The sequence below is a fragment of the Eublepharis macularius genome, chromosome 13 (assembly GCF_028583425.1).
Source record: "Eublepharis macularius isolate TG4126 chromosome 13, MPM_Emac_v1.0, whole genome shotgun sequence".
Taxonomy (NCBI): domain Eukaryota; kingdom Metazoa; phylum Chordata; class Lepidosauria; order Squamata; family Eublepharidae; genus Eublepharis; species Eublepharis macularius.
In genome coordinates this window covers 57,674,481-57,746,569 of record NC_072802.1, presented here as the reverse complement: position 1 = coordinate 57,746,569, position 72,089 = coordinate 57,674,481, and the positions used below count along the sequence as shown (strand labels likewise).

General features: G+C 45.0%; 1 protein-coding gene across 1 annotated transcript; it reads right to left on the bottom strand.

The window, feature by feature from the left end:
• Positions 1 to 32,913: 32,913 nt before the first annotated feature.
• On the bottom strand, positions 32,914 to 71,187 carry HIC2 (HIC ZBTB transcriptional repressor 2). The gene is made up of 2 exons (XM_054996859.1): positions 71,169 to 71,187; positions 32,914 to 34,691 (listed from the first exon to the last, which is right to left on the bottom strand). The coding sequence occupies exon 2, from the start codon at positions 34,652 to 34,654 to the stop codon at positions 32,933 to 32,935; it is 1,722 nt and encodes a 573-aa protein (XP_054852834.1). The 5' UTR covers positions 34,655 to 34,691; positions 71,169 to 71,187; the 3' UTR covers positions 32,914 to 32,932.
• Positions 71,188 to 72,089: the final 902 nt, after the last annotated feature.

Genomic DNA, 72,089 nt, shown 5'->3' with positions numbered 1-72,089 from the left:
TTAGGGGGCACCGTGCTGAGGAGAGTCTGCGCTCTGTCCACAGGAGGCCACCTGCAGTGCCCTGGTCATCTGCCGTGCCCTGGCCACCTGACGCGCTGACAGGGCGGCTAGCTCGCTTGGTGCTGAGCTGGTCAACCTGCAGCCAAGGAGCGCACCGAGCTGGTGGCGGCGCTGTGGGCGGCTGCTGTGGAGGGCTTCCTGGTAAGGGGAGGGGAGGCGAGTGGCCCGAATCGTGAGAGTGCTCCCGGGGGGGGCACACCCTGCATGATGACATCACTTCCCGGAAGTGTCATCATCATCATGCACTCGCAGGAGCGCACACACACAAAGCGCATGCACGTGTGTGCCAGGGGTACCACTTCCTGCTTGGAGTTGCCCCAGGCGCTGCCAAGCCATGCTACACCACTGCATGTGAACTGAACTTGGAAGGGAAAAGACCTGATCATTTCAAACACTGAAACATAATACAGTTTGTCAGTCTTTATGTGGCTCTCCATTGGGCAACTCCCCCATAGTCCCTCCTTCTGTAAAAGAAGCTTCTTAGAACATCAAACACAGTCTGTTTGGTTACACAGGGCCGGATCTACGGTTGCCAGAACCCAGGGCAACCGTAGTCAGGCTCTACGCGCACGTGCGCTCCTGTCGCTGCCTTTTGCCTTTCCCCAGGACAAGGGATGGCCGGCTTGCCATGCGCCCCTTGTCCCGGGGAAAGGCGAATGGTGCTGGTGGCCTCCCAGCCACCCGCGCTGCCTTTTGCCTTTCCCGCAAGCCGGCCGCCCTTTGTCCTGCGAGAAAGGCACAAGGCAGCGTGGGTGGCTGGGAGTCCACCCGCGCCGTTCGCCTTTACCCAGGTGTGCTCCTGGCAGCGCGCTCCTGGGGCAGGCAACAGCGCCCGGTGCCCCCTCTTTGGCGCTGCCGGAGGCAGACTACCCTCCCTGCCCCCCCGTCGATCCGGCCCTGTGGTTACAGCACTTACTTTGTATGCAAAAGTACCCAAATTCAGTTCAGTTCAGTACGCAAAAGTACCCAAGTTCAGTTCCTGGCATCTCCAGTTAAAAAGGAGCTCCAGCAGCAGGGCAGCAAAAGACCTTTCATTAGCTGTGGCACCGGAGAACTGCTTTAGTGTACTGGACTAGTGAGGGGTCAAGGCTGCGCAGGGTAGAGCACGTAATTTGTAGGTTCACTTTCCAGTTCAAGTAGGTGAGGATTAGGTTACAACCTTCAAGCAAAGTGACAATCTCCTGATCTGGATAGACCAATGTCTTGACTCAGTATAAGGCAACTTCATGTTACCTAGGGCTCTCTTATTAACAGCTGCTGCTGAAGCTGGGGAATTTCCAGGTGTTTGTATGTTTTCAGGGCATATGCAGCCCCTCTGAATCTCTCTGTCTGTCTCTCTCTCTGTGCATAAAGGTACTTTGTCTTCCCCCCAGAAACTTTATTTTAAATGAAAAATTGATCTTTGGCACAAAGATCTCGGTTGTGTAGCCCCGAAGGTATAAAGGAAGGTGTGCATTAATTTGAAGGCAGGGGATAGTGATGGAAATTGTGGGGTGAAGGGAAAAAATGGTGATGGTAGCTGGGAAGGGTTTAGTCAGCAAGCATCTCCCTGCGTCAGGCATCTCCATGTTGCTGAAGAATGTGGCCTCACCACTTCCCTAAAGTGGAAAGAGCCAGTTATCAAGGGCAGGGTTGGTCCACTCCAAGCATGCAGCAGAGGAATACTAGGGTGATCTGAGGCTCCAATCAAAGGATTGGCCCAACCGCAGCAATTACCCTCATTCACAGAATCAGCTGAAGTCTCAACCCATGATTACTTTTTATGTGTGTGATTTCACAAAGAGTAGGGTTATTTTGCAGCCGGCAGGCTTGTTAGAATCCTGAAATTGTTCGGCTTTTAAGAAAAGGATACAGAAAACACAGATACTATTTGCCAGGGAGAGGCCCTATTTCCAGGCCCCTACCCCTGGCAAATCACCACCTCTCTGTTTTGCCTGTTGGGAGTGCCTTTTAAAAATTTCCTTTGTATGAGCTGACACAAAGGGAGGGCAATTGTCAGTCCTTTGGGTACATCTCTATCCTTGGGGTCTCTAGACGGGTAAATGAACCTTGACTCTGGTACTTGGGAGGAAACAGGAGAGAGAGGCTAGGTACCCAGACTGTCATCACATCAAGGTTGTTCAAAGTCAATCAGCCTATGACAAGTGGGGAATAAAGTCTGGAATAGCACACGCCAGCCAATGGGATAGGGTGTCATCCACTCTGTTCATAAAAATGATCCATGTTGAAGAAGGCTTGAAAATCTATTTATTTATTTAGATATTTATACTGTGGTTTTCTCCCCAATGGGGACGCAAGAGTGGCTTCCAACATCATTCTCCCCCCTCCTTTTTATCCCAACAACCCTGTGAGGTGGGTCAATCTGTCTGAGAGTGAGTGGCCCAAGGTCACCCAGCAAGCTTCCACAGAAGACCAGGGATTCAGTCTCTGGGTGGAAAATGCTGCTTGTACCCATGTGGTTCTTTTCAGCAATGCGAGATTCTCTCCCTGCCCCACTTACAGAGCTGGGGCTGCCATTCATGACAGGATTTTCTTATATTCTTTGGCAAGGTAAGAGTTTATCACCCCTACTGGACAAGGACAGGTTCCAGAATGAGATTGCACCATTGGGTATGGAAACCACGGAATGAGGAACTGTGGGTTTGACTGACTTCTTTAATATCCGTTGGCTGTCAGTGGTGACAAGAAAGCCACACACTTGAGGGAAGGGCGGGGTCTGAGGGAGAGGACAGAGCTCTCCCCTCACCACATGGTCATGCCATTTATGTCTTATCCCATTTGCAGTCAAAGTATCAAAGATGACCTATTCCACTTGGTTGCATCAGAGGGAGAGGTGAGACAGTGCCTTCTCCACACACCCCATTCGGCTAGGCTTAAAATGCCTCTTGGCCTTCCTACTCCCAGGATGCTTTGCATCAGCCACCGGTTCATAGATTGCCCCAAGGACTGCTGATCACACCTACATTTCCCCAACAGAGCAAATAGATGTTCCTGTGGCAATTTTAGGTCAGGATAAAAAAGTGTGTGCGTGCAGAAGAGGGGGCTTAAGCGTCCCACACCCCTTATTCTCCTGTCTTAAAATGATGCTGTACAGGGGCTGCAGCTCACCCCATGAGGGCAAAAATACAAAACCTGTGTCAGGACTTGTACTGGAAAGACAGTGTGATGTAGTAGTTACGGTGTCAGACTAGGATATGGGAGACTTGAGTTCAAATCCCCACTCTGCTATGGAAGCTCTCTGGATGACCTGGGGCCAGTCACACACACTCAGCCTAACCTACCTCACAGGATTGTTGTGAAGATAAAATGGATGCGAGGAGAACTATCTAACCCACTTTGAGTCCCCATTGGGGAGAAAAGTGGCGTATAAATGAAGTAAAATAAACATAAATAAAATAAAAATGTTTGTCCAGCGGGGCAAATTGCTGCCCCACAAGTGGTTTTGAGTAGGGAGAATAGCTTTGGGAGAAAGATTTAAATCCCTTTCCTCCTGAATTGTGGTGCCAATATGAATCAGGATCAAACATGGCAGTTATTTAAAATATATTTTAAAAGCTGGGAACTCCATGCACCAAATTCCCATGTCTTTCCTGATTTGGCTGTGGGAAGAGACTTTAAAGAGAGTAAATTGACCAGGGGAAGCCAGGAAGCAGACAGGCACCCCTCCATGGGGCCTGGCTCCAGCTGAGCACCCCCTCCCTCCAGATTCCAACCGTCAACAATGAGATCATCAAAGGGAGGGCAGGAAGCAACCAGCTGGGAATCCCCTCCATAGGGAACTGTTTTATTAAACTTTAATTGTAATTTGTATTTCTTTGATTCCTGGGAGCGGCTTTGCAATCTGAGTACTGACGGAAAGCGGAATATAAACAAGCTAGGCATAATGGGAGCATCTATTCAGTTTGCTTGTGTCTAAAGCTGGGGTCTGATTTATATCTCCAAAGGGGCCAGTGGATGAAGGGAGCGGACTTCTCCAATTCCTCTGCCTTACCAGGCTGTGGTCCATGGCTTCAGGCCCTTTTCAGCTGACAGAACGTGGAGCGGCAGGCAAGAGAATGTTCCCATCACCTGTGCTCACCTTTTGATGGGAAAAATGTATCTGTGCAAACACTTTAAGATGGCAGACCTGCAAACATACATGACTCCTCCTGTCATTCAGTTTGTCCCAATGTTTTTTGGGGTCAATCATCTAAAAACAATCAACACAAGTTGTACTTTTGATTTGCAGAATACAGGACTGGGTTTGTTTTGAAATGCAAAAGTAAGCTAACACAAGACGACTAAGGAGGAGACATGATATGATAACCATTTTCAAGTATTTGAAGGGCTGTCATATAGAGGATAGTGCGGAGTTGTTTTCCATTGCCCCAGGAGGTTGGGCCAGAACCAAAGGGTTGAAATGAAATCAAAAGGGTTTCCGGCTAAACATTAGGAAGAACTTCCTGACAGAGTAGTCCCTCAGCAGAACAGGCTTCCTCGGGAGGTGGTGGGCTCTCCTTCTTTGGAGGTTTTTAAGGAGAGGCTAGATGGCCATCGGACAGCAATGCTGATTCTGTGAAACTAGGCAGATCATGAGAGGAAGGGGCAGGGAGGGTTGCGTCAGTACTTAGTTCTCGTAGTCCCTTCTTGCATGCTGAGGGAAATGCCGATTGCCACTTTGGGATCAGGAAGAAATTTTCTCCAGGCCAGTTTGGCCAGGGATCCTGGATGTGTTTTGCTATCTTCTGGGTGTGGAGCAGAGGTCACTGGAGTGTCACTGGGGAGCTAATCAGGGCTTTTTTTCTGGGAAAAGAGGTAGTGGAACTCAGTGGGTTGCCCGCAGAGAAAATGGTCACATGGCTGGTGGCCGCACTCCCTGATCTCCAGACAGAGGGGAGTTTAGATTGCCCTCCGCGCCATCATGCGGCATGGAGGGCAATCTAAACTCCCCTCTGTCTGGAGATCAGGGGGCGGGGCCACCAGCCATGTGACCATTCTCAAGAGGTTCCGGAACTCCGTTCCCCTGCGTTCCCCCTGAAAAAAAGCCCTGGAGCTAATTGTGAATTTCCTGCATTGTGCAGGGGGTTGGATTAAATGACCCTGGAGGTCCCTTCCAACTCTATGATTCTATGGTTCTGATAGTTAACTGCAATTTAATATAGAAATTAGGGTGGCCTATTCCCAGTCGAGAAATTTCTGGAGGGTTGGGAGCAGAACCTGGGGAGAACGGAGTTTGGAGAGGGAGGGAATGCCATAGAGTCCACCCTCTGAAGATGCCATTTTCTCCAGGGGAACTGATCTCTGTAGTTTGGAGATCAGTTGTAATTCCAAGAGAACTCCAGGCCCCTCCTGAAGAACAGAAATGCACAATAAAGAAGCAAAAATATGCCTTATGGAACTCTTCAGCCGGCACTAAACTTTCCCAACATCTGGAGGCCACTTGTAAATCGAGTCCCAATTTTCCCTGCCTCGCTCTCTTGCTCTCATTTTCACTTCACAGGACACTTTTCCTAATTCATACCAATGATTATTCAGTTATTTAAGGGGCTCTGTTCATTATAATTTTTGTTTTTCTGGCCTGTACATTTTCATGTCACAAGACTTGAAATCTGTGGCTTATGTGGTACAAGGCCTCCTCTGCAACTATGGCATGTTGGAACCACATGGTATTTTCAGTTCAGAGGGGCCCTGAACTGAACAAACCAAACAGCCTGTGTTTGCAGGGCAGGACACACACATGTGTGCACACATTCCTGTCTCTTAAAGCAAAAAAGTGGCCAATGTCAAACTTACTGTAGTGACAGCAATTACAATTTAGAGACATTCCCTTAGATAAGGAATTGGTGATTGGTGGGAAGAACACATGACTTGAATTTGTTCTGGAACTGGGCTTAGAGACTGCTGTACAAGAGGCTGTACAGCACAATCTGAAAGAGAGTTACAGCCTTCGAGATCCACTGAAGTCAATCGGCTTAGATTGACTTCAATCTAAACAGGGTTAGCCCTGGTTAGTACTTGGGAGACCACCGAGAAGTCAACGATCGCTAAGCCATTTCAGTTAATAATCTTACTGACATATTCTGACCAGTTGAAAATAAAATAGTTATATACCAATTATATCAGCCACCCATTTAATCTCTATTAAGAGTCCAACACAGGCAGCAGACGAAGTCCGGAGAAAGGAGGGATCTTTTGGTGGGAACGGTGTTCAAACGGGAGGGGTGGGGGCAGGTGTTCAGGCACTGGCATAGACAGGGAAAGCTGACTGCGTGATGGAATTGCTGCTTCGGTGAGGTGGAGGGAAAGAAACATGACCAAGGTGGGGAAAGATGGAAACATATTTAATATTTAATCTGTCCTGGTCAATACAGGAAATGATTATAGGACTGCTTCCAAATGTGACGACGTGCTACCCTCATCCTATTTCCCGGCTTTCCCTGTCTTCAATAAACTCTTTCCCAAATCTGCTTTACTCCAATCTTGGGGGTGAGGGGGTGGGGAACACAGTCCAAGTCTGTTAACATACTGTAAGGAAGGAACGGTGTGCCTTTTTTTAGCCCTATCCATACTGACATAATTGTCCTGCCATCAGCCTTTTGGGGGTGTCATTTCCCCTGCATTTTCCTCTCCTAAGCCATCGGTCTACTTTCTCGGGGGGGGGGGGAAACGAACATACTGACTAAGAGCAAGAGTCCAGCAGCACCTATAAGACTAACAAAATTTGTGGTAGATCAGAAGTGAACTGTGACTCACAAAAGTCTTATAGGTACTACTGGTCTCTTGCTCTTTTCTACTGCTACAGACAGACTATCATAATGACTCAGAGCCAAACTACAAGTGACGTCTTACACAGGTTGGACACTAGTCGGCTTCCCTCAAGTTTTGATGGGAAATGTAGGCATCCTGGTCTTGCAGCTGTAATGGAGAGCCAAGCTGTAAAACCAGGGCGCCTACATTTCCCATCAAAACTTGAGGGAAGCTGACAAGTGTCCAACCTGTGTAAGGCGTCACTTGTAGTTTGGCTCTCAGGCTGCCAACCTCTAGCTGGAGCCTGGAGATCTCTTGGAATTACAACAGACCTCAAGATGACAGAGACCAGTTCCCTCAAGGAAACGGCTCCTTTGGAAATTGAAATGTCTAGAATTATATGCCATCAGGGCTTTTTTTCTGGGAAAAGAGGTGGTGGAACTCAGTGGGTTGCCCTAGGAGAAAATGATCACATGGCTGGTGGCACCACCCCCTGATCTCCAGACAGAGGGGAGTTTAGATTGCCCTCTGCACTGGTGAGGGCAATTTAAACTCCCCTCTGTCTGGGGATCAGGGGGTGTGGCCACTTGCCATGTGACCATTTTCAAGAGGTGCCGGAACTCCGTTCCCCTGCGTTCCAGCTGAAAAAAAGCCCTGTATGCCATCAAGTATCCTCCTCCCCAAGCTCCACCCCCAAATCTCCTAACTTAGAGTTGGCAATTCTTGTAATGGCTCTAGTATCTATTATTGACTTTTAAAAAATCCCTCTGGTGGTGTAGCAGGGAAAAATGTAAGGAAATGATGGTCATGTGGACAGAGCGCAGAAAATTCCATATATGGGATCTCTGTTGCCAGTGCATATGCCTCTACATTGGCCACAGTAATGAAAGCCACATGAAGGATAGCTGACTATCTTTCATGTTCTTCCAACATATTTCTTAAACACTTCTTTTGAAGAAATAACTGAGGCTGCTTCATTAAGGTAGGGCAGAGAGTTGAGGAAATGCTTGGTTTACGTGCAAAAAAAAAGAGAGCCATTTTGAAAAATGTCAATAAAATTTTACAAAAGGAAGTTTGATGGGTGATGTCAGTGAGGATGATTCCATGCATTCTCATTCTGTTATTGAGCGCTCCAAGAGTATCCCCAGCTACTAAATATATTTTTATTTTTTATGTTAAATAGCAACACATGAACATATTTTAAATAAATTAAAACCAGACTGCATTTTTGGTAGGAGGATAAACATATCCTTTCCAATAAAAAACTAAGTAATCATCATTGAAAATATGGAATATTAGACTTGGTGGCACACCCAGGGTGGAGAGGTGTCCAGTAAAATGGAAGGATGGACAGGATCTCCTCAAATCCCAGAGAGGAGAATGGGCTCCCTTGCCTCTTTCTGCTGCTCACATTGAACCAGGTTTGATCATTATGAGCACCTCTCCTGGGCCAGCGCCCGAGGATATCTGTAACACCGATACAAGGAGGAAACAAGAGGGACGAATCCTCCCATTAAGGTCGAAAATCTTTTATGGAAAGCAGCCACCAGCAGACATGTTTCAAGTTCAATGGCTTTTTGGGGTGGGAGGGAGAAGACAGAAGTGGAAGTTTGGCGGTGTTACCTCAGCGAGGCAGCTGGTAGGCTGTGAGAGGGGATCAAAACCGTTCCTTTCTTGGAATAGACCTGAGCATTCCTTGGAGAAGACTCACCGGGCCCAAAACGCAGAGGCTGGTTTGCACTAAAGATGTTCTCAGCAGCACCACGGGGATCCATTCCCCCACTTTCCTCTCTGCAACAGCTCAAGACGCATTTGCAAGGGGTGTGTGTGTGTGTGTGTGTGTGAGAGAGAGAGAGAGAGAGAAATTGTGTGAGTAATTTCATGAACAAGTACAAACAATTTTCTTTTACTGCTCCCTCTGGGTTTCCCCACCCCCATCCATTTGCTCTTTCTGGGACTAATCTTGCTAATGATTTTTAGGACGGATTGTCATTTTGATGTGGTTAAGAGAATTTAATATTGATATTTTAAAGTGGTTTTTTAAAAAAAATTCTTTGGGAGCTTAAACTGGATGGCAGTCTCTGTATTTTGGAAGGAAATAAGTAAATCAAAATGTCTCCATCCCCTGCACAGGCTTTCCTCTTAAGGTGAGATGTCAGCAGGAATGAAAGAATCCAAGAAGCTCATGGAACGGCAGCCCCACACAGGCTTACTTTATTCTAAGCTGCTATAATGGAGTGCTGCTGACATAAATGCCGTAAGCGTTGGGGAAACTAGTTAATTGCCAGGACTGTAGCGTTTGTCACCTTGAGCCACAATATGGCCACAATCGGCATATTTCTTGAACAAGCTTTCACAGCCATTGTCGGGAGATTTTGTTTTTAAGTGAACAGCAGCTAATGTTACTGCTTCTCTTCACAGCGGCAAATAACCTCCTCCTCACATGACCCAAGGGATGGAGGAGGAAGGAAGGGAAGCAATCTTGTGCTCAGGCGGGCTCGAGAATCTCCACAGCTGGCACTGTGCCTGTGCAGCTCCCATGTGAGGACGCACGATGACCACAAAAGTGAATTTTTTTTTGCTCCTGAAGCTTGCAGTGCGTGTATGCTCAACAGTGGAGTAAATAGTGCTCCCAGAGCTGTTTCAAGTTGTGAACATGGAACAAGGAGGGGGGGTTTGAAGCCCCATCTCCCTGTATCACAGGCCTGATCTGAATTAGGCCTTTGTAGGGCTTCAAACTTCAGCTCACAGCTGCAGCCTGGCTGCAAGTCCTCGAGACGATCACATGTTGCATGTAATGTCCAGTTTGGGCCAGAGGCAACTGCATACATCAGAGACAGAACCAGGGCTCATTGTGAGGGGGAACGCACAGGAATGCAGTTCCGGCAGTTCTCCAAAGAGGTCACATGTCAGGTGGTCCTGCCCATCTGATTTTCAGCCATTTTGGGCCCATTTCAGCCTGGATCGGGGCCAAAATGACCCTATTGGGGCCCAAAATGGCAAGGATTGGGCCCAAAACAGCTAGGATTGGTCCCAAAATGGCCAGGATCATGCCTCTGATGGGTGGTGGATCACTCTCCCACTCAGCAGCGGCTCTATCCTGGCCATTTTGGGCCCAATTTTGGCCCTGAATGGCCAGAATTGGGTCCAAAACAGCCAGGATAGGTGATGTCAGGGGTGTGTGGCATATGCAAATCAAGTATGCTGATATCACTTCCGGTGATGGCAAGGGGCGTGGCATATGCTAATGAATTGTGCTAATGAGCTATGCTAATGAGTTCCTCCAGCTATTTTTCTACGAAGTGACCCCTGGACAGAACACAAACAGAGCATATACTTCCACAGAGAGGGTTCAAGGTTCAGTCTCTGGACAGCTCTCAGAGCCTAGCTACATGTCCTCCCTGGTGCCTTCCTTGGTCCTGGTGATCAGATGGGATGGGATGGGATACAGACTGGGAAGTTGGCATGCAAGAAGAGGCGTGGGCCTTCTTCCTCACACTGTTTTCTTGTTGCCCCAATTTGACCTGCTGGGGGGCTGCATATATACCACCAGGCTATACATGCAGCCATCCAATGGGGAAACGGTGCCTCCCTGGGATCATTTCAGGTCAGAAAAATGGCGCAGGAGGTGATGAAAGCCCATTTCCTTCCAGTGCCACAGTCCTGATCTGAATCAGGGGTCTGTGCGCTTTTGATTGATTAGATTTTTAGCATGTCCTCCCCACAAGCAGGCACAGGGTGGGTTACAATCATAAATAAATTACAATGGATAAAAACAATAACATGCCATCTCAGCACAACATGAATTTCAGTATTCCAGATGGGGCACCCTTCCCCCTTCCCCTGCCCACCATACACAAAGGAAAAAAGGGAAGAAAAGGGTGGAGATGTGGGTTGGTGAAACTCTAACTCCCCAAGCGTAGGGGGGCAGATGGACCATATACCCCCGCCCCACTGGTAGGAGACCGACAGGGAGGCTAATTAGATGGATCCCGTGCTGGCCTCAACCATATGCCTGGTGGCAGTCATATGTCTTACAGGCCCACCAAAAAGATATGAGATCTTGGCGGGCCCGAGTGTCTTTCGACAGAGAGTTCCAATAGGTTGGGGCCAGGCAGAAAACACCCTGGCTCTGGTTGAGGCCAGCCGAACCTCCCTGGGGCCAGGGACAACCAGTAGGTGTTTACCTGCAGAGCTAAGAAGAGCTCCCCAAGGTACATACAGGGAGAGGCGGTCCCCCAGGTATGCTGGTCCCAGTCTGTTTAGGGCTTTATAGTTCAGAACCAAAACCTTGAACCTGATCCGGAACTCCACGGGGAGCCAATGCAGCTGCTGCAGAGTTGGAGTCACATGTGCTCTGAATGAAATTCCTGTCAGGACACGAGCAGCAGCATTTTGGACCCGCAGCAGTTTCTGGGTCAGCCCCAAGGGAAGCCCTGTATGGAGCTTTGAAACTGGGTTCCCACAGAGAACTTGTAGCTGCTGTCTGACAAGAGCCCCTTGGTGGCCACATAACAAATGTAAGCCTACTTCAGACTAGGGGTATGCACACTGGAAATATTTGGAAAAACATTCCAACAAGCAGCAGGGCCCTTTAAAACCCCCACAACACCCAGCCCCCCCTCTCACCTTTGCTCAGCTACGGAGCACCCGGTGGGGAGGGGCAGGCTTATGCCTGCATCCCTGCTGCCTCCTTTGCCCGCCAGTGTTGGGGTCGAGGAGCTCCTCGACCCTGACACTGGCGGGTGGGCAAATGAGGCGGCAGGGAGGCTGCAGGCTTAAGCCTGCACCTCTCCCCGCTGGGCACTCTGTTCACCCACCGATGTCGGGGTCGAGGAGCTCCTCGACCCCAACACTGGCGGGCAAAGGAGGCAGCAGGGATGCAGGCATAACATCGGCAGGCGAACAGAGCACCTGGTGGCCTCCTTCACCGCTGACAGGGCCGAGGAGTTTCTTGGCCCCGACAGCAGTGCCTGCACTCTTCCGCTCATTGGGGAACCCCCCGACGAGCAGATGATTCAGGGCTTTAAATGCTCCTTTTCCTGCTGCTCACAGTGGCAGGGAAACAGGCATTTAAACACGAAGCTTCTCGGGAAGTTTTGCTTCGGGATTTCCGGATCGGGTCCGATTTGGGTATTTTACCCGAATCGGATTCCCAAAGCGCATACTCCTACTTCAGACCCAAGTTGCTGGAGCACCCATCAGAACAGAGGCTGCACAGAGCTAAGGCAGAGCAGGGAAGGAAAGCTGGGAGGCTCTCTTTGTAGCTGAATTAGACCCAGGCTTTGCTTCTGTTCCTCCTTTGTTGCAGGTATTTTGCTTGGCTGTGGCCAGAGAGATGAGTCAATGGACTCTTGGTTCGTGGCTAGTCACCTGAGGCCCTGAGTAAGCCAGGCCAGCAGATCCAGGAACAGCTCTGGCTGCAGTGTATTGTGTTTTTAATACTGAAACTGTACTTTTCTACATGGTAAGCTCTTTTGGACAGAGCAGAGCAAACATACTTAAATATGCTACCTTGGGGACCCTACGCTGGATGGAAAAGCGACAAATGTTTCAAATTGGGTGGAAAGGTAGCATGCAAACGTTTTGCATAATAAATAAAATGACCTGATGATACCAAGACAAGTTTCTGCCAAAGCTAGATTTAGACAAAGCTAAAATGCCTTCTGACTTGAGCTCTATGTGAGCAAAATGTGTTTTAGGTCAGGGCTACAGCTCAAGGGAAGATCACTGGCTTTGCATGCCGAACGGTTGATCCCTGGACTCTCCAGACAAAGGGCCTCAGGTGGCAGCTATTAGGAAAAGCCTTTTCCTGTCCACTCCACTGCCAATCAGAGTAGGCAACGCGGTGCAAGTTGGATCAATGGTTTGACGTTGTATAAGATAGCTGCATACATTCCTGTGTGCGTGAACCCCCGTTTTGCAGCCTCCACAAGGACTAGATCAAATGAAAAATCTGGGAAGACATTGTGCTCTTATCCCAGCTGCCTTTTACATTTTCTTCCTGTGGCTGAAAATGAGGGAATTGGACAGGGGGTGGGAGGGGGGGCACGATTCCTTTGCTTCATTTCGTAATGGGATGCTGTCGAAAGGCGGTTTCCTAGGGGACCAGCAGGGAGATGGAGAAGTGTGTGCGCACGCCCGCCCACAACAGCAGCATCCTAAGAGCAGTCTTCCTCTGCGCGTTCCATCTGAACGCTGACCGCTGGCTCACCTGGGCCTCTGAAGACGCTGCCAAACACTTGGCACCTCCACCCGGGATCTCAAGTTCTTCTACAGCTACTTCCTTGTGGCATAGTCTGCCCCAACATCCTGGATAAGATTTTTCTCATAAAAGCAGAGACCCAGGAGAAACAAAACAAAAACCGAGAGATTTTAAAAAACAGATGCATGTTTCCTGAGCATCGATGGAAAACAGCTGTGCAGAGCAGGAAAAAAAAACCAGGGGATGGGGCGATGGGGGAGGAAGGGATATAGATGACTTTGCCAGGCAAACAGTGGAAAATACAGATCAAGTTTGGGTTGTGCAATTCTTCTGTGTTGGCTGAGGGGGTGGAAAGGGGAGCAGCTGCAGTTGGCCCCAAGCCGCTGCCAGTCAAACAAACAAGCAGATTCCAAAATGAGCCTCTGGTGACCACAGAAGTCTCAGGACCAGAGCTTATTTCTAAAACAAGAGGTGATGGCACTCCAGCCTGCTTGGAATCTCTCAGATCTAAATGGTTCCGCACCCCAAATGGGGGAGGGAACCCAGTCTCGACATTCCACTTGACATACTCCACAGCAAAGCCATGGCACTGGAATACGCCCTGATTCTGTTTAGCAGGTATCTGTTTATCCCACTCTGTCTTCAAGGAGCTCAGAGCAAAGGGTACAGTTTCTCCTTCTCTATTGTCATCGTCTAGATAACTCGATGGGACATTCGTTTCAGGTAGAACAGTAAGATACAAGTCCAGTAGCAAAGCTCCCTTGATCAGATACCAGTCCTATTTCTCTGCCTACCAGGAGAGTCCCCTGTGCACAGAGAACTCCCAAGCTAGACTGTGGGTGGCTCAGTTGTGTTTTATGTGGGGGGCAACCACTTAGCGACGTGCCTCAGGGCGAAGATTCTCAGCTAAACTGGAGGCAGGTGTGATGAATGCCCGGTTGCTTCCTGCCTTCTCTCCAAAAGTCCCATTAATAGAAGCAGCAGGACACAACGGAAGGGTGCCTAGCTGCTTCCTACCTCCCTGCTGACGGAAGTAGGAGCTGAAGCGAGACCTATGCCCAATGGAAAGGGCCTGGCTGCACCTTGCTCTCCCTCTGATGGTTCCATTGATGGCAGTGGGATGCGGGAGGGAGAGCTTGCTAGTAGACATGGGCATGAACCGCATTACGAACTTCAAAAACCCACAAAATTGGTGATCGCGCAATCGTGATCCAGCAGATTGTGATTGTCCATGGCAAACGAACCAGCGTTTGGAAGAAGCCTGGTTCAGTGCGTTTGGCCGCGGTTTGGGAAGCCAGATAGTCAGGCACCGTCAATCAATTCCCCTGGAGACGGAGCCAGGGGAATGCCTGAATTCTGTCTGCGCTCCTTCTGTCGCCCTGGAAACCTGAATCGAAGCCCAGCTTACCTTGATCAGCAGGTCTTCCTTCCAACCATGGAGCTGCAAAGTGGTTACGAGTTGGGAGAAGACACCAGGGGGAGGGAGGGGGCAGGGGGTGTTCTGTAGTCACAGGCACTCCAATCTCATCCCTGCAAACCCTGATAGGCAGCTCTGACGGCCTAACACAGACCTCCTGCATTGCTCTATGAGACCTCAGCTTATAAAAAGCACTGCGCTCCCAGTTCTGGTCAATCAATTCCCCTGGAGACGGAGCCAGGGGAATGCCTGAATTCTGTCTGCGCTCCTTCTGTCGCCCTGGAAACCTGAATCGAAGCCCAGCTTACCTTGATCAGCAGGTCTTCCTTCCAACCATGGAGCTGCAAAGTGGTTACGAGTTGGGAGAAGACACCAGGGGGAGGGAGGGGGCAGGGGGTGTTCTGTAGTCACAGGCACTCCAATCTCATCCCTGCAAACCCTGATAGGCAGCTCTGACGGCCTAACACAGACCTCCTGCATTGCTCTATGAGACCTCAGCTTATAAAAAGCACTGCGCTCCCAGTTCTGGTTTCACTTTCAGCGAGCAGTGGAGTGGGACAGAGCTCTTGCTTGCCACTTGCTAGCCTTTGGAGAGAGAGACTGAGAATATAATTGAGCTGGGATTTTTGGGATAGATATCTATCTCCTCTGGTTCTGGTGCCCACGAACCGCAAACCGTTTCAGCAATGGAAAATGTTCATTGCGGTTCGTGACTTCGGGATCATTGTCGGCACCGAACCACGGACTGCTGATTCATTAAATTTTTTTGGTTCGTGCCCATGTCTACTTGCTAGTGCTGCTCGATCCAGGTGCAGGATGTGTATGCCTGGCTGCTGCTGCCTGCTGTCCTTCAGACGAATGTAGCCTATAATCGACATCCTTTGTAACCATCACCCCTTTAGGCAAATACCAGATTATCCATACTGGATATTCCTGCCCTGGGCCCTGTCAGATAAAAGACTCTGCATCAGTCCTTCTGTGCCAAATCCTGGTGTTGATAAGACTCCAGCTGTGGATCTCATCCTCCCCAGAGAACAAACCCTTTCCAAACCCTTGAAGAAGATTGTAGACCGGACGAGCCAAGCGTGATCTCATGCTGATGCTGGGAAAGCAGCCCGAGCAAAGGGCTGGAGAATGTACTAGAGAGGGCTGTAAACCGATGATTGTAAAAGATGGGATGCGAGAAGCCACAGGAAGTTGCTCAACAGGAAAGGAACAGTACCAGCAAGGCCAAGGGTAGGAGCCTTGGGAGAGAGCAATTTATCAGCTCGGGAGGGGAGGCAGGCCGGTTCATCGCAAGAAGGAGCGATGCCAACAAGGAGGGGGGCGGGGAGGAAAACAGCTGTATGCACACAGAGGCCAGAAAGATTGGAGCTAAACAGGATTGGGAGCTGGAGGGTGGGGGTGGGGGGGGAAAGCCCTTGTGTGCTATCGATCAAAATGCAGGAAATCACAGCTCTTACAAAAGGAGTGGGAATGATTAATACTCTCCCCTTAAAAACGGCACTGACGGTCCAATGCCAAGTCACAATAGGTGCTTGAGTACTTGGCAAAGTGCTTACGACAGCAAGACGAAGCAGCAGCCAAAAGGGAAAGGTGGTGAGGAGTGACAAAGAGCGATCTGTAAAAGACAGGGAGGGTGGGGGTGGGGGGCGTTCATGTTGAACGCCTAGGAGACAGATGGGGTGAAGAGTCACGGGCCTTGAGGATGGACAGAGCCATGCTGGAGTGCGAGAGCTTTGGCAAGGACTGGGGAGGGGGGGCAGAAGTCCCCCAGGCAAGAAAGGTGTCACCTCTCCCATCTGCCCCTGGGGCACAGGAACAGAATCAGATCAGTTCCATCGCTGCAACCATGTGCCAAATCCCATCCTTCCAAAAGCCTGAGAAACATGCAAAAACATATCAGCTCCAGCTTCTTGGATTTTCCTTGAACAATTGGCACAGTCATTCTGCAAGGGGGCAGAGGAACAGAGAATTGCCTAGCACTCTTCCCAAACCAGTATGCCCCCTGGCAAGTTTGACAGCCCATGGCTCCTTGATTGTGCGATGTAGAGTTAAAACCAGAATGTTATGGGAGTATGTATGGGGGAGGGGATTCCCATGTGTTTTTACTGCATGTCTGACCTCCACTTCCTGTCTGGCAAAGTCCAGTCTTGTTGGCAGCAGAGTCTTTGGTTTTCAGTTTTTTACAGGATGCTTGATTGGCTTTGTTAAAAATGAATCATTGGTACTTTGAAGCCTAAACTATATATGATACTTCTCTCACACCCAGACTTTTAAAAAAAACTGTCAAAGAGGGTTTTCCCCCCGAACTTGTTTCAAAAGCCTTGTTAATTTTTGTTATGGTCATGAAGGTATATTTCTTTTTATTACTCAAATTGATGAATGAATGGGCCTGTTCAGTCCTCCCCCTCACTCATTTAGAAACAAATGCCCATTCCTGTCCCATTTGGAAAAATCTCATGTCGGTCTCAAATCTCCCCCCATCCCACCAAACCTCCTTGGATACTGTAAACCAAACTTCCAGGCACCAGGGAAATGGAATGAATTGATTGCATTCATTCATTATCCATCCATCTTTATTAGTTTTCATTACCCTAACAAAAGGGTAAATGAATCCTTAATTAAAAAAATAGCAGTGGAGCCTGTGGTTTTCAGCGGGGAAACAAAGGGGAGGGGTTGCGTAACCCTTTTCCTGCTCAAAATTTCCTCAGCCTTCTTTGCTTTCTGCTAGGGAAAAACTTTGGATGCCCCGTTTCTTTGATCAACTTCACAACCATCTCTCTCTCTCTCCCTCTCTCTCTCTCTCTCTCTCACACACACACACACACACACAACCCGTTTTTGGTTTAAAACATGATCATGCATTTTCAATTTTACACGAAAAGAAACCAAGAACACAGAAATGGAAGAAATTATTCCCCCTCCCTGAGAAGGGGGGAGGTGAAAATAGAGGGGTTGCATTTAGAAGAAACTTCTTGTCTCAGATAGTTTTGCAATGGTTCCACCTCAGCGTGTGTGTGCTATGTGCCGTCAAGTCATCTTTGACCTATGGCAATCGTATGAATGAGAGACCTCCAAAATGCCCTATCATTAACAGACTTGCTCAGATCCTACAAACTGGAGGGCGTGGCTTCTTTTATTGAGTCCAGCCATCTCATTTTGGGTCTTCCTCTTTTCTTACTGCCTTCCACAGAACTATAGTCTCAGTTTTGTTATTTTAGCTTCTAGGGAGAATTCAGGCTTGATTTGATCTAGGACCCACTTATTTGTCTTTTGGGCCGTCCATAATATCCGCAAAACGCTCCTCCAGCAGCACATTTCAAATGAATCAATTTTCTTCCTGTCAGCTTTCTTCCCCATCCAACTTTCACATCCATACATAGTAATGGGGAATACCATAGTTTGGATTATCTTGATCTTGGTTCCCAGAGAGACATTGTGGTCACAGCTTCCTTACATCAGTGTAGGAAAGAGCAAACATTATCCTGTCCCTTCTCTTCTTACAGTCATTTGTATTTTTATTGATGGTTTCACTTCCTACCTCTCACTGTAGGTTCTGTAGATTTGTTGGCATCGTACATGCATGTTGTGAATATAAATTGTGCATAACAGCTCTACAACACACTGAATAACAGTCATTCACTGATATATGTTGGGGGAGGGGAGAGAAGCAGATCACAGGGAGTCACAAAATGAAGGACCGTGGGCTTCAATTTGCTCAAGGGAGAAGCAAAACCAAAACACAGATTGTGGGGTCAAAGCAGTACGGAGAAGAATTTTGAAAAGTGATCCCTAATTCAGCTGTAATAGAAAACGTCAGGTTTGCAAGACCCTCCTCCCAACCGTGATGCACAGCTTAGGAACAGAAGATTTCTGTATTCAAAATAAGTCTTAGTTTGTCGTTTTGTGCAATTTGGACCAAACTCCACTACCTATGGCTTATTCTCATGCCTGCCACACAAAGTCCAAACAATGGGTTGGATCCAACCAGTTCCAGTGCTCAATCTTATCCATTTCCCCTCTTTACTGCAGCCCCACAAGTACAGCTTTTATTATTTATGACCCAGACCCCCAGCATAACCTTTTTGGTGGTCAAGCGACACACTCTCCTCCCTGGTTCATGAGCAGAAAAGCTGGCTGGATCTAACCCCATGTTTTAATTCTGGGGTGCAGATCAGAGAGCAAAACATAAGTTTACCAGCAGGGACGAGAAATTAAAAATAATTTTTATCAGGGCTTTTTTCTGGGAAAAGAGGTGGTGGAACTCAGTGGGTTGCCCTCGGAGAAAATGGTCACATGGCTGGTGGCCCCACTCCCTGATCTCCAGACAGAGGGGAGTTGAGATTGCCCTCTGCGTCGCTCAGCGGCGCAGAGGGCAATCTCAACTCCCCTCTGTCTGGAGCTCAGGGGGCGGGGCCACCAGCCATGTGATCATTTTCAAGAGGTTCCGGAACTCCGTTCCCCAGCGTTCCAGCTGAAAAAAAGCCCTGATCTTTATGATACATAGGATTTTCAGGATTTGCTTAGACAAGCAGGGGCTTAACACACGTACCCACATCCCTACCCAACAGCAAAAAGAGATGGGGGAACCAGGGCATATTCCTGTAACTAAATAGCTGCATTCTCTCTTCCCCATCCACGGCTCTTCATCTGTTTTCTGTTCTTCGTTGTCCTTCTCTTTAACCTTGTTGGGTGAAGCACATCTCCAAGGACAGATAAAAGTTGATTTTCTAACCACTCCTGCTGACTTTGCAACCTGCCAGAAAACCAGACTAAATTCAAAGCTCCTATAGTCAGTCACTTTAAAATATAGTCACAGCCTTGTAGATGCTGGGAAGGGGGGCAGGGAGAGAAAAATGTGAAGTAGGTGAATTTACAAAGAGCTAGGGCTCTATGGCAGCATATCAAGGATTGTCATATATAGCTAGACTGGAAGGGGGGGGGGAATTACATCGGCAACATTACACTGCAGGAAACTTCCTCTAAATATTAGTCTAGGATCGTATGTCCTTGTAGAGAATTAATTGGGTATGTGGCAGAAGCTGTTCTGGTAATTTTTTTAAAAAAAATTACTAAACCAATGCTAGACTTGAAAAATGTTATACCATGGAAACGAAGAGTGGCTAAAGCGCCTGTCTGCTTTAAAACACTTTGGATTTGAAAGCCAAGGACAATATTCCTGAGATTTTACTTTGCATAAAATATATAAATAAAATATATAAACCTTTAACACTAGGTGGAAATATAATTACTATCACTTTGGATTATCTGCTTGGAACTGAGGGTTTTTTTAAAAAAATTAGCTCATATATATTTTGTATGTATTCCATTTTAATATTATTCAATTTATTATTAGACTTATGCATAATCTTTTAGATGTATTTAAGTTTTTTGTATAAGGTTTTATGCACTCCTATTTTTTTTTAAAATAAAACTTAAAATTAATTTTTTTCAAAAAAAATTTCTTTGCGTCGGATAGCACATTCATTGCACCAATTATGAATGCCTGGAATTAGTTATAGCTGCATGCAAGAGCTGAACAGAAGCCCTCCTTTGCAGCTGGGAAGCGGCTCTATGCGTGGCCTGCCAAATCAACATCTTAAGAGATTGAAGGATGTGCTTGCATCAGTTTTGTTCTCCACCCTGGACCATATTCCATCAGAAGAAATTTGCAACTCCATGCCCCAAAGTAGAAACCAATTAACACTCTGCTTTCAGGTCTTGGATCCGGAGGAGCTAGCCGTGTTAGTCTGTAGTAGCAAAATAGAAGAGAGACCAGGAGCACCTTTAAGACTAACCAGGGCCGATTCCAGACGGGCACAAATAGAGCGAGTGCTTTCGCTTTTTCAGCGACCTCACTCGTAAAAACCCGCAATTTCCCGTCCCGGCTTACCTGCGGTCCATGGCGCTCAGTTGCGCTCTATAAGCGGACGGTGTGAACGCGGTATTGCGGGTTTGCACACTTCTGGACGCTTCGTCGCCGCGGAGAGGCCCTCCCCTTTCCCTCCTTCCTTTGCCGGCCAGCCGGCAACAATATTCCCTTAATTTTTTTTAAAAACCGGGCGCCATTTGCGCAGTCACACATTTGCACACATCGAACTGCGCAAATGTGCACAAATGCACAAACGCACAAAAGTGCACAAAAGTCAATGCTACATATTCGCATACTTGCACATTTCCGCATTTGCGCAAAACACGTAAAAAAAAAATTTAAAAAAAAACCCGAAATGTGAACCAATGAAGGCCCCCGACGTCAACTGTGACGGGGAGGAAACGACCAATCCCGGGTACCTCAGTTGGCCGTGCGAACATCCGGAAGCGGGACGGCACGGCATGCTGCGAGACAAAGCGGATGGAGACAAAAGTGAACGCGTGGCCGGTAAGCGATTATTTCTGCAGAAAAACCGCAATTTCTGGACATCTGGAATCGGCCCAGCTTTACTGTAGCATAAGCTTTCGAGAACCACAGTTCTCTTCGTCAGATGAGTTTGTTAGTCTTAAAAGTGCTCCTGGACTCTTTTCTATTTTGCTTTCAGGTCTGGTTACAGGAAACCGCGGCTTGTTAACATTATCATTTGCCAATGAAGTTTTGCCTGATGTTCTAACAGATGCTGAACTCCTGCTTGTATGTGAAACGGCAGCCTAGGTTGCGTACTCATGAATAGCTGTACAGCTGGGAAGGGCTTTTTACCTTGCTGCTGGCACCAGCACCTCACTGGGAATGGTTCAGCAGGCTGGGAGGGATTCCATGCTTGCTGCTTCAAGCACAAAGGTGCCTCTCCCCAGTCAGAAGACACTTGGCTGTCAGTTTAAAACAGGTTTCATACAACCCCCCCCCAACCCTATTTTAAAAAGTTCTATGTTGTCTTGATTACCTCAGATAAAGAAACGCAAAATGTTACCAATTAGCCCCATGAAACAGCAAGTCCGGGCAGAGGGATTGTTCCGTCCTGTATTCAATCACTCCAGGAAGTCCTCTTGCTCAACAATGACGCTGCATTTGGTCAGACCTCTTTCCATTCTGCCTCCTTTACATGCCTCAGAGGAGGCTCTTAAACAGGCTTACTGGTAGCTTTTTTTTGTATGCAAGTGTCTCCTGTTCAGAATGATTCTCTCTCACTGCTGTGACGGAAGGTCAACCTGGCTAGTGGAGGCGAAGGGAAGGGGGCCCTCCATCCAGGGCTTTTTTTCAGCTGGGACACGGTGGAACAGAGTTCCGGCACCTCTTTTCTATTTTGCTTTCAATTCTGGTTACAGGAAACAGTGGCTTGTTAACATTATCATTTCCCCAGCGACGTGGAGGGCAATCTAAACTCCCCTGTCTGGAGATCAGGGGGCGGGGCCACCAGCCATGTGACCCTTTTCGCCGAGGGCAATTTAAACTTTAAAAAACTTCCCCCTTGTTCCAGCTGACCCTAAGTGCGGTCTTGAGTTCCACCACCTCCCCCCCACAAAAGCACTGCCTCCACCTATAAGCTGGAGGGAAAGAAACAGCCTCCTGGAAGTCCACCCGGAAGCTACTCAGCAGGCTCTATAAATCCCAAGGCAGAAAATTTCCTATACCAGCCATGCATTGTATTTTGTCTGGAATCTCCTATCAATCCGCTTCACTTGGAGCATATAAGATAATATTGAATATATGAAGCTGCTATAGAACTCACACTGTTGGTCCATCTAGTGTAGGAATTCTCTAAGGCCCTAGGCAAAGAAAGGTAATTCTCCCTGAGCCTCTTAAATGCATAAAGTAGCTAAATCAAAAGAGCTTTCGTCTAAACATTAGAACTTCCTGGCAGAGCGATCCCTCAGTGGAACAGGCTTCCTCGGGAGGCGCTGGGCTCTCCTTCTTTGGAGGTTTTTAAGCAGAGGCTAGATGGCTATATGACACCAATGCTGATTCTGTGAGCCTGGGCAGATTGTGAGGGGGAGGGCAGAAGGAGTTGCATCAGTGCTTGGTTTTCGTGGCCCTTCTTACGTGGTCAGCGGGGTGCCGGTCACCACCTTGGGGTCAGGTGGCGATTTCCCACAGGCTGGTTTGGCTAGGGATCCTGGAGGTGTTTCATCATCTTTTGGGCATGGAGCAGGGGTCACTGGGGCAGTTGAGGGGGGGGTTGGCATTTGTGAATTTCCTGCATTGGGCAGGGGGGTCGGACTAGATGGCCATAGAGGTCCTGAGTCCTTTGGGAGATGGGCGGTATTAAAAATTCAATTAAAGTAAAGTAAAGTAAAGTAAAGGTCCCTTCCAACCCTGATTCTATATACTGAATCCAGCTAATTGTCTATCCAGCCCAGCTTTAATGTCCAGAATCCTTTTACTAGGAGATGCAAGGGAAAGAACTTGGGACCCTTGGGACAGAAAGCCAGGGCTTTGTCACTGTGCGAACTGTCCTGCTTAGAGACTATAGAGAGAAAATCTATCAATTTTTGCTCTACCGTTTTATCGTCCTCACTCATGACCTCATTCCTCTTCTAAGTAGTTTTTTTCTCAAGAAACCCTACAAAAAGAGGTTACCTGTTCAAGCCACAGATTCAGTAGGTGACCTCAGACAAGCCACTAACTCTTGGCCTCTGGCCAGCAGTTGCAACAGGACGATACTGACCTACTTTACACGGCTATCATTAAGGACTGCTGCAAAATATGTATGCGAAGCACTTTTTAATTGTATTGATTAGTTTTATTCTTGGGAGCTGGGCTGGAGAAGCAGCACACACATTTCCTAAACAAACCAGTAACTTTTAACACTGGATAGCATGCTGTAACTACTGTTATTTTCAAACATTTTGGAAAAACTGCTCCAACCATCTTGATTATTTAAGGCAACCTCCTCTGCCCCTTAAAGCAGGGGTGGACTGGGAGAGAAAAATAGCCCTGGAAAGGGCCACACAATCCCCTCTCCCCCTGAAGAGAGAGGAAGAGCCAGCTAAGTTTGGCATGGGACACAGCTTGGCTTTTCCAGAAACCCTCCTTCTTCATGCTCCAAACCCCCAAAGGAGAAAGAATGAGCAAGCCAGCCAGCCTGTGGATGAGGGCCACTGGGTCGTGACAGTGGCGTACCTTGATTGGGGCAGTCCACTTGGACTAGGCAGGGTGCCCTAGTGGTGAGCAGGCCCCAAGTGAGGGATGGATTCTTGCCCCATGGAAAGGCCCTCCAGGCCTTTTCTCTGGAGGCCTGAGTGGTCAATCTGCCCCTACTTTTGAAAGCCACGTGTTCTAGACCTCCCAAATAAACCAAGTCACACAGGCAGATACACCATAACCAAACACATACCCTAAGCTGAGGATGTGAAGTTGAGAATAAAAACACAATCCACCCCACCACTAGCAAAAGAAACACCCAGAGACTAAGGGCAAAATTGTAATTTTCAATCAACCTTTTAATGAAAAGTTCATAAAATAACAGTTTCTCATCACTGTACATTAAGACTGCAAATTTCTGAATGCTGAGATCATATTATAATTTCTGTATTTTCATTTTTATTTTTCCCAATATGACACTTGAGTTAAGCTGCAGCAAATCTGCAACTCTGACCTGAATTCAAGCTCTTGGAGGAAATGAACAGAACATTACAACAGGAATGTCACCTCCCCTTAAGGAAACATCTGGGGCTCTTGGTTGGATGAACAATTAAGGCTTAAACAAGGAGAGGGGATACAGCGATGTTTTCCAGTTAGGTTTTTAAAATATCCCTAACAAAAAAAAAATTTATCTTCCCCTCCCCAAGATAAAGTTATACATTTTCCCAATCAACGCTGGTTTCTTAAACTATAGTGACACTTGTGATGAAGTTATAGAAGAAACCCCACACAAATGCCGAATTACAAACCAGATTGCTGGGATATTTCCCAGCATGCTTTGCCCTAACCTAGGCCATGCCTATTCCATCAAAAAAACAACACTACGAGATGTAGCTGTCAATGTACACTCACACCACATGTTCAATGTTGTCTGTAACTCATGGCAGTAAGGAGAAAGTGTGGGGGACAGAAAGATGGGAACATCATCAATCGGTGACCCTATCCTCCGAATCCTTCCCAAGAGCTCTGAAAGAAGAGCATTGCAACATCCACTGGAGGTATGAGGTAGAAAGGAGGGGGGGGGTTCTTCTCCCCCCCCCAGAGTGAAGCGACACTCCCCAAGAAAGGAAGCTCAGAAGAAAAAGAGTTCTTGCTCTAAATCCCAGCGCCATCTTCCATTCTAAGAGAGAAAAAGTGATTTACTTAAGTCTTCTAGAAAGACAGAGAAAAAGAAAATGGCAGCCAGCCTCAACTGAATTGCTTGGAATAAAAAGGAGCCAAACAGTGAAGCCCAGCCTTGCTACAATTGGGTTTTGAGATGAGAGGAACAGAGCAAGTTACACAGCTGTGTTGAACGGCTTTCAGGTCATGGCAGAAAGTTGGGCCTGTATTTTATGAGCATGCCGTTTCTTTGAGCATAATAAATATGCACTGCAAGAGGTGGGTAGGAAGTTGAAGGGGGAAAAAAAGGTGGTTGTCCTCCTTTCCGAGTTGCCTATTAAATATTAACTGATGCCTGGTCATTTTTATTGGTCTAGAACCTTAGCTAATATCACAACTTTCAAGTATATGCAACTGCTGTTCGGGGCTAACAACCACGTGTCTATGCTAGATGTTAAGGACTCAACATTTAACAGAAATGTTTATCTTCTGCTCACCGTAAAGCCATTTAGGGGGGGAAATGGCTTGTAAGACTCACTGTGAGCGTACATGTAATGTTACTCCTAACAGCCTTTTTAAAGGAATGGTTTCCAAGGAGGCAACTGGGGCTGGCCAAGCACTTGGGTACTGCATGTGAGAATGCTCTTAGTACTTGGCCTAGGCACCATTTCCCTGTTCCAAATTCTAACCACCCCCCAAGCATCTTTCCTGCTTTGAGGTTCCAAATGCCCCATGTGCTCTAATATGCCATTTAAACCTCTGTAGGGGAAATCCCCAGAGGTGATTTGTGGTAGGTGGAGAAAGGATGACACACATCTCCTTCTCTCCCCTCCGATTTCATTTTTCTCTTTTAAAGGTGCTGTTAGGTTAATGTTATACACTTGGGTACAGTTGCCGGGTTTGATCCTTAGACTCAACTGGAAAGTTCCTGATGTTAGTTTAGGGATTTTTTTTGGCTTTGACGAGAACATAACTTGCTAGGGTCAGAATACAGGGACTTCATGAGGTGACCCAAAGACGCTGTAAAAGCTGAGCATTTCTGCCTAAAAGAGAGGCAACCATGGTAAACACTGAGAATACAAGCAAAAGGAATCCCTTTCCAGGCGGTTAATCACAGACTACTTATCACAATAAGCCCCAGAAAGAGATTCCTTTTGCTTGTATTCTTAGTATTTTTGTATATCAGAACTACAGCTATTGACTTGATTGCATGGTTTGCCTGAGGAGAAAAAAAAATCTGCCTTAACCCAATGTATTGAGACAGGTTGGTTTGGGATAAATCCAAGACATTGTTGCAAGACAACCACAGGACAGCATGGAAACAACAATCATGTGAACGTGCCCCAGACACAGCAACGCTTGGGCATGTGGTGGAATGGAAGCCCTGCAAAATCCCTGGGTCACTTTGGTGGAATTCTCAGTGCCCAGGTGCACTCCTGAGCACATGATGTATTTGTCAAATCAATCTCTTTTGGAGTCCTGTCTCTACGCCAAAAATTGTTGATCATTATTGCTTATACTGTAATCACTGAAGAGTAGGAAGCTGGAAAGTGTTTGGACTTTCCCCCAACTCAAGCACCAGCGTGGCTCATTTGGCTTCCACCTGTGTTTTCACCTCTCCAGTTTTTCAGGACAACCTTAATGTGTATGCATGCGTGCACACACATAAGATCATAGGTTTTACCTTCGCTTACCAGAAGCCCCAAGTGTTTCCTCTTTGGGAACAACATTCCTGCATTTTAAAACAGAAGTGACATGGTAAAAAAAAATACTGCTAATCCATACTTTGAACTGGCACTGCTTGAAACCAGTGCTTTGCACACACTCGCACATGCACACATGTACCCACCCACCCCACACGTACACACACGAAGGGGAAAAAAAGGACAGGAAACTGTATAAGAGTGACATCATAACTGGAAACATTTAAATACAGCAAAACAAAAATTCCTCTTCTATGCAAAAAGCTACAAAAGTCCAGTCTTTGTATTGTCTTCACAGGTTATGGTTTATGGCTATGCTGTGAGTCTCTGAGAAGTTTTTTTTAATTATTATTTTTCCATTTTTTTAGAGATTTTTTTTTTTTTGAAATCCTGTAGCGAAGACCCTGCGGACACATCTTTTTTGTGTTGCAAATGCTCCGAGTTTCATTGCAAAAGTGTGCATACAGAATCTTGAGAAATAAATACATTCATTACTGCACATACATATTGATACAAAAAACAACACTGTCAAATAGTGTTTGCACCATCTTTGTTAGATATCAAGACCAGACAAAATTAATAGGTTTGTTTTCCATCAGCCTTCTTCCATTAAGGGTTATTTTTTTTATTTGGAGGGCAAAAAAAAAAAAAAGAGATGGCTTTGGTGTTAGAAAGTTGAATGAACAGCTTTAAACAAAACTGTTGATTGTGTATAACTGGGGGAGCACTTCAGCACTAAAAATATTCTTCAGTGATAATTTATCTAAAGTTGCAAAAATAAGCATGCTTTTTTTTTACACGGATATACGTTTATAAAATTACTTTTAGGGAAAAGGTGGTTTCACGCATAAGCACTACAACTTGGATCTAGAGAACCAAGGTCACAGCCAGAAAAAATTACTGGAAGGTAATGGAGCGCGAAAAGACCCTGCTGGACATTGGGAACGGCTCCCAATGGGCCTTCTCTTGATATATCAAGTCTTCTGGAGTTATAAGACCTTGCCGTGTGTGCACCGTATCACCACCTAAGAGCTGCCCTGGGTTGCAACTCATTCCAGTACCTGCATGTAAAAGCCCTCTACAAAGCTCATTGGGTTTAATTAGGCCAATGAGGGAGAAAAAAAGATGCAACACAATCCGCATAATGAGGTATTCGTGGCTACACACACCTCTGTACCCAGGGAGGGAACCTTCCCAAGAGGCTACCTCCCTTCATCTACTGAAGGCTGGTCTGTTTTGATCGGCGAGCCCCTTTAATACTGCTGAGCTTTCCAAAAGAGTTAAAAGGCTGAATGAGGTCCGTGACACAATTTTCTAAAACTAACACCTAAAATAAAGCTGCTTGCCACAATCTCTTTGGTGTCTTGTGTAATCTTTGTGGCTCCTCGGAGTAGCACAATGTTGGATTACGTTTTTTTTTTTTTGGCAATCCCCCATAAAGAAGGGGCTAGAAAGCAGAACAACAGCCCAGCCCTTATAGCCGAAACATCAGTTTCCTCAGTGACACAGCTTGCGGTTGGCTTCCTCCATCTTTTTCCATTTGCCATTCCTTCTCCTGATATCTGATTGTTGGAGGAAATATCAGTCTACATTCTCTCCCTCTCTCTCTCTCTTCACACCCTTCAGTCGAGCACCATAACAACAACAAAGAGGTGCAATTTGATTTGGTTGGCGTTCTTTTTTTTTAACAAGTGGAAGGCCATCCTTATGAAATCCCCTACTTTCTTAACTCGGCCTGCCTGGCCCCGTCTCTGTAAATAGAAAAATATTTCTGTTCCTCACAGGAAAGCAACTACTGAATACTTCAAAACACTCATTTCCCTTACTGACACCAGAAAATATCCTGAAGTGTGCTGGAATGCAGATCACCACTTATAGAATCAATGTGATTTCTTGAAAAAAATCCAAAAACAATTGTTCTAATTTCAACATCTTTTTGACAGTAAACCAATGGAAAAAACAACGATTAATTTTGACTGGCCCCAGATCTGTTGAGGTCTGAAACTGTAAAAGTTTATGTAAACAATGAGATAAATATATTAATATTTTTTTCTGAGCCAAGTGAGGTTTCCATATTCATTCAAAATGTGCTTTGGTTTAAAAAATAGTTTGTGAATTTGGGTATGAGCTATTTTTAATACAATTTTTTTGCTACTTTAACTCTTTATTTTCCTCTCCTGTTACTCCGAAAACATTCTGGATCTAATGGACTAAAGCATATATATATAGTTAAGCTGCCTGGCCTCTGCTTTTCTTTTTTTACACCTTTTAAAAAATTCCTCATGAGGCTCTTTGTGTATCTCCAAAAAAGAAAATTAGAAAATAAAATAAACAAAACACCGAACAAAAAAAGTAATTCCCTCCCCACCCCACCTTAGAACTCTTAAAATTTTAAATATGAAACTAGTGTTTTGCTTTCTTTCATTAAAATACAGAAAATGCCTGATACAATACTATGTCGTACAAATGCAGTTTGAGTGTTCAGGCCCTCTACATGGGCACCGAACAGTCCCTGAAGTTTTGAGTATTATTAGGTTTTCATTATTATTGTCACAATTTGGAAAAAAAAGTCATAATTCACATATGGAACACAGTTCTACAGCTATTTTTGCAACAAAGGAAACTTTTTCATTTTTGTACAATACTTGCGCTGTACACAGACTTTTTGTCGTATTGTTTAAGTGCTGAGGGGAAAAAATAAAATAAAATAAAAGGAGGCTCCTTTTAGCAATTTTTTTTCAAAAAAAGGTCCTGAAAGTTGAAGACTCCAAGACTTCAACCAAAAAACGCCCCCCAAACCCCAATCCTAACACCTCCACCATCACCCCCTCATCACACACAACTATCAAGTCTAATAAAAATTCTGAGGGAGCAAGGTATAGTTTACTCTTTGTTTTGCCTACACCTTTGCACTCCTCTTTGGAGAAAGAGAGATTGGCGTTTACCAAGTGGTAACTTACCATGAGGAACAAAGAAGCCAGGAGTGGCAAAATTCTCCTCGTTATCCAAATGTATGCCAAAAGGACCAGTTTCCCATGTGGCTGTACGCTTCTGCTGAAGTGAAGCTATCACTTGGTACTCACCCACCATCTTGGCTCAGCAAAGTTCTATGTATGTCCTAACGCAACAAGTCTTAACTTGGGCCTCTTCTGTCACCTCTCAGCTTGGCCACACTAATGCTTAAACATGGTCTATTCCAGTCAGAAATAGGTGGAAGGTGAACGAGGGGGACCCTTCACATGAGCTGTGATAATGGAATGGAGACAATGGCTGTTGCTTTGCGCTATAGCAACAGGAAGAGCTGTGAGTCTGCAGGGGGGCGGGGAGGAAGAATTTGGTATTACCTTGTTTTTATCAGAAGGGATGGCAAGGCAGGAATAGAGCAGAATGAATCTCAACTGATACCGGATTGTTGCATTAGAAGTTTGGTTTGAAGGCAGTTGGAGAATCCAACCCTGGTAATTTAAACTGTTCATCAATTCAGTTTCACATCCGTACCCCTGAGCTCCAGCAAAAAAACTAAAACAATAAAAATTTTTTAAAAAATGCCTACTGAAGCTAGAGGACTATTTGCGGCTATAATTTTGGCAAAGGGTGCAATGCACCAGGAGTTATTTCCTATGAAGCTTCAACAGTGGTTGTCCAAGACGCCCACAGAATCCTACATTCAAATAAATCATGTCACCAGTGCTTGGTATACCCCATGCACTTCACTGTAGGAATCATTTGTGAGGAGGGGCTCTTAATTTCAACAGGGCTTCATAACCTACCACTGGGTAGGTTATGAAGTCGTATTCAATCATGGGGAAAGCAGCATGGAGCATACCAAAGACAGGCATGAGGGCTGCTCCCCGTCCCTCTGGAGCTCTAGGTCACTGTGTTCAGAGTTCTTACCTCCCAAAATGTATGAGATAGTAAAAATAACAGCATCTTGCTACTGGCAGGGAGGGAATATCCACGCAATGGAACTGAAAGTGGAACTCAAAGTGGCTCCCCAGGTAATTTGGGTGGTGAGGACATATGGGTGAGAGGGCATGTGTCACCTGTACTTGACTAGGCTCAGTATGGTTAGGTTTAAATTTATATTGCATGGAGCCTGGACTCCAGTTTATTCAGTTCATTCAAAGTGACCCAAAACATGCTTTTATAAGCTAGCCTATTTCTTAACAGGAGGAAAAAAGTAATGTGGGGAGAAGGAAAAAATGAAGCTTATCTTTGTTTTTAACTGAACATGCTCACGTTTTTTGGGCTCACGTTTTTTGGTCTAAACTTAAAGACAAATTTTTGTGTTTTTTTTCCTTAAAAGAAAAAAAGAAAATATAGGGCTTGGGCAAACCCTACCAATAATAATAATAATAATATTAATAATAATAATAAAGAACAATGGTTTTGAGCAAGAGAGTTAGAGAGAAAGAAAAAAATGTAAACCTTACTCAATTTAGACAGGGATGATCCTAAAAAAGGGGGGGAGGGGGGAGACCAGGAATTTTTACCACCGCATTTCACACATCGGAAAAAAGAAGTCGTCACATTTCAACCCTCCCCAAAAAACTATAACTAAAAAGGCCACACAAACATTGTCAAAGGACCACAAAATCTTAAGTAATAACCTGTCCTCCTCCAGTTGTTGGCTCTGATGTCTAATGCAGATGTGGTGAGACATTTGCTTCCATTTTTCCAACTAAGTGTGCCTGCGTCAAGGTTTCCTGCAAACAAACAAACAAAAAAAAATCCAACCCTCCCTCCCCAAAAAACCCCAAAGGAAGGATATGAAACACTTTGGCTTGATTTCCACCCGATATTGCACTCTCGATTCTAGCAACATCGCCTGCCTCATCAGGATTCTCTCATTCTGTCTAAGGATGGCATGCATACTAAGCCAGATGCCTTTGGGAAAGGCAAGGATAAGATATTTCTGCCCCACCCCATTAGCACCCAGGTTCAATAAAAGGAGTTGGAAAGAGCACAACAGCATGCTCGCTCGTTCGCTTGCTCTCTCAAGGAAATTTGTCCTGTTATGTTTGTAAAAAAGAGACATTCTACATGGATAGAAAATCAGAAATTTGTTGCATCGGTGACCCTAAAAAGAGCTATTCACTTGGGACTCTGGCTTAAAAAATAACAACTATCTATTGTCTTTGGCCAATTGTTTTAGCAGACTTCCTGATGGCAAGACAGAGGTGGTAAAAATCCCTTAATTTTTAATTTAATTTCTACTTTATACACTTACAATTCATGGGGGTGGGGCAGGGGACAAACAAACACCACGCCTAATATTTTACTAACCATCTTATTGTCCTCATGAATTCAAGAGGTAGCAAAAGTCACGAGCCTATTCTGACCATCTCGTTCTTTAGTGAGGGAGAAGCTACACACACACCCACACGCACACACAAATAAAATATTTTTTTTAAAGGTACCTAAAGGAACTTGTAGCAATTCCAACCTACATCAAAAACCCACTCCCCGCCTGCTCCAAAGAGTAACCTCAAACTTTCCAGTTCCAACAGAGAAACGTTTAACGATTCATTTTTTCTCTTAACAAAAACAAGTACCTCTAGCAAAGAATAATCATACAAAACTGGGGAGGGGGGAGGAAAAATGACCAACCCCGTTTCACAGAAAGAAATTCCCCAGGGGCACCCATCCCCCCATTCAGTCATGGATAAGGCTGAAGAGGTTAAAATGGAGAGGTTGGGGAAACTGTTTTGTGTTTGGAGAAGCTTAACCAAGGCTGAAAGCTGAACTCCACTACAGGAAAAGGAAAAACACGTGGCGCCGCCCTCCTAATTTGAAAGCATTTCTTTTACAGCATGCAAAAAACAAAACACTCCATCCTAAAAGATGGACTCTTTTTGCCCTTTCAGATCAACAGAGAAGGCAAACAGATCCAACCACCAGAACTTCCACCTACGTCAGCTGACAGCCAAGGCTTCTCTCCTCCTTTATGACAAATATCTAAGAGAAATCATGGAAGGTGTACTAAAAAAACCAAAACCTTAAGAGGCATTCGGCTGGCAAGAAATGCCTTTGCTGATTGTTTTCAGGGACAAACAATTCATGTTCGATGGTCAGAGCAGGAAGGCCCACAGCTAACAGTTGTAGCCACAAGATGGGCAAAGTCTGTGCGCATTCACAGCGCAAGGAGGGGAAAAAAATAATACTCGGGTAGAGTTGGTAAAGCATATTCCAAAGTGCTAAGGAAGTAAACTGAGGGAGGAGAAGAGACAAAGCCTGTTCTTTCACTCAAAGATCGGCCCTTTCTTCGCATTTCCGATTCATATCAACCGGGAAGGACGCCCTCTCTCCCCCCTCAACATTGGGGCTCACAGTTAAGCTACATATCCCACACAGCCTAGCAGAACAGTGGCATTTCTGGTTACAATCTGACGTATTAGGCAAATAAAGTGTAAATGGAGGGAGAGGCAGCAGCTTCGATGTGGACTGGTTTTCTTTGTTTGGGAGGCGGTGGGAGAAAGAAATAAAGCTCTGTTTGGTTGAGGCCTCCCATGACTGAACAGGGAAGAGAATGGCCCATATTTATATATATATTTATATATATATAATTTTGTTTTAAAGCAGCAAGTCTAGGGAAAGGTATGTTCATGGCGGGTGGGCTCAGAACTCGTTGCAGAGACTTTGGCTTATGTAGGAGAGCTATGCATCCGGAGGTGGCTGATGAGGTTGCGCTGCTGGGTAAATTTCCCACCGCACAGTTGACATTCGTAGGGCTTTTCCCCTGAGTGGACACGCATATGCTCTGTCAGTCGGTACTGCCGGGTAAAACGCATCCCGCACTCCTCGCAAGCGAAGGGCTTGAGGCCCAAGTGGCTGCGCATGTGCCGCGTCATGGTGCCCCGCTGTGTGAACATCTTGCCACAGATATTGCAAGGGAAAGGCCGCGTCAGCCAGTGAGTCTTTTCGTGCTGCCGGAGAGTGGCCGGATCTTTGTAGCTCTTCTCACACACAGAACATTTGAAGGGCCGGGATTCTGAGGTGTAGGGCTGGTTTGGATTGGACAAATCCTCTGCTTCCTCCTCCTTGTCGTCATACGCTCCTTCTTCTTTGATGTAGAGATCTTCCTCGGTGTGTGTTTCCACGTGGGCATTCAGCTGCTCGGAGCTGGGGAAGCCCTTTCCGCAAGGGATGCAGACATAAAGGTTGTCCCCAAAGGCCACTGGCTCATAGCCTTCCTGCCGGTAGACATAGTTGGCGCTAGTGTGCCCGCCACTCTCACTCTCACTCTGCCCGCTCTCGTCACTGTTCTCCTTGCCATTCTCCACTTCCTCTTTGCAGGGAAATGGCAGCTCTGCCCCATAGGCGCCCAGTCCTAAACTCCGCTCTGCTGACTTACACAAGGGGCCCATCAGAATGCCGTTGGGGAGCCCCTCGCTTTCCTCTGTACCTTTGCTGCCCTCTATCCTGTCAAAGGCGTTGTCCTTCTTGATCCACTCCTTCTTGCGTGATGAGTGACGCAGGCTTTTCCGTTGGTTGCCTTCTGGGAGGGACTGGCGGTCCTCGCTCAAGTCCATTTCCATGGGTTCGCAGTTGTCAGCTAGGTTTGGTGGGGCTCCGGCGGTGGACTCGTCGAACAATGAGGCACTGTTGGCTGCGGGGGCTGAGGCAGGTCGGGGGGAACCACGCTGGCTTTCAGCGTGCTGCATGTCATCCAGGGATGCCGCTGTAGGGACCGAGGGGCTTTTTTTGGATAGGTCAAGGCCAAGCTCCTGATCTCCACTGCTCCCATTAGCACTGCTACTGCTCCCATCTCCGCCGTTCTTACCGATCCCCCTGTTCAAAGCATGAGAGTTCTCTTGGTTGGAACTGCTTATGAAGACCTCATCATCTGAGATCTTTCCCTTTGGCATCTCCTTTGAGTGAGAGCCCTTCATCCCCTCAGTTGACCCTGAATAACGAGTTATGACTGAAGCAGTGGAAAGTCTCTGACTCCGCGGGGGTCTCCCGACACTGGGGGCGCCGCCGGCCCTGCCAGCGAAAGACCGCCCATTGCGTTTCAGCTTCTTTCGGCAAAGGGCTGCTAGGTCATGTAGTTGGAGGTAGCTTGCTGCGGTGAGGAGAGCATTAAAGTTCTGTTCACCAGGCTGGTCAGTCATTAAGAGCTTCCCAGTATAAATAAAGTCCAAGATCTGACGGAACACGGTGGGGTTGACCATGTCCGTGTCTAAGTTTATCAGGTTGTCGTGCAGAACAAGAGATTTGAAATACATGCTGCTGGCTGCCAGGATGTTCTTGTGGGCACGAAAGAGGGCATTTTCGACAACGATGATCACGTCACAGAGGAAACCTTTGGCTCGTTGCTGGTTCAGCTGCAGCAGCAGTTGTTTGGCATGATTTGGCAGTTCCATCTCCACCTTCTCTTCCTTTCCCCTTTCACTTTATCACCTGCAAAAAGAAAGAAATAATAAAAGCAAGAAAGAAAGCAAGAAAAAAACCCCAAAGTTGGTGAGTCTATTTACACCTATATTAACCAAGACCACTTCACAGTTTTGAATTCACAGTGTAGGGCTTCTCACACAGTACACACACCTTAATGTTCTAGAGGTGTAGAGTTTTTCAAACAAATGTCTGCATCCACATCCATTCTGATTGTGCACCTGAGGACCAGTGCCCTGTAAGATCTTGGTTCATATGGTGCATACTGACGTACACGTGTGGAATGAATGCAGAAGCAAGGAGGACTCAACCGACTGGATACAAACAGCTGATGGTTCCACATGCATTAAATGAATGGAAAAGGCTAGTATCATGAACCACCTTGGGCCTTGAAAAGCGTGGAAGGACAATATTGGAAGTCTAAAGAAACAACTTGCACCTATAAAATCCAACTGGTATAATCCTCAGAATTTTATGACAAAGGTCATATGTCATGCTTTGCATGCAGAGGGCCCCCGATCCAGTCTCTGGGTGAACGTTAAAATAGCATTCTGTCAGTGGTTCAGCTGATTCAACCCTTACACTGATTGCTCCAAGAAGTGGGAACATCGATTTCTGTCTCCATGATTGGAAATGCCTGAGCAGGGTATTGTTTTCAACAGCCCACAGCTATATAGATGGTCCTCTAAATTGCTAGGTCCTTATTTGCTGGAAGGATGGGTGGGTTAGCATACACAGCATGACATGGAGATGCAGAGACAAAGAATATAAAAAGGGATTTATTAATTAGAAAGTAGGAGGAAAGAGGAGAAGAGAGAGATGCATCTTAAGCCACTCTCTCATAAAGGAACTATGAGCTGATCTCTCATAGTAGACAAGGAGCTAGAAGCTCTCATATCTCACCTCTACTATGAGGCCATTGAGCAAATTATTAGACCCAAGGTGCAGACTCTGACAGCATATGAAACCTCTATGCTAAAGCTAAGCAGACAGTTGGGTAGGAAGACCTTGTTATACCTTCTATCCCATCTCTCTTCCAAGGTGCTTGCAGTAGCACACATGGTTGGTTTTTTTCCTCCTCCATTTTATCTTCAATACAACGCGGCAAGGTAGATAAGCCCAAGGTTACGCGAGCTTCATGGCTATGTGGTGATTTGAACCCAAGTGTTCCCATTTCCAATGTGACACTGTAGCCATTATACTGTGGGGTGGACCTCTGGTCTAGGACACAGTCAGGTTCTCCCCCTTGGGATCCATCTTGGAAGGGATTCATCTATACCCTGGATTCTCCTCCTCCCCTCTCCCCAACTCCTGTGGCTTGGCATGTCTCTGGCTCAAGGCTGCAAGGATTAAACACCTTCTGGACCACTTACTCCCTTGGCTGTGATTCTGCCTCTGTTGCTCTGGCAACCAATCCAATGCTTGTGCTGGGGAGAGGAGGATTGTGTTCAGTTATGCCTGAGAACCCAGCCCAGATTTATATGCTCATGAAGAGAGCATGCTTTGCACGCACAGCGCTACGTGAGAGGGCCTTATTCAGAATCAGACCTCTCATCCCACCTAGCTGAGCGCTGTCTACTTTGACTGGTCCTTGAGTCTAATTTCTGCAAGGATTTTTCCTGGGCTTGCTACTCAAATTCATTTTAAAACTGGAAGACAGCAGGAATCAAACCTGAGAAGTTCTCTATGCAGAGTCTGTGCCACTGAGCTACAGCCTCTGCACACCATAGCTCCAATCCCTTAAATTTGGTGTTTCTCTGTGTTGCTTTCACTTCTCACAGGAAGTTCCTCGACAGCCAGGCCAAGTACAAGGTAATTCTTTCTCCTGAGCTTCCGAAAACATCCTAGAAGATTCTTGCATCCTTTCCAGTCTTTTAGAACCCCACAGATCCTAAGAGATTCCTGCGCTCTCAATACTTTCAAATTAGGCTCTTAAATAAGTTAATGAGAAAATACGGCCCCTTGAAGAAAGACGGGATGCTGCAAATCTAATAACTGAAAAACAACCAGGAGGGAATTACTGCAGAACGTACACAGAGCTGGATATTAAAGATAATAATTTTCACCCAAAAAAGGGTGGGGGGAAGACATAGCTTGCAATATTATAGATGATGCTTGGGGCACAATTTGGAGGTTGGGAAGGACAAATGCTTCTAAATTTATTGTTAATGCAAATCTTAAAAAGGAAATTTTCTCCCTTTAGAAGTCGACATCAATGGAATATATAGACTAATAGGGATATTATCAAACAGAGACAGACTGGTTTGCATATCTGGGGTTCTAGCCCCAGATCAGCCATCACTTTAAAGGCAGAAGCTTAACATACAAGTGAGAATCCCTAGGGAGCCGGTGTCAGCAGCACCTATGAGAATGAGCAACGTATCAGGAAGTAGATGGCTTGAATCCCACCTTCATCATGAACTTTCTAGCCGTAAACATACCTCTCTCAGACTTGGCAACTAACCTATCTTACAGAGTTGTTGTAAAGTTATTGTTAGTAAAGGACCCATGAGGATTCACAGGGGACAGGAAATCCCCTATATCCGTGCCTGCTAACCCTCTTCACCTTGCTGGCTCTGTTTCTACCCCAGTCAGCTTCGGCTTTTCCCACTTTCCCTAGACTTACCTCTACCTAGAGCTCCACCTCCCACTGCCCCCAACACTCTGCTACCACCCCGGCTCCACTCCACCCCCCACCCCCACCCCGCTCGTTGGGCCTTCTAGTTGTCCCTCCCAACCCTAAAACTACTCCATTTCCTTCGCCAAGCCTACTCCACTTCATTCCTTTTGCCAGTTGCCATTTCCCCCCTCCCCGAGGCCATTCATTCCCTCTCTTGCAGCCCACCCCCTCTCCCCCTCCCCACTCCTGATCCCCCGTTCTGACTGCAGCAATAGTTGCAACACATAATCATAAGCATCATATCCCAGGCTTCTCTCAAGGTGCTTAGAGTTGGGGATACATGGCTCTCTCCTCCTATCTTTGGAAAAATACTGCAAGGTAGGGGAGAGAATGTAAATACTACCCAAATTTTGAAAATTGTTTTGCACATACACAGATGTCGCCTTTACCAGGTCCCCGTCCCCCAGAAACCTAGGGCTTGCATTAAGCTTTATCTGAGCCATGGCTGACCCCATTTTACAGATTCTTCAATTTGCACGGGGCCATTCTCGGTTATTAGATACAAGAACCTGAAGTACTTCCTACAGCTGAAAACACCATACAAATACTAATGTTACAGTTAAATATGACATGGTGACGGTGTGTCAACAGATCCTTTAAGGGGTTTCTTTTTTCTTTTGGCTGCCTGCCGAGCTCGTCAACAGCAGCCAAAAAATGCAGATTGCCTACCATGGGGAGAATAAAGATTCTCCCGCCCCTGCTGGACCGGTATTACAGGGTTTGGGGATATGGTGTGTATGACTGAACTTCTCGACATCAGGAAAAACAACTGGACAACGAGCTTATTCAAAACTAGATCTTGTTTACTGCATGCTGGAATGGAACCGTTTCATGACAATGCGAACCCACATACATTTATTCTCTTTGCTGAAACCACAGGGGTTGGCTTTGCACACGGGAGGTTGCAGATTCAGTTCCTGACATCTCCAGCTTCCCATAGTGAGGTGGAGGCAGCGGCTGCATAGCAAAGCACCTTCGTTCGCATGCACAAGACCCCCGGTTCCATCCCTGGGCACTCCAGAGAGGCGGCAGGTCCATTGCCAGAGAGTCTGGAGAGCAGTTGGTGAAGTAGAGAATGCCAAGTGAGAACAAGTTAATTTATTCATTGCATCATTATCCCTTCCCCCTAAGGAGCTCAGGGTATCGAGCCCCTCCCCTCCTCCATTATATTGTCACAACAGCTCCCGTGAGGAAAAGTTAGACAGAAAGAAGAACTAGCTCAAAGTCACCCTGTAAATTTATGGCAAGCAGGGATTCCAACCTGGGTCTTGGCAGGCACTGCCTGACACTGTGACCATGACACCACGCTGGCTCCCAAGGGAGTACAAGACAGCGGCATTATCAAAAATGTATGAATTCTCATGAATCTGTTTTCAGTTTAGAGAAAAGGTTGCTGTGGGGAACACTGGGTCAAAGACTTTCCTTCAACTTTTATCTTTACCACCTGCTCTTTATATGCTGGTTACGGGCACCACTTTTAATGTAGGATGCCATTCTGGAGTTCCCGCTGCAACTTTCCCTGACCTGAATAGCCCAGGTGAGCCTGATCTTATCAGATCTCAGAAGCTAAGCAGGGTCAGTATTTGGACGGGAGAACATGAAGGAAATCCAGGGTTGCTACACAGGCAATGGCAAGCCACCTTTAAATGTCTCTTGCCCTGAAAACTCTACGGGATTGCCAAAATTCAACTGCGACTAGACAGCACTTTCCACCACCACCACAGCAACTTAACATGCCACCTTAACACTACAGAGTTTCCCACTGTAATATCTGCACTCTTTGAGGGTTTTGTAACCCCATCCCCTTTTTAGCATTTTGTATACTTCTACAAACCCGGGGTGTCTGCCTGGGGTTTTCAGAAATTTAGATCGTACCCATGACTGGCCTCATTGTGCAGATTTTTTGATCCACATGGAAACCACATGAGACTAAGAAAATAAGGATTAAATTGGAGAACTTTTATCAAAGGGATGAAAATACCATGGAAACATTGCTCAGTGCAAAAGTTAGTTTCATACGGCTCTAGCACAAAGGTCTCTCTCCAAAAAGGGGTTGAGAGACTCATGATAGGTGAAGACAATGCCTCTCTTAACAGCTGGTTGGGGGAGGATGCAAGCTTTTGAGTATTAACAGAACAATTACATCAGACAGGGTAGGAAAGGGAGTTAATCTATCCAGCGGGGCTGCCCATCGCATTACTGGTCCTACAAGAATAGCAGCATTTACTTTATATGCACGCCAAAGCTTTGGCCCTCATCCAACAATTCTGATGCACAAAAATCAAGGATGATAAAAAACAACAACAGTAAGAGGTCTTAGCATAACCCTCCTGACTGCAAAAAGCAAACCTTGTTGCCAAATGGGAAAAAAGATATTGAAATGCGAAACAAAAGCTACGTAATTCCAAGAGCCAACAAGGAGGGTTTAACTGTCTCCTCCATGTCCTCGGTTGGTAAAGTCTGCCTTCTCTCAAGGAAGTGCAATATGGGACTCTATGCACCCTTCTCTTCCATGAATCCGTCTAACCCCCTTTTAAAACTATCTATGCTTATGGCCGTCTCTACCTCCACTGGCAGTGAATGCCAGAGTTTAATTACTCATTAACTAAAGAAATATTTCCTTTTGTCTGTCTTGGACCTGCTTCCCAACAACTTCTTCAGATGCTCCCGAGTTCTTCTATTATGGGAGGAGAAAAAGCTCTCTCTATCCACTTTCTCCACCCCATGCATAATTTTACAAACCTCTACTATGTCCCTCCCCCCTCCCCAGCCATCTTTTTGCTAGGCTGAAAAGCCCCAGACTCTCCAGTGGGTGTTCCAACCTCTTAATCATCTTGGCTGCTCTCTTCTGTACTTTTTCCATCTTTCCAATATACTTTTTAAGATTCGATGGCCAGAACTGCGCTCCAAATGAGGCCACACCATACCTCTATACAAGGGCAACATAACATTGGTAAATTTATATTCAATCCCTTTCCTTGTAATTCTTAGCATGGAGTTCACCACTTCCACACTGGGTTGACTTTTTTGCCAAGCTCTGTACTACAGGAGCCATGTGGCACAGAGTGGTAAGCTGTAGTTCTGCAGCCCAAGCTCTGCTCACGACCTGAGTTCGATCCTGGCAGAATCTAGGTTCAGATAGTTGGCTCAAGGTCAACTCAGCCTTCTATCCTTCCGAGGTTGGTAAAATGAGTACCCAGTTTCCTGGCGGTAAAGTGTAGATGACTGGAGAAGGCAATGGCAAACCATTCTGTAATGTGACGTCCCCCCATGGGTCAGTAATGACTCGGTGCTTGCACAAGGGACTACTTTACCTTTACCTTACCTATACTACAACCTCAAGATCTCTTTCAATCTCCATCTCTGCCAGTTCAGACGCCATCAGTATTTAAAATTACAATTTTCGGTTCTAACGATCACCATATACTTAGGGGAGTTTTCCACAGCAAAGGAGTTCTCCATGTCAAAGGATGCAGATTCAGTCTTGGGCATCTCTAGTTAAAGGATGTCAGGTAACAAGGGTTAGGGAAGATCTATATCTACCAGAGATCCTGGAGAACTACTTGACAGTCCAAGGAGCTAGGCTGAGCTGCGCTCTCGGTCCATCCAGCTCAGCCTTAAAGCAGCTGTTGAAGTGGAGAGCGTCTACACTGAGCTTCTGTATTCATCTGGCTTTCTTGGGTGATTGGTTTTTTGACACTACATGCTGGTTTGGTTCAGCAGCAGCCACAGAGAGAGAACACCTGAAGCTGCCTTAGACATTTGGCTCTATCAATAACACTACTGACTGGCGGCAGCTCTCCACGGTCACAGGGGGAGATCTTTCAGATCTCCTATCCCCTTATCCTTCCAACTGGAGAGGCTTCCAGGGACTGAACCTGGGACCTTCTGCATACAAAACAGTTGCTCCATCGCTGAGCATGGCTTCTATATGAGCACATTTACGGGTTGGGTCAATCTTGCTCAACAAACAGACAAAAGAGGGTGACACCCTGCCAATACTAAGTAAGTGACAACCATCCCGAGTGAAGGATTCATCTGCCCGATCAACCCAAGCCTGGATAGCAGTGTAGTCTTTTAAGCTGCCCTTTATTTGCCATGTTCCAAAATGGGCATTCTCCTGTACCCAGTGGTGATGTCTTAGGTCTTCAACAGTGGCCGCTGAGATAGCATGGCATCAATTTTTCAAGAGCATCATATCCTTCCACCATTACACTATTGAGCAACCCTCGGTCAGTCAGTACTTGTGTGTCTACATATTGTTGAACTCACTGCTCTCAGTTGCCATGAGATATCAGCCAGGATGCTGTTGAGTGCATCTTCTCCCCCCCAGCTCAGTTCCCACTCATCAGTGATGACATTTACTGCATTGCCTCTCCAGATACACTAGTGATTTGTAAGTAGGAGGTCCCATATTCTTCCAGTTCAAATCCATCATGCATTCATAGCTTTTACCAGACCAATCTGGGCCCCTCCTCTCATTCCAAATCCTGAATTCTTCACAAAAAATGGGGAAAAAGCAGCTTTGGTACCTGGTTTAGAATAAGTGTATGAAACTTTACATTTATGTGCTACCCACTGCGACTCCAGAGAAGTTTCCAAATGCTGGCATTTCTGTTCTTGAAAATCACTGCTGTGCTGCTAGCTGCCTTCAGGCCAAAGAAATAAGGCAGAATATAGACATTTTATATGAACATATCTCCAGTTAAAATGATCTCCGAGGTCAGGTAGAGAACTATGGTTGCCTGGGGCCCTGGAGGGCATCGGCCAGTCCAAATAGACCATTCTGAGCTCAACAGCGTGACTTGGTATAAAAGCAGTTACGTGTGTTTATGTTGCATTCTCTTGGCACAGAACTGAGTGTTTTAGCACAACTGCCCCACCTATGCAGCTTTTCTTCCTCCAAAACAGCCAAAGGTTAAGGAAGAGCCCTGTTGGGCAAGAGGCACCTCTTAGAGAGAGAGCATCAAAGGCCAGGCATTGCACCAAACAATGGACGGTTGGAGCAACGAAGGATCCGATGTGGGCCAGCTGTGTTGAGCCATCAGTTTCATTTGGAAAGCAATCTTGTGGGTGGGAGCGACAGAGGGATGCTGAGAAAGTGCAATTCTCAGCTAGCTTTGCTTGAGATTGAGATCTAGCTTGAGGAGATACAGAAGCTGCCTTGTTGCATGTGAAACTGAAACTCCACCCAAAGCAAGGGCGAAACGTGGCGCTGGGCTTGCCCACCCGGATTCCTCCCGAGACTTTATAACCATCAACATAAAAAAGGTTTGTCACCCACACACACCATCCCAGAGAAATGGTTGCCACAAGCATTCATCGCAAGAGAAAGGACAGGTAGCCATTGTTGGTTCACTAGAAGGGAAAAATAAATATTCTAAAGCAGCAGGAGTGCAGTATCTTTTGGAGTGGAGGCAACTGAAGTGTCATGTAGTAGCAAGCAAGCCTGCAACTTCCACACAAATCCTCAGGCCAGAAGCTGAGCAAAAAAAGAACACAAAGGAGGAGACGGGGTAGACAGAAAAGGTCCTGCTGCTACTCCATGCCTAATAGCTCAATGGGAGAACCCGTGCTGTGCGAGCAGAAGGCTGCAAGTTCAATCCCTACCATCTCCAGATACAGGGTCTTATGCTGCAGGTACTGGGAAAAGACTACTTTGTGCCCAACATCCTTCTATACAATCCAAAAACCTGATACGAGTGGGGGAAGCTTAACTAAAATTCATTTGAGAAGGCGCATATGAGAGGCGCAGTCCAAGTCTTGACACCCAAATGTTGCCGCTTAGCAAAAGGCCGTTCTCTGGGCTGCTCTAGAAATTGAGCAGGAAGGCAAGCAACCCCATCTTCGAGTGCTTGCTAGCAGAGTTCGTTTCAGGATGACTGAGACAGAGATTTCCCACCAGTGCCTTTTACAGCAGTATCAGAGTTCTCCATATGGGTGACTCCCAGTCTCTGAGTGATCCCAATACGTTGTCAAAGGCCCAGGCTACAAATACTTTCTTTTCCCACAAACTCATCTGCCTGCTGTTTCTCACCAGAACACAAGTACCCTTTTCTGCCGCCTGCCAGAATGCTGCCATTGTGCATCCAACTGAAGTCAGGTCCCCCAATACTGTCACCATTTTCCCCACTGCATGAAACTTGCCTCCCCTGTTACTTGGTAAGAATATTAAAAAGGTGCCAAGCTCTGAATCACCAGGAATTCTTCAAAAAGCGTCTGACAAAAGGGGAGAGGGAGGGAGAGGGAACAAGCCCACCTTAGAGTCAAAGGAATTTCCAGGCCCTTCTCTAGAACTTCTTGTTAACTACACTCTAGTTTATTCAGAAGCATTAGTACACATCAGTTTTTGGACACCAGGCAGGACTCAGCACGGCAGGCATTCAGGGATGCCAAGTTTGGGAGCTGCAGTATGCTAGTGGAATTCTCTTTGCCCACAGCAGCATTCCCATTTAGTCCGACAGAAAAACCAAGCTCAGGGCAAGCAAAGAAAACAGGAACCTCTTTGAGCTTCTTACAAAGAATAGGGACCTGCTTGTAAATTGCATTAGGCTCTCTTAGGCTGGAAGAAGGAAGGCAAAAACGTTCCCAATAAACATTTTTTCTTTCTTTCAAGAGCTATTAACCAGGATGGCTAAATGGAGCTTCTGTCTTCAGAGGCAGTCTACCTCTCAGCAGCGGGGGAGAATGCACAGCAAAGATGTATCATCATCTTTGTGCCCTATTTGCTTATTTACTTCAGTTACGGTCTACCTTTCTCACTGAGACTCAAGGCAGATTACACTATTTAAAACGATGCAATAACAATAATGGAAAGCGTACAGGCAACCGTGAATGTGTGTGTCCAGGTGCCACTGACTGACCACTGCTACGAAATAGGATGCTAGGTGGGGCAGACTTTTGGCGAGATCCAGCAGGGCTCTTCTTATTACTTTCTTAGAAACGCATGTGCAAAAAAAAAAAAAAAATCCATATGGTTTCTAACACCCTGCACATTTTTAAAGGATGAAACGGTGAGTTGACAGGAGGGACCAGCGCAATCTTGGCACTAGTCTGCAGATCTAACCAGAGCCTCACGAGGCCCCGATCGGTAGCCGGAGCCAAGCAATTAACAGGACAGATGGGCAGGCAGGCAGAAGCAGCGTCTGTGGGCTTGTGCTGACGCTGTTTTTGTGAACAGGGGCTCTCTTTGCAAGCGCAGGCAAAATGCTGGACCTCAAGGCAGAGTCGGAGAATGCTTGTCTGCTAAGATTACAGCTTTGCTGAGAGAGGCAGAGAAGATTAGGGTTAAGGTACAGTTGGAGGTGGTGGTGGGAGAGGCTAAGCTCAGAAACTCGCTTATAAGAAAGATGCAGAGGAGTTAGCCGTGTTAGTCTGTAGTAGCAAAATCAAAAAGAGTCCAGTAGCACCTTTAAGACTAACCAACTTTACTGTAGCATAAGCTTTCGAGAATCACAGTTCTCTTCGTCAGATGCATCTGATGAAGAGAACTGTGATTCTCGAAAGCTTATGCTACAATAAAGTTGGTTAGTCTTAAAGGTGCTACTGGACTCTTTATAAGAAAGAGGCTCTATTCTAGAATGCATGCCATAATAAATGCATGCAACCCCTCCCCTCGACATTTCACAGAAGGCAGATCTTCTTTGCATCCAAGGATGACTGCCAATTCCCCCTCCTCACTTTCACCCTTGCTCAAGGCTCGATCCTGCCTATTGCACTGAATTGCTCTGCTGTATCACATGCGTTGCCATTTTAAAAGCCAAGGAGGAGTATGCTCTTCACGTTAAATATACGTTTGGAAAAACAAACAAACCAAGAGCGCTCCGTAATCTGTTATCAATCGTTTAAAATGAGCCTCATCAGCATACAAAAAATGGTGGCAGGGTTGTGGCTCTACAGGGAATGGGTGGTGTTCAAAGGCAGGTATGCTTGGGTAAAGACCCCAGATGCTTCCCACCCAGGGGACTTAACCTCTAGCAATCTTGCGGAGGCAGCGAAACAATGAAGCATTGAAATGATTTGAACAAGGAATTCATAAAAGCCAGACACAGGGAGAAGAGTTTACCAGGGAGGAATGCCAGAAAATAAAGGCAGTCCCAAAGTAGATAGGGATGGTTGATACGTTTCAGATAGGTAGAAAAATAGAGTTTTTAACTCTCAAATGCTTATACCTTGAAAATCTTGTTGGTCTCTAAGGTGCCACTGGACTCAAATCCAGGGACAGCTGACGTACTTTATACTTGGCACCTCAGTGCAAGGAATTAAACCCTGGGGAATGGGGGGACTGCTATGGAAATTCCAAATCACGGCCTCCTTGAATGCAGCAACCTGGTTAAGGATGTGTGTGTGTGTGTGTGTGTGTGTGTGTGTTGAAACCAGAGGCTGAAGCCGAACCCACCCTTTCACAACAAAACATTGAAGCTTAGCAGGGCATAAAATGAAGCATCAAAGCCATGATCTGGGCAGCGTGCGCAGGGAGGCAGCGTGCGACATCCATTTAAGAAGCAGGCCCAGCACAGGCGATTGTGCTGACTACAGGAAAAAAACAAGAGCCTGCGAATGCTCTGCCAAATTGGTTTGGCTTTGTTCCGCTTTCCTTTCACCCTCCTGGAAGAGTCATTTTCCATCCGCTACAATGCCCAGGACATTAGAAGATGATGGCAGAATGTGCTTCGGAGGGGAGGGCATGCATACGGAGGGAAGAGAAACAGCAGCTCCCCCAATGGTCCAGTCGCCAGACCAAAACTGATCTCATGAGCTGGCTGAATAAGGAGTCGGCTGGAAGGCTGGGTTTTTTTGTACAGCATACTTTAGAAAGCAGGACACAGCAGAGGCCGCAGAGCAGGATGAGTTTTTGCACCCTCTTTTGGGACTGCCCAACTGATTAGGAGAGTCATGGCTCAGTGGCAGAACGTCATGATTCGACGGATGGGCATGCAGAAGTCTCAGGCTGTGTCCTTGGCATCTCTAGGCATTTCAAGGTATGGGGTACTATTTAATGGGAAAGACCTCTGAGATTCTGGAGAACTGCTGCCAGCGCAGAATGTTTTCGCCTTCCTAGACCAAAGGCCTGACTCAGAATAAAGCAGCTTCATGTGTCCACCTAAGGCTCTGTAAGGCAGGAAAGGCTGCCTGCCCTCTCTTACCTGTGGCTTTGATCCTCCTCATTTCCACACTTCCTCCCAATCCCAGAGAAACTCAGGTGATTTTTCCTTTGGCCTCTCTTTCCCTTCCTGCTGGCACTCACAGCCATGCTGAGTTCCTGTGCGTCCCCCACTCCCATACTTCGTTGAGAACTGGCCTTTATTATTCCTGACTAGGTTATAGCCTCCGCTCCATCAGCAGCTTCTGTGTTGACAACACTAACATCTCACCCACACACTGAAGACGTAATTGCCTACTCCTGCAGATGGGCAGTGGTTTGCCCTGCAGTATAGCGCCCCTCCCTGGGACTCTCTACCCCGGTTACAGATCCTGTTTTTCTATCCCAAATTCTTGGCACAGCAAGAGCAGGCTACCATTTTCCTAACTTTTGAGTTGCCCACTCATTTAGAAAGCTCTGGTCTCCCTGCCATCACCTTCAGCAATGAGGTAGCTGGTGACCAGAGACGGGGCTTTTTCAGTGGTGGCCCCTCAGTTCAGGGATATGCCACTGAGCCCTGAGGTTTGCGTGGTGTCTATTTTTTAACACTAGGGGAAAACATGTTAGCTTTACAGACAACTCTTGTTGAAACTGCTTTTGTCACTGAAGCCACTTTACTGCGCAAAGCCTGCTTTATATTTTTAAATACTATTTTTGTGGCTCGTAATGTCTGAACACTGAGTGATTCCGCACACATTGGATAATGCACTTCCAATCCTCTTTATAGATCATTTGGAACAGATTTTTTTGTGCGTGGAACAAAAAATCCACCTCAAACAACTGATAAAGTGCATTGAAAGTGCATTATCCAACGTGTGCGGAATCAGCATTACTGAGTTTATCGTAAGCTGCTCTGGGCATAACTACTCATGGAGCAAGCAAATAACCTAAATAAATAGATCTAAATACAGATTTTTCTGTCCCTGGTTGCAACATGGAAGACAGCCTCTGCTTGCTGGCCTAATTCTGGCCATGAGAAAAGTAACAAGTACTTTAAGTTACTGCTGTACAGTTGAAAAGAGCAAGAGTCCAGTGGCTCCTATAAAACTAACAAAATTAGTAGTAGGGTATGAGCTTTCGTGAGCCACAGCTCACTTCTTCAGATAACTGCCGTACAGTGTCAAGCTTACAATCCACACAGTCCAGAGTTCTATCTCCAAGATGAACGAGCGCAGCCCCACACCTTGGGGAATCTTGTAAAAAGGACAAGGTAAACTTCCTTTGTTCACCACCAGGCGATCAGACAGACTGCCTTTCGATATGGAGGATTTGGTTGTAGCTTTCATGTCACTGACCATTCTATCTGCAGTTACATGCTGGTGGCTACATACGCCACAAGATAAGGGCACAGGCCCCGGTCAACAACTACATTTTGCTAGGCTTATTCAGAACACAAAGTAAGCAGCTCGGTTTCCTTCCCCACTTCCTCCTGCATCACTGGGCAGAGAGTAAGGAGTATGTACTACCTCTTCTGCTGGAATCAGCATCACTTTAAACTAAGCTGTAAGGTCAGAAAGGGTAAACGATGGGAGAAGCAGGATAAAAACCTGGTGTGGTACAGAGGAGTAGGACTGAAGAAACCTGTGTATAAATCCCAGAGCTGCAGCAAGGTTGGCATCTATAAGGAAAAGGGCCTCTTCCACGGTGGGGCTGTTGAATGTTCAGTGAAACTGCATGATTCCAGTGCCCTTTTGACCTTCAGACTCGTATGTTTCACTAGGCCATTTGGAATAAGTTTCCATTTCTCCTGCTTTATATGTGCTTGCAGGAAACTGTTTTATTTTGTATTGTTTTATAGGGATTGGAAAGTTTATTTAGTGATTGCCTGAATTATTTTGTTTGTGTGTTTCTGCAAACTGCAAAACAAGTTAGAATGATCTTCTGCTTTGGTTGGTGCATTTATGCCACAGAACTATTGCATGGAACTGCCACACCATACTACTGCCATGCACAGAGTTCAGAACTCTTTTACAAAAAAGATTATATGGCCTGCCCACGCACAGTGAGAGCAAATACCCCCCGCATCTGGCTGTGCGAGCTCACAGTTTATGTTAGCTTAGCAACTTGCTACCACTCACAAGCAAAGCTCCTACAAAGAAAAGTTTAAATTACAGGGGCATATACCTCCTTCTGGTGCTCAATCTATCTCATGAAGCAACTGCCATATGGTCCAGTGGTCTAGATTTTGCCAGTGCTCTGGATACGCCATCCAGTACCTGCATGGCCCAGATTCCAAGCTTTCAATTCAGACGAAGACTAAGTCTATCCTGGTAGATCCGTCTACAAAGCACCGACTGCAGGCAGCATTCTGTCGTGCCATTTACTAAGCCTGCTGCCCTTCCATTGTTCTAGCCAATGAGAGAAATCGCAGAAATCTTTCCCGAAAAAATTTAGCTGTTGCCAAAGAAGAAACCAGGAGGAAATCCTGATCCAAGGAGATGGGCATGTCAAAACAATGCTTCCTCTGATCTTTTCCCTATTTTGGGGAGTATTCCGGGAAGCAGACACAAAGCAACTGGTAAAGCCCACCTCCCCACGCATACTTATTCTCTTATGACACACTGATGTCCAGAAAGAGAAACACCTTTCACATTCCAAATGATCCTTTAGGTGGTTGCCTAAAGGAAATCTGGCCTCTCCATAGGTGACCCGATGAACAGCTGTTTGTAAACCTGACCTAACCCATTTTTTAAACCACAGGCTGCTGTAAGCATTCTGTATTATCCAAAATACATCTTTAGTCAGTCAAATAAGCCAATACACAGGAGTGCTATAGAACCAAATAGGAGCAGCTGTACTACTACAGCAGACCATGTAGGAGATTTTAAGGTTGGGATGGCAGGAAAAGCTCGACAAAGCTTTGGAATCTTCAATTTAGGGGAAGCAAGTACATGCTGATGGGGAGAGGGGTAAAAAAAGCAAAACGGCTGCATATTTGCCACTAAGCAAGGGAGGGGGGAGAGAGGACGATGGCCACCCTGCTTGCGCATCAAGACTTTTGAGCGTTAGAATGCAGGTTAAACCGCTTTGTTGCCGCTTACCATGCCAGGTACATTGGGCTAAAGGCACCTCCATCCAGTGCTGCCCGACGTGCCAGATACATCCCATGATGTTCCATTGAAATCACAACAGGCCATCAATAGAACGTGGCTGTACCGATGCTGAATGAAGGACCAGCAGCGATCACTGTTAAACGCAATTAAGAAATTGCAATCAAAATTGAAACATCCATTTTAAAAAGAAAGAAAGAAAAAGACACAGAGCTACCTAAGACACCAACTATATGCTGCTGCAAATTAGCAAATCCCTCTCACGCCTGGGAAAGGAAAGGAGGTGGGCAGGTGCCCATGTTCTGTGCCACCCTGAAAAAGTTGAGGGTTGGGGGGCGTCAGAGGGAAACAAAGAACCACGTATCACAAGGTATCAGTCTACTATCTGACACCCTGGTGTGCCGTTGCAGGGCCATGAAGTCGTGTTGTACGCAGAAGGAAAAACTTCCCAAAAAGTCTTAAAATGGCTGGCATGCTAAATAAACCTCAGCTACCATCCTAAAAATCATTCCAAGGCCACAAGAGCCATATTTTTAACATTCTTAGGAACACCTGCCATTTCTTGTGTAACAAAGATAAACTGTAGGAAGAGGGATAGGTTACATACAGTTCCCTAACAGTAATTTCCCACTATTATTTCTGGCTGTTCTCCCACTGAAAATGGTCATCGTCAATCTGATTTTGCCTTCACTGAGAAACTTTCAAAGTCAATCCCTGAAAGCACTCATGTGTTTGTGGGAAGTGGCAGTTTGGAATGTGTGCTATGAGCTGGGAGCCCCTGACAACCCAGCTAAGCCATAAACTCACCAAAGTTGCCCCCTCCTAAAACAGTCTTAGTATGGGCTATGTCCCACTGAATTCAATGAACACAGACTTCAGTGAAGACATTCTTAGGCTCAAGCCTAAGAATAGTACTGGACTACCTTACAAGATTGTTGTATTACCTCACTCTGCCTTTCTCCCTGATAGGAACCCAAAGCAGTTTACATTGTTCTCTTCTCCATTTTATTTACATAACAACACTGTGAGGTAGGTTAGGCTGAGAGTACGTGACTGGCCCAAGATCACCCAGCGAGCTTCCGTGACAGAGTGGGGATTCGAACCTGGGTCTCCCAGATCCTAGTCCACTAAATCACACTGGTTCTCTTTCAGGACTCTCCCTCTATATAGACATTTTTACCTGCTGCACAGCATCAAAATGATCTCAATCACAAGTCCAAGTAGAAAAATACAAATACCGTAACAACAACTATCCAATCCATGCCTTCTCTTTGTACTTTGAAGTCTGGGTGTATACTTGACAATTTAAGTATCCTTTATGACAGATTTTTACCGTGCACATAGAAATGTTCCTAATCCTCATGGATGGCTATTTACCACTGCTTCTGAAATATACTCACCATGCAATCCTGTACAGAGTTACTTCAGTCTAAGCCTTTTGTTTTCAGGGGACTTAGACTGGGTAACTCTTCTTAGGATTGCACTGTCAAACTGTTATGATCCTCAGAGAGGGATTTCCATGGTAGAAGAACAGCAGGGCAAAGATGTTTCTGTGTGTTTTTTGTTGACGTTGGTATATGGTCAGCATGCCTGAAGTTGTGGTGCAGCGGTTAGAACCACTGGACTAGAAAGACCAGGGTTCAAAGGCCCATTCTGGTATAAAACTCACTGGGTGACCTAGAAACATCTCCCAGGGATAAAATGTGAAGAGGAGAACACGTGTGCCATCTTGAGCTCCTTCAAGACAGTAAGACGTAAAATGTAGAAGGTGCTTTATTTATGCTTTAGTGTTACTGCAAGTTTTCTCCAAGTACAACCCAAATTCATTTTATTTAATACTTGAATCCTAAGTTTAGTCTTCCAAATAACCAACCAACTCCCCCTCAAAAAGTACCCAGGACTTCAACGCCAAATTTAAAAAAATGAAATGAAACAACATGGCAGTGCCTTCGGTCGCAGAAGCGCCTCCCTGCCATGATTCGTGTGGAACCAACCGCTTAGGGGCCTGGGGCAGACCAACCCATTCACTTGCTTGCTTATCAGCTTTAAAGTAGAGTCATTACATTTAGATAGCAAAATGTATTACAAGCAGCAGCTTGCTCAAGTCAAAGCCTTTACAAATAAACAGCTTTTTTAGCAGCTTCCAAATAAGTAAGGAGATTGCCTCAAAAGTGGCTGCGTTAGAGATGGCTCTTGAGGGAGGGAATCCCGCATGGGAATATATAGATTTTTTTGCTAAATAGAAAAGAGTCCAGTAGCACCTTTAAGACTAACCAACTTTACTGTAGCATAAGCTTTTGAGAATCACAGTTCTCTTCTTCAGATGCAAGAACAGAACTGTGATCTCCCACAGTCTCCCACAGGAAAAGTGTTTTTGCCATATATCAAAGGAATCACTGATCAGATGGGAAAGCTTATGAAAAAGCACAACCTTCAAGCAGTATTCAGACCCACCACAAAAATACAACAGATGCTACGATCAGCAAAAGACAGTAGAGACCCCCTCACCTCTGCAGGAGTATACTGCATACCCTGCAGCTGTGGACAAGTTTATATCGGGACCACACAGCGCAGCATCCAGACAAGAATAAAAGAACATGAAAGACCCTGCAGACTTGGCCATTCGGAAAGATCAGCAGTGGCTGAACATAGCCTAACTCAAACAGGACACAGTATCCTTTTCCAGGGCACTAAAATACTGGACAACACTTCCAACTACTTCATCAGATTGCACAGGGAAGCCATTGAAATTCATAAGCATAATCACAATTTCAACAGGAAAGACCTTAAGAATGAACAGAGCATGGTTTCCAGTCCTGAAAAACACCAGGCTAACAAAATACTCTATACCCGACAATAGCCCTGCAGAGAAGATTAGCATATCAAGCACCAATCCATATGCAAAAGAACCTCCTCAGGATACTGTGATGCCTCCCTCCATTAGCATTCCACACCCTGGGAAACTCTTACAGGATGACTCAGCCCATCCCTACCTTCCTGAGTAGATATAAATTACCTGCCAACTTCTTTCCCACACTGTGACACTGAGAGATCTCTGTCTTTTGGTGCTACACCTCTGAAGATGCCAGTCACAGCTGCTGGCGAAATGTCAGGAACTACAATGCCAAGACCACGGCCATACAGCCTGGAAAATCCTCAAAAACCATAGAACTGTGATTCTCGAAAGCTTATGCTACAGTAAAGTTGGTTAGTCTTAAAGGTGCTACTGGGCTCTTTTCTATTTTTGCTACTACAGACTAACACGGTTACTCCTCTGGATCTTTTGCTAAATATTAATTCCCACAAGCCACACTGTAAGAACAGCTGAAGGCCCCACCTGGTGTACTCCAGCTCTGGATGATGTAACGTGGAGCAGAAAATTAGAGAAACATTATTTTAACAATCGTTACTTGAATGCACATAAAGATACCGTGTGCTGATTCAGAGACCATCAGTATTATCTACTCAGACTAGCAGCAGCTCTCCAGGATCTCAGGGAGAGGTCTTTCATATCACCTGTATCACCTATTGCCTGCTCCATTTTAACTGGAGATGCCGGGGACTGAACCTGGGACCTTCCGCATTCAAAGCAGAGACTCTTCCACTGAGCCACAGCTCCTCCCCCTACATGAGATTTACTGCACTCCCCCAATATTCCCATTTAACTGCTTTGGGCTATTAATAAAACGTTGAGGTATTTAAACAGTATGCAAAACCGCCATGGCATTTTCCTTCCTTCCAGTTTATTTCCTAAATATAAATCATATGAATAAGCAAAAATCAGATCCAAATTGTTTTTAGGACATCAGAAAGTTCACTAGTGTTTGGAAATCATTGTGCATGTGTGTACATACCTACAGAGGATATGCTGATGTTTTCCATATGTATATATAAACATATACTTCAGAGAGCAAAGAGGTATCTTTGGATCCAGTCCGTTAAGAGGGGCAACACAAATGCCAAACTTTCCAAAATAACACTGTTTTTAAATAGCTCAAATACACAAAGCTATGTCTTGTTCGACCACCTAATGTGAGTTAGAAGGGAGAAGGAAACGCACTACGGGGGGTTAACTGTTTTTTTGCATTCATCTGGAAACAAGGATCAGTGTTCTGTTTGGCATACTGTCTACTATTTTTATGGTGTGATGTGCTATCTGGAGGAAAGTATCCCATTAGCCCAATACAAAAACATAGTGCACCTCATCTACTTGAAAAATTTCACATGGCTACTTTGAGAGACTACATGAAGCACTCACTATGAGTGAGATGAAAGTTGCATCTCCAAGTTATGAAAAAACACAGTTGCAGAGTCCATCTCTTCATATTCTCTGCTTATTCTTGGTTGTATATAGCTGTTACGAGAGCTCAATGAAATGTCAACTATTAAATTAATTAAAAACATTTCTATCCTGCCATATCTCTTCAGACTAAAAAAAAGTCCTGGAGTTGGATTATCTATAAATCATCTATAGTCCAACCCCCACCCCAGTGCAAGAAATTTAAACTGAAGGAATCCAAAACACACAATAAAAACACAGAACCGTTCCCTGATAAGTGGTTCTTCTGTTGAACTACTCTCACCATTAGGAAGTTCTTGTCTGCATTTTTCACTGTTGGTTTTGTAAATTCATTTGTAAGGCTATCTATGCTGTTCAGTTTTTACGTGCCAAGTCTCATGTATAATTCACATATAATGCTGATTTATTGATGCAGTCGTAAAACTGAATTCACACATACAGGGCACAAGGAAACAGTAAATAAAGCTAAAAGAAATCTCAGGTTCATTTTGTGCAAGGGAGAAACAAAAATCACAATGAGTATTTTGGGGATGAGAAATTATCCTGAATTGTTATAGCATTGGGCCTATAGACAAATACACTCTGAAAGCCAAACAAATAATCAGACCTGTACTGTTTCTTCAGCTATTGCCAGATCCCAAACAATGCCCCCACCCCACAATTTTTCCTTCTCTCTCTTGGCTTCCAAAACACTTCAGAGCGGTATCAGTAACCAAAAAACAAAACAAAACAAAACCCCTGGGGAATAATAGTACTGATGACCACTTATAGGGAAAACTTACTGGCTCACTGTGTGGAAACTACTCTGCAGAAAAGAGAACATCTCCAGACTTGGGAGACTCAAAGTTAGGCTCATAAAACCTGTACAGAATCAACGGATGGTGTTTTTATTGGACTGTTTGTACAACAATCACCTACTTGCCAAAACCAACACCAGTAATAAACTTTTAGTAGGCCGTAGTAGTTTGTTTAAGAGAAATCCTGTCTCCCTCCTCTGCAACAGATCAAATGGCCCCGAGAATGCCTTATTAGTTGAAAAAACTTCAAGGTATAAAAAATAGCTGTTTGAAAGAAAGGGCTGTTGCCAGATTAAAAACAAAGTTAAGTTAATCAATTGCATGAGTTCTAAACGGCTCAGTTTGAAAAAGGAGAGAGGAAGCCGGCAAATATATCCAGTGCAGAAAGTGCCATTTTGAAAGAGGCATTCCCAATTGTGAGAGAGTGGAGGAGGAATGCCTCTTCAAAGACAGTGCCTGCCACCTGCACTTTTAATAAGGACATATACTGATACTAAAAAAAAAAAAATCACTTATAAAAACGTGTTGCCCAACTGGCAGCCCCAATCTCTCAAAAAGGTTTTAAAATGGATTAATCTAAGCCATGAAAGTGATTAGAAGGTGTCCCCTTAACTTGTAAATGTTGTTGTTAAAAAATCTGCTAGAAAAAGCAAGCAAACTCCCCACTAAATGATGCCATCTTCCGCTTTGGCATATGTGCTATACCACTGTTACTTAGCATGAAGGAATGTCTGGGTGCCTCTTTCCTAAACAGTAAAGAGTTCAGTGGCACCTTTACGACTAACCAACTTTATTGTAGCATAAGCTTTTGAGAACTGCTGCTCTCTTCATCATATGATCCATCTGACGAAAAGAGCTGCGGTTCTTGAAAGCTTATGCTACAATAAAGTTGGTTAGTCTTAAAGGTGCTACTGGACTCTACTATTTTGCAACTACAGAATAACATGGCTTACTCCTCTGGATCTTTCCTAACTGAATTTGCACTGTGGCCTTTCTGTATCCATCAAAAGCAGTTCTGCCGTAAGATTTGGCAAGAAAATTGTCTGGTAACAGACAGAGCGCCATTAGAGGCCACCCGGCTTGGAGCCAGACAAGCTTGACTGTTAGGGGGACAACCATGTTTGTGTCCCAACCCATTAGGGGATGACCATGTGACCATTTTTGTGTCTTTTCGGTCTCAGAGGTTGACATTCCTTTTCAATTCACTACATCTTTTTCTTACTGCCATTGAGCATATGCTTTGTTGTTTCAATGCAATTTATACTTCCATTCAGGCCCAACGGGGTGGGGGGGGGGAAGAGATAAAATTTTTAGGGGTCATGAAAGAGAAAGTGGCACAAAAACAGACACAGGTTCATTTTCAGACAAGGCAGAAACAAAATCATAAAGGCAGCCTTTGGAAATACATTGTTATTCTAGAATTAATGCATAGCTAGTTGGGAAGGGCAGTGGCTGTGGTGGAGCACCAACTGATTCCACTTAAAAGATCTCAAGTGGTACAGCTTGGAAAGACCCCTTCCTCAGAAAGCTGGCTGCTGACAGTCAAAGTTGACTCTCCTTGGCTAACAGGTCCATAGATCTGACTTATGAAAGAAAGATAAACTCATATCCTTCTAAATGCACCCACACAAGACCTATTAAAAGAAATGGGAGCTGCACAGGAGCACTGTAGGGTACATCTCAAAAAGGAGATGTTGAAGTAAAAAAAAATGGAAGAGGCATTTATTGATTCCATTCTCCTTGGGATGAAAACAAAATTTATTTATGAACTTCCCGGCCACTTTTCCAAAAGCATACGCATGCATGCACGCGCTCTCTCTCTCCATGCACAATGCAAAAAGCCAAAAATGTAAACTTTAAAATCAGTCAAATGTCTTTTGAAAAGGGAACATTTTGCACCCTTTCAGGAACTTTATGAAGGATGTAGTTTTCTAAACATGCTTTGGGAAAACGTTGCAGTTTAGCTGCCATTGTCAAAAAAAAAAAAGCTGTTTAATGGCTGGTGGATAAGTACTATTAAACAGTGGTGCCATTCTAAACCACTCTTTCTGATCAGAAAGTCACATTATTTTCAACCCTAAAACTATTCCTGCTAAGATCTCCAGTTTTAATATAAGCTGGTTCTAGAGGTCTAAACCCTTCGATATCAAGGGCACATTACAAAGCCATTTTACTCTTTCCTAAGCTTCCACAGCCTAGAATGAGAATATAGTCTTGCCTAGAGATGGGCACAAACCACAAAAAACCCGAACCATGGGGTTCGTGGGTTTCCACAAACCAGGAACCACGAACTTCCATGAACTGGGGCAAGTTTGTGAACCAGTTCGTGGTTCTTGGGGTTTAAATGCCTCTTTCCGGATGCTTAGCAGCAGGGAAAGAGGCATTTGATTGTTTAAAGGGTCCTTTCCTGCTGCTTGCAGGACCCTTTTCCTGCTGTTTCCTTGGGGAAATGGCCATTTAAACGGCTTTTAATACAAACCAAACAAACCAATAAACCAGTTCGTGGAAGTTCGTGGAAACAAGCTTCCACGAACCACTGGTTCGCGAACCACAAACCGGGCTCGTTCGTGGGTTTTTTTGGGTCCTATTCAGGTTCATGCCCATCTCTAGTCTTGCCTTGTAATATATTTCAAAAGAATACTATGATGCCACTTTCTCACCTTCATTGATGGCTATATTCTACCGGAGTACCGGCAACAATTCCATTTTGCCAGTATTCTGAAGAATCTCAGTTATTTAGAATTCATTTGGAAGCTTGACATTCTTTCACACTAGGTCTCAATGAAGACAAAGGTTTCCTATCACACCACAAGCATTAAATTAGTTTATCTAGGGAGACTGATTTGTCGTTATTTTATTTATTCAGAAAATTTCTGTTCAGCCTCGCCAAAGAACCTGCTCAGGGCTGCTTATAAAATAAAGCATAAGAAGTTATTAATATTTTTTTTAAAACATCAAACCATTAAGCAGCATACAAGGAACCTTATAAAACAGTTCATCACCTGCCACACCTCTGAAGGACACAGAGGATGATGATCTTACCTAGCAGTGTGGACAGTATGGGAGAAGACGCTCCTTTAAGTACCATGGCTCCAAACTATTACTGTGGTTGTGAATTATCACTATGCATTACCTTGTATGCAACTGAGCTTCACATACAAATGTAAGTATCTTATCTTTAGCATCTCAAGTTCAAATCATCATTCTGCCACGGAAGCTTGCTGGGTGACCTTGGGTCAGTCACATACTCTCAGCTTAACACGGATTTCACAGGGTTGTTGAGAGCAGCAGTCCCCAACCTTTTTGGCACCAGGGACCGGTTTCGTGGAAGACAATTTTTCCACAGACCAGGGGGGAGGGGGGATGGTTTCGGAATGATACAACTGTGCACTTTATTTATATTATAACATTATAAAATATATAATGAAATAATTATACAACTCACCACAATGCAGAATCAGTGGGAGTCATGAGTTTGTTTTCCTGCAACTAGACGGTCCCATCTGGGGGTGATAGGTGACCACCTACCTCGCTTGCTCCCTGGAGCCAGCTCTGTGCTCGCCTGCTACTCACCTCCTGTGCGGCCGGTTGCTAACAGGCCACGGACCGGTACCGGTCCACGAACCGGGGGTTGGGGACCCCTGGTTGAGAGGATAAAATGGAAAAGGGGGGAGAATGCTGTAATCTGCTTTTGGTCCCCACCTGGCTGGAAAAGTGGGGTATAAATGAAGTAAAGCAAAATCAAAAACAGCACTTCAGTGCCTTATGGATCCCACTAATTACAATTTTCTCTCTGGATGCCAATGTGTAATATTGTGGCCACCTGGTGCGTAACACTTCATACAACAGTTGAAGCGGTATGGAGTCCAGGAAAGCTTATTCCACAATTAATCAACCCTAAAGATGGCACAAGACCCCTTTTTGTGAGAGTTCCACTACTGGTGGCTGCTTCTCTAGCAGATAGTCCCCCTCCTCTTACTATTAATAGCTAGGCAATTTCCCTCAAGGCAGGCACTAATAGGACAATGTTGCTCAAAGAACTAAAGGAATCTACACAGCTTTTGTAATGGCTCTTTTGTTAACTTTTCCTCACCCAAAGACAGTAGCTTCTTAAACTAGCAATTGCAATTTTAAGACAGCCTTTTGTGGGAAGAAGATTCACTACACGGGCTGGAAGCTTAGATATATGTGTTATCTATGATCCCACCAGTGCATGGAAACCATCTTCCTAGCTATTTGTTTGAAACTCCCATTTCTGCTTTTGCTTGTTTTCCTTAACCAAACAAAAAAGCAAGCTTTAAAAAGACTTTGCTTTAATCAGCCTACTTCAAGGCAAGCTCGCTAAGGCTGAAATATAGCTTAATGAAAATCAGTAGGGATTTTGCTATTGACAAGAACTGGAGCACCAAAAATGGTTAAAATACAAAACATTATCCAATATTTTTTTAAAAACAGAACCACGGGAGGAGGAGTCTTACTGGAACATTTCTAATCCACACAGGACCCGAGGCAGCATACAACAAAAAACATAAAGACAACAAATTTAACATACAAATTAAATTAAGCTAGAACAAAAATACAGAGGTTAATCATAAGAGCTAAGTGGGTTTTCTTACGTTTAAAATGATCTTTTACGTCTTCATTAAAAAAACAGTAACTTTAAAAAGAACAACAGAATACTCAGTAGGTAACTCATAAAATCTTGTTTAAGGAATATAATGGAAGTCTTTATATACTGTTTTACAGAATGTGCTTTTCGCCTTGCATCTGTTTTAAGGGATATTTTGTTTTATTTACATGGTATATTTATATCACATTTTTCTGACAGTTGTTACCCAAAGTGGCTTGCGTTAATCAAGAGAAAGAGAAAGACAGCTCTGCCTCCTATTTAAGGTGAAAACATTGAGTACCAATCCGCTTTGGACATTCCATGCATCAAATTATAGGAAGTAAGAAAGCTGCCAAGTATGCAACTGGCTTGAAAGGTACATGGATTGGGGTAATTTGCCACAGCAAAAAGGGCTAATCCAGAGTGAACAAACTCTGCCTGTAACCTTCAGCAAGTCAATGTGGTATAGTAGAGCTAGGATTGAGGGAGACCTAAATTTAAATTATCACCACAAAAACTTTGTTACTGACCAGTCCCAATTTCCAGTAACCTATTTATTTCTTTATGTAGAGTGATATAAACTGCCCTGTTGGCCATTAACGCAATTCCCTAACCCCGTCTGAAAAATGCTACAATTCTTCAGAAATAAGTACTTCCAAGAACTGGACAGTGGGAAAGAATTTGACATTTTGTTGACCAAAAAACAAACCCAATCTTTTCCAACCAAACCAGGCAGACAAACAAGAAAAATCATTGTTTTCATTGCAAGGACAGCCAAACCATTACGTGAAATGGAAGTAAACTCTTGGCTGGATATGGTGGAAATGGCAGAACCCTGATCAAGCAGTTAATCAAAGCGAGGTAATCTTAAATCCAGCTAATGGACAAGGAGCCTTATTTTTAAAAGAAATCTGTCTTTAAAGAAAAAAGACAGATTTTTAGATTAATTTGCTGTAGGAGGGAGAGAAAAAGAGGCAGCCACGAAAAAATAAAAAGAAATAAGCAAACAAAACCCCAAAACATGTCACCATTTCTCAGTTTCCCTCACTCTTCACCAGGGCTTTTTTTTCTGGGAAAAGAGGTGGTGGAACTCAGTGGGTTGCCCTCAGAGAAAATGGTCACATGGCTGGTGGCCCCGCCCCCTGATCTCCAGATAGAGGGGAGTTGAGATTGCCCTCCATGCCGCCAACACGGAGATCAGGGGGCGGGGCCACCAGCCATGTGACCATTTTCAAGAGGTTCCGGAACTCCGTTCCCCCGCGTTCCCCCTGAAAAAAGCCCTGCTCTTCACCAAAACATGTACCTTTTCAGTTCTTTGCCTACGATATTGGTCTTCTGAGAGACAGCTTAAGCAACACTAGCAAAGGCTGTGCCCAGCAAGAAAACGCTTTTTTAAAAGTTATAATTACACTGATATTATTAGAATATTCACAAAAACCTCTCTTTGAATACAGCTCAGCAGGTGGGGAAGGGGGGATTAAGACTAAGTATTCCATGGAGGTTTCCAGTCTTACAACAAGATATCAAAGCTTCTACACTATAAATCTCTAGTGTTTCCTGTAGGCATTGCGCATCAGGAGGCTTCATTTGAGACAATGTATGAACCACTGATTTGTGTATACATGGTTGCCTCCTTGAAAAGTACTCAGCTGAAAGTGGATGAGAGAGGATTTAGAAATACGCCAAGTGCTGTGTCAAAAGGGGAGGGGGTATTAAAACATCTGTAATCCACACTCTTAAAAAAATACATCCAAGGTGGCTCATGGCAATCTTTAAACACATATACAAATAAAACAGATTAAAAAACACAGCAGCATAGTTTCCTATTCTAACAGCAGCAGATATCAAAAAAGCATTTTGGATCCCAATGGTCTCTACTGCTAGATTCTTGGCAATCCCAGCTTTCACAAAAATAAGTCCAACCCCCACCCCAATGCAAGAAATTTAAACTGAAGGAATTGCTTCCTGCAATTGTGGCAGATCTGTGCTTTAAAAATGGCTCTTTTCACCATCAAAATATTAATATGGAAGTTGATAACAGGTCTAGTTAACTCTGTTTTTCACCTTTCAGGAAATGCTGACATATTATGAACTTTCAGAGGATAAATGTGGTCATTTTACATTGGAAGGCAGCAAGTGTTTTGTATTAAGTTTACAAAAAATACAAATGGACAAGTTTACCAACCAGAAAACAGCACCTACCAGAGAGATGCAAGAAAAATAGTCTGAACCAGGGCTTTTTTTCAGGGGGAACATGGTAGAACAGAGTTCCGGCACCTCTTGAAAATACTTGGAAATAGCGCTTGAAAATATTATTCCAAAGAATCCCGTATGTTTCTTCCTCATTTCCCTCTTGAGAGTTCCGCCACCTCTTTTCCCAGAAAAAAACCCCTGGTCTGAACCAAAGGTCTGAAAATTAACTGAACTTCACTAACTAGTCCAAGACATAAAAGGAATGCACAAACAGCCAACCCTGATTTACATCACGACAGAGACCTCAGCTAAGCAAGTAACAACAAAAGCTTGATTCAGGCGTTGAAACAGATGAATGGAGGATGCTCTGTGAAGACAGGTGTGTGTGTGTATGTGTGTGTGTGAACAAAGCATCTATGGCTCAGTGCACCAATGCACAAAGACTGTATCACATGCCCCTGCCTTTTGTATTAGGTACATGAAGACAAGAACAGGACCCATTACGGTGGTGGCGCTTTCATAGTGGAATGCACTTAACGAAAACAAGCCACGGCCACTGCCTGGTAACATTCAGGCGGCACGCGGAGAACAGAGTTTTGGCAAGGGTTCTGCCGCCCTTACCTGAAAACGGCATTGCTGCTGGTAGCAATTTGTTCAATTCTTTTATGGGGTTATGATTTTGTTTTTAAGCTAGTTTTATATTATATATCTGTTAACATGTTTAAAGGTGCCTCAGGGACATGCTTTTGGGCTACAAGGTAAGATTTAAAAGAAATAAAACAAATATTTGGCTGTATGCGGAGTGACTTCAAGGGGAGGGGCGAGGTACAAGCTTGGGGCACCTGACAATTTTTACAAAGGGGGTCTTTTTTATGTGGCATATTCATTGCTGCTGCTGAGCCTACAGGCAGGCCAAACTGGTTTGCCTACTACGACATACTCGGGATTGAGCTGCAGATGGCATTAAGTTTCTATGAAGGTATTTAGGGTTGACTTTTTAGTGCGGTTCAGTTCTAAGGACCTAGTCAACACCAGTTAAGCTGCTTCTATCAAACTGATTAGTTTTCCCATTTGCAGACTGTAATTTCTCACTGAGAAAGTCACTATTTATGACAACAGTCCACTGGGTGGGGGGGAAGAAGAACAAACAGAAACTGCTATTGAGCTCCATTACATCTGGGAGGAGTGCTTGAGGGGCAAAGTTATAAGAATTAAAGTGGGAGTATGTTGGATCAAGACAACAGAAAGGATCTAAACACAGACACAGAAGAGACATCAGGAGCCAATTCTATACAGCTGCTGTGGTTTTGCGCTTTTTAAATATACCCATGTTCCCTCTTGCAAACATAAGTTTCAAAGCAGCAATTTTTTCCAAGAAAAAACATAATTAAACAATTAATGCATCTTAACTAGATATAGGCTGCTTCCGCACACGTTAGATAATCCACTTTCAATACTCTTTAGTGAACATTTGAAACTGATTTTCCATGTGTGGAACAAAAAATCCACTTTAAAAGGATTGCGAAAGTGCATTGAAAGTGCATTATTCAACGTGTGTGGAAATGGCCACAGTCTCATCATGGAAGAACAGTCGTGTGGAATCAGGCTATAAGTCTACCAAACCCAGCATTTTGTTTCCAAGGACGGACAGCTAAATACCTCCAGGAAACCCACAAGTGAAGCATGAAGGCAACAGCCATTCCTGTTCATTCCCTGCAGTTGGTATTTAAGACTGAATAACGTGATTATTTCAACCATTAAAAACACCCACGGTGAGGAGAAATAACTTTCCTCTGTCCCCTCCCCTCAGTAGTCCATTGATCGCCACAAAACGCTACTCCTAGGAAGAACAGAAAACCCAGAGGAATTACATGAGGAGGTCTACAGTGGAAAGGCAGGATCTGCGGAAATTACCAGTTTAGTCTGGATCCAAGTTGTTCCAGTAAAAGAAAAAAAACAAAAGAAGGGCATGCCTGGTTTCCAGCCCTGATATGGGACTGATAAGGGATTCCTAACCTGATGTATGGTTTGGCCCTTGGAATTCTACTGACTCTGCATGCAGGGTTTCATTCAGTTGCCACAGGTAAAAAGAAACATGTCCTCTACGAATCTGCCCAGTCTCACTGAAGACCAGCTAAAGCGAGTAGCCACTACCAGTGCAATCCTAAACTGAATCAAAAAGAGTCCAGTAGCACCTTTAAGACTAACCAATTTTATTGCAGCATAAGCTTTCGAGAATCAAGTTCTCTTCGTCAGAAGCATAGTACAGAAGGGAACTTGATTCTCGAAAGCTTATGCTACAATAAAATTGGTTAGTCTTAAAGGTGCTACTGGACTCTTTTTGATTTTGCTACTAAAGACTAACACGGCTAACTCCTCTGGATCCTAAACTGAGTTCCTCCAGTCTAAGCCCATTGAAATCATGGGCTTAGACTGGAGTAACTCTGCTTAGGACTGCATTGTACGATACCTCTTGGCAGCAAATTCCATAAATTCCTGTCCACCCAGCTGACTTTCAAGTCACAGTCTGTCCTACTAATCCCTTCTTGGGGCAAGAACCGCAATGCAAATACTGAGTTTACCCACCTTGCTACCTCATACATTTCACTATGGCAATCCACACATACTTCTCGCATTCATGGACCAGTTCTCTCTGCTGAAAGAGATGAGGACCTTTGTGTACGCAGGTGTTCTTCCAGTGCAGCAATGGCTACAGTATAGACTTCTACATGCATGGGAGCCCTTCACGGCCAGTAACAACAGAGAATCATAAATGCAAGAATGTCCTCCTCCCTTGCACATTTGACCATGAGTGAGCTTCCATCCGTGCAAGCAGGACTAAATCACGGTCAGTGGGCCAGTATGTGATCTCAAGCAATTTCAACTGGTGGCAAGATGAAAGTTATTTTGTGTGCAGAAAAGAGAACAAAGATTTAAACTGAGAAAAAACTATTTCTAGCAACACTCCCCCCTCCCAAACAATCTGTACAACTTGCAAGACTCCAGACATTTTCCAGGCAGAAAATAGTTCAAGATCTCTTCATCCTTCAGGACTCTCATTGCTACTTTCCAAAAGAGAAGTCTGTAAAGATCCTTTGTATTATCAACCTAAAGGTCTTTTACTCCGTTTTATGGAAAGGAACTGCAGTTACGTGGTAACAGTGAGATTATGATAATGCTTAGAGGCAGGGCTCATTTGGAGGGGGAAGACGCTGGAACGGCGTTCCTGTAGAGCAGAAAAGAGGTCACATGGGTTTTGGCCCCGCCCACGTGATTCCTTTTCCTCCCCTCCAAAGGAGGGCAAGCTGCTTCAATTCATTCTGCTGCTTTATTTTCATTCATGACTCGTGAGTGAGAGAGACAGAGAGTGAGTGAGTGTGTCCGTGCAAGTAGGGCTGCTGGGGCTGGCTCTCCAAAGGAGGGTAAGTTGCTTTAAATTCATTCCGCTTTATTTTCATGAGTGAGTGGTGCATACAAGCAGGGCTGCTAAGGCTGGCTCTCCAGAGGAGGGTAAGCTGCTTTGAGTTCATTCTGCTTTATTTTCAGGAAATACCTGGAGATTTTTGGGGGAAGGGGCCTGAGGGGTGGGTGTTGCCTTCTGATACACTTCCAGTGATGTCAGGGGGTGTGGCAAATGCGAATGAGTTATGCTAATGAGTTCCTGCAGTTCTTTTCCCCTGCTTAGAGATATCAATTTTTAAAACAAGGCCCCAACACCAGGCAGGCAGGCAAGCTGGCTTCAGGGCTGAAAATCCTTGGCCCGTGTTAAATCTAAATCTGGTACAAGAATTGACCAGGTTGTAAACAAAACTTCAAGCCTTTCACAGCAGGAAATCAGCTGCATAGCTATTCATCCGGGACCACAATCACTCCCCTTTTCTAATCCCGGAAGTGTTCTCGGACTGCAGGATGAGAAGGGAGATGCCAAACACTTCCTGACCTCTAAAGGATTTCACTCTAGAATTTACATAAAACCCAGAGGCTGTGGTCCTAGAACACATGCTTTGCATACAGAAGGACTCGGGCTCAATTCATGACATCTGCTGTTGAAGCACCTGAGGTCCTGGGGGAATACCTTTCTGAACTGCCACTGCTAGACCAAAGGCTTTGACCCAGAATAAGGAAGCTTCGTCATCTCATACAGTTAGAAGGAAAGGCTGTGGCTCCGTGGCAGAGGATGTGATTTGCATACAGAAAGTTCCAGGTTCAATCCCTAAAGGATTCAGGTAGCAGGTTCCGAGAAAGACCCAGCTGAGACCCTAGACAGCTGCTTCTAAAGAGGATGGTCATTGGTCAATACTGAGTTAGATGAACCAATAAGACAGCTTCATATATATATTGCACTATGTATCAAATCAATCAGTCCAGCAACATGATTATAGAATCTCTGATTTCAAAAATAGATGCTGTGGGTTATTTTCAGCACCTACATTTTCTAAAGAGAAATGTAAAGATGGACAGAAGAAACATTCACAGTATATGGATAAAATGGAGCAAACCGCTTGTAATAACCCACTCAAATTTTTCCTCTTCCAAGGCATGAAGCAGCCTTAGCCAACAGGTGTGTCCCTTTAAATACACTGGCAAGGCGCATTTGCGTCCTGTAGACACCATTCTAAGGATTATGTTAGTGGCACAGCACACCAGCTGTAGCACACCCCACAGGGATATCTGGTAACTGCCCTCAAAAGGGAAGTTATTTTCCAAAGCATACAGCTCCCCTTGGCCTATGACCTTAGGATGCCTCAGGAGAAGAACATTTGCGCACTCAAGAGTGCGCAAGAATGTTCACATCTATTCTCCCTGCCCCCATCCTAGCCCGCATGAATCAGGTTGGGATTGAGGGATCACTGCAAAACAGACACACTTCGAAGAAAAGCCATGCAACCAAACATCAACAAACAATGCTTTCACAAATAGTGCTTCGAAGCTAAGGCTCCAAAGCAAAAAAAGGTAGCAGATTATTTGGAACAAAGAAGGAAGATGGAAGAATTCCACATTAAAAAATGGCCCGCTTTTGGTTTGTGCCTGTTTTGAGCAAAAAAACCAACAACACTCCTGCTGGACTGGATAACCCATAGAACACACTGCACAGGACACAGTCAAATAACTCACACCATATAGAGAAAGCAGAATTTTGACCTGACTTATAGCCTTTTGGAAACTATCATGAAGTGTGATATGTAAAGGAAATGTTTAGAGCAGCCCAGGGGAATTTTTGAAAGGAAGAGAGGCACGCTGAACCTATGCCAAGCCAAGAAGGTATCCTATAGACATAAAGTAACATGTACAGGACCATCCTCTGGAAGACTGCATTTTACCCAGCACTCACGTTCAGGCAATAGGGAGTTCAAATGAGAAAGAAAGGCAAAGTGAGAGAGAAATGGCAAGTAATGTTAAACCTGTGCATTTCTACACCGGGTGCACCGAAGTTTGAACAGCAGCAAAGTTAACTGGGTTACAAAATGTTTGGCACCAGGATCCAGTTGCACTTCCTAGCGAACTCCCATGGCAGAGTGAGTGGGGATTTGAATACAGGTTTCCCAGATCCTAGTCCAACACTCTAACCACTACATAACACTGTCTCTCAAAGAGGCTAGCTGCTTACCCAAGAGCCCACATGCCAAAATACTTACATGTACAATCCAAGGAGGGTTGCACTCACTTCATGATGCCGGTTGTGTATGTGCACATGCTCCTAACTAAACACAATAAAACCTTGTACACAAAAACATCCAGTATAAACAGGAAAACATTCTCTCTTACACGGCAGCTTCTTAAGTACAAGGAAGGGTTTTTTTAAAATACACAGACAGGAGAACGTGGAGCCAAGCAACACCTTGCCTGCATCCTGGAATGGAACGCTCTTTAGACGGTAGTCGTTATCACGTGCTCTTGTTGAATGTACAGCCTGAAGGATACTACAGATTTGCCATTCCACTGCATTTCCCCAGCCTCTAACACCAAAAAAGCCTTGGAAAGGACAATACGAAAAACCTTAAATACTTTAAAGTTCTTAGGGAGAATCGAGCACTTTTGAGAATGACATCTCCCTTTCGCCAAGAAGGCCATCTACTAATCAAGCCTCGCGTACCCAAGCGTAGGAGAAGCGAAGGACAACCCCAGTGAAAAGCTGCACCACCCCATCTCACAAGACCGCTTATGATCGTTCTTCCTCACTGGCTCCTGGCTGACCCTTCACCATGATTTAACATAGCCAATATACACATTAGAAAAAGGAAGATGAGCGATACAAAATTTTTCCATTCCGTGTAAGTTATTACATTCAAGAGGGAGGCAGGGCGGGAGAAAGAAAGGCTGTCCCATCTTACATTTCTGTAGGCCAGCCAAGAGGGTCGGGAAGAGGTTATGGGAAAATATGAAACATGTGTCTCTTGGACAGAAAGATGAAGCACATAGCTCTCCGCAGGAAACATACAAAAAAAAGCCCAAGAGGAGGAGATGTATAAACTCTCCCTAAAAAGATTCCCAGGGCAACAGACACTAAATAACGTCTCGAGTTATCTATGCTACATCTGTGCTCATCACCTGAACCATGGCCTCTGTGTCAACTTGCTGGCTTTAGCAGACTTTCCTTGCTAGCTGCCAACACTTTTTTCATGTAAAAAGGTCATCCAGAGTGGGAAGGTTTTTGAACCTAGACCAATGAGGTGGCAATGAATGATACCAGGATTTGACCCGAATGCATGGAAATGTGACTGATGCATTCACGTGGCCTTTTTCCCTGAAATACTTACTGAGTATGCACGTTCTGGCATAAGCACCAACAGCCCCTATGGACCAGGGGCAGTCCCCATTTCCTCTCCCCTCCCTCGCCTCAGTTATTCACTGTTCTTGTTTTTGCCCAGGGAGGAGAGAAGAATGTTGTCAGAGCAAGGTTTGCCAACCTTTTCTTTTAATTTAAGAGAGTCAGTCTGAGTAATGAAAAATATCCTGAGCTGTTCCCTCCCACCACATTACCAAGTTTTGTTATGTCCTAGAAAGAGAACATGGACTAGGATATGCACCAGATATGAAATTATAAGCTAACCAGAGCAAAGAAAAATATTATGAAATAAAAGTTTTGAAAAAAAAACCAGCCTATCGCTGATCTTTTCCTGGGTCTTCTAGGAGAGGCACAAGCTACTCTGCAGCAGCCAGCAAGTTCATGGGCTTCGTATTTGAAACCCCTGTTATGAGTTTCAAGATTGTACTTTGGGGCAGTCTCGAGGACAGAGTTCAAAACTGGGTGGATGTACATCAATATCAACACACCATGCAGTACACAGCCTGCCATTCCACACACACTTCGGCCGCTATGCTGTAGAATGGCCGATAAAACGTGGTAAGACAACTGCATTTTTCTGGAATCTCTTTAATCTAAAGAACCACTGTTCTCTAAGGTTCTTAAATTAATGAAGAATGGGGCTATCAGGGCAGAAGGAAGGTTACAAACAGCATATAGTAAAGAGCTTTCGGCAGCATGCAATAGTGGGAAGGGTAGGGGCTCACAAGGCAGCCTTCATTAAGAGAATAGCAGTATTACGAACATGCCCTTGCTTCCATGTGTGAAATATTTTAGTGTATGTGGATAGATACAGGAAGATGCCTTATTCAGAAAAAGATTCAGATTTTTAAAGATTTCACTAAATTGTCAGAAGCTCAGTATCGCATTGATCACTAAATTTTTTCATAGCACGCCTTAGACCAATTTTTGTTTGGGACAGGAGGACTCCATCGTCAGCATACATGAGAACTGGGATCTTTCTTCCTGCAAGATTGGGGGCATCTGTCTCATGTAAACACTGAATCTGTGTGTTTACATAGATGTTGAATAAAATGGGGGCTAATAAGCAACCTTGTTTAACGCCCTTCTGGACTGGGATTTTCTTAGATAGTTTGCCATCTTGTGTTTACCTTATCTGGAGTCCATTACTCTCGTGAAGCTTAATCATCAGGTGTAACAATCTTTTATCAATGGATGTATCTCCCAATTTGGAGATTTATTTCTCCTGTGGCAGGATATATCCGAGGCTTTCCCTGCCAGTCACTAACATTAATTTTCTGGGTTTTAAGGGATGCACACATTCTCCCCCTCCGCAAAGAAGCCACCTTTTCAGAAAAGAAATTAAAAGATGTTTAATCAAGTAGATTTACAGGTTAAATGCTAAACAGGTATCTTTTCCCAATTTTCTGGGCATCTGTTCGATCCAGGTTCCTGCCTACAAACCATTCCAGATGAATCAGTTTTGTTCTACATACATAGCAAATGAAGAGCCCCGTGGCGCAGAGTGGTAAGCTGCAGTACTGCAGCCCAAGCTCTGCTCACGACCTGAGTTCGATCCCGGCGGAAGCTGAGTTCAGGTAGCCGGCTCAAGGTTGACTCCGCCTTCCATCCTTCCGAGGTTGGTAAAACGAGTACCCAGTTTCCTGGGGGTAAAGTGTAGATGATTGAGGAAGGCAATGGCAAACCACCCCGTAAAAAGTCTGCCAAGAAAACGTTGTGGTGCGATGTCCTCCCATGGGTCAGTAATGACTCGGTGCTTGCACAGGAGACTACCTTTACCTTACATAGCAAATGTAAACAAGGAGCTGTAAACCTGGATCAAACCAGGATCATTACACTTCCTCCCATCCCATAAAGGTAGCCTTCTGGGTCTGCTCTTTAGAACCAGGTGGAAGACGCTACTCACCATCTGATTTTCTAGATGGTCTTCCCACCCAGCTGCTGCTACGGGAATGCAACCTTGGCACAGAGAATTTGAATGTTTCTGGACTGAGCTATCCACACTTGTTACAGCCATCATGATTTAGAAGAGTTTTCACAAGGTAGAAGATATATAAGAACAGACCCTAAAAGATGGGTGGGTTGATGGGAGTGGGAGGTGCAAATGTTAGACAGACTTGCTATCTTCTTCACAAGACCCTCAGATGTCAAAACAAGCCAACTTCTGTTAGTTCATGACCAGGCTCCCTGCCTCCTCCTCTCATGGGCACAGAGAGTGACTGTAGACTTCCCAATCTGGAAAACCTTCAATGGAACTCCTGATTTCCATGAAGTCCAAAATGTCATTTCCTCTCCCCACACCAGGATTCTAAACTGGGATTAAATCGTGGTTTAGCATTCTGGCTAGGGGGAAGGAACAAATTTGCCTAGCTATCCTGGGAAATTGACCAAAGACTTCCTGAGCGAGGAAGGTTTTAATCATGTTCTGCAAGCAAGAATCATTAAGGAATGCATGTGACCAAGCTACAGTCAAACATGAGGTTTGCCGTCTGAATGCAGCTACGAACACAGTCGAGAAACTCTGCCCTAAAGTTTATAAGCATATTCTGCCCTGTAGGTACATACACCAGATCACATCTCTTTATTTCAGATTCAACAGGAATCTCTACTCCGCAAAACAGAATCCTTATCCTGCCTTGAAAGAGCAAGCCACACCACTCTGTTTAAGTAGAAAAGAGTCCAGTAGCACCTATAAGACTAACAAAATTTGTGGTAGGGTATGAGCTTTTGTGAGTCACAGCTCACTTCTTCAGATACAGCACAGGTAACACTGTTTAATGTAGCCCTATTGAAAACGTAAGGATGGGGTATCTATGGCACATCAGAAGCTAAATGATTTCAATAAAGCCATCTCGGGTATGCAGTGCACAGAACTGTCTTACAAATGTGGGAGAGGTTATTGAGAAACAATTTTAAAACGTTTCTTACCTCAGATACCAACAGGGGGAGTTCGCCCTGGGGCAACATGCAACATTACCTGTGGAAAAGAGAAAAGTGGTCAATATTCAGCTTGTCACTCATGTGTAAATGCCACGCATCACTAAATCCTTATCAGTTTCACCCCTCCCCAACGTATCAAGAATACGAAAGACAAGGATGGTTAGGGAGTCTGTTCTCTTTTGCCTTTCCTAAATGAGATACCTCTTTCTAAGAGGCAGGGAGGGGGATATTGCAAGAGATACCCACTAATTACAGCCCACTCCTCACTCAGCTCCTCAATATTAATAGCAATGCATTCCACCCCTGACTTCTGACATGGGATCTGGCTGGCAGTTGCTTTTGTTTAATTAGTTGGCCTAGAGAAGGAGCCCAAAGAACACATGTCATCCCCATTCAAACACAGTTCTAGCTTAACAGGTTTGCAACATGGCTTCAGCGGTTAGAGATGCGCTAGTTAGGTTTAGAAGGTATCTATTTCTGAATGCTTTTGGACCCAGCCCAAAGTAAATTAAAGCCCAGATTTTAAAAGCCTTGGCAAACAGACACTGTTTGTGCAAAGGAAGCATGTTGAAACTCCATTTTGCTAACATACCTTGAGCCCCCCCTCCCCCATGCAAAAAAGAGAGACAGTGAAATAAGAGCGCTACCCATTTGTGGCTTCAGATGCAATTTCTGCTTCCCTGCCCCCTCAAAACCTAAAACAACAGATTCTAAAAGAGTTACAGCAATTCCCAAGCACAAAATACACGTGCCTTTAAAAGCAGCAAATGCAAATCAGATTTTCCCTGCAAAATACACACAAGCAGCATCCATAGGACTGGCTTCTGCTAGTGTATATGTTGCAGGCATAACTTGCAGTTTGGTACAGGTGGGCATGTCATTCTTCTATTTCTATGCAAGTACTTTACA

Coding starts and splice junctions, on each gene's coding strand:
- HIC2 (XM_054996859.1), bottom strand. CDS start 34,654: ATGGAACTGCCAAATCATGCCAAACAACTGCTGCTGCAGCTGAACCAG.